The 58,881-nt window shown below is 45.9% G+C and overlaps 1 protein-coding gene across 1 annotated transcript; it reads right to left on the reverse strand.

Moving 5' to 3' along the window:
• Positions 1 to 6,598: 6,598 nt before the first annotated feature.
• LOC106591823 (acetyl-coenzyme A synthetase 2-like) lies at positions 6,599 to 50,683 on the reverse strand. The gene is given in 14 exon segments (XM_045714338.1): positions 6,599 to 6,726; positions 6,845 to 6,919; positions 7,704 to 7,880; positions 8,235 to 8,492; positions 8,537 to 8,962; positions 12,787 to 13,372; positions 13,895 to 14,033; positions 25,948 to 26,081; positions 30,104 to 30,274; positions 30,844 to 30,981; positions 48,762 to 48,865; positions 49,032 to 49,065; positions 50,378 to 50,435; positions 50,676 to 50,683. Coding segments are annotated over 14 exon segments (2,436 nt in total).
• Positions 50,684 to 58,881: the final 8,198 nt, after the last annotated feature.

Here is a 58,881-nt window from a genome sequence, read left to right on the forward strand (position 1 = left end):
TGGACCAATAACATCTGATAAACATGTGTCTGGACCAATAACATCTGGTAAATATGTGTATGGACCAATAACATCTGTTAAATATGTGACCAATAACATCTGATAAATATGTGTATGGACCAATAACATCTGATAAATATGTGACCAATAACATCTGATAAACATGTGACCAATAACATCTGATAAATATGTGTATGGACCAATAACATCTGTTAAATATGTGACCAATAACATCTGATAAACATGTGACCAATAACATCTGGTAAATATGTGACCAATAACATCTGATAAATATGTGACCAATAACATCTGTTAAACATGTGACCAATAACATCTGATAAATATGTGTATGGACCAATAACATCTGTTAAATATGTGTATGGACCAATAACATCTGTTAAATATGTGACCAATAACATCTGTTAAACATGTGACCAATAACATCTGATAAATATGTGTCTGGACCAATAACATCTGATAAATATGTGTATGGACCAATAACATCTGTTAAATATGTGACCAATAACATCTGATAAACATGTGACCAATAACATCTGGTAAATATGTGACCAATAACATCTGATAAACATGTGACCAATAACATTGATAAATATGTGTTTGGACCAATAACATCTGATAAATATGTGACCAATAACATCTGATAAATATGTGACCAATAACATCTGATAAATATGTGTATGGACCAATAACATCTGATAAATATGTGACCAATAACATCTGATAAATATGTGTATGGACCAATAACATCTGATAAATATGTGACCAATAACATCTGATAAATATGTGTCTGGACCAATAACATCTGATAAATATGTGTATGGACCAATAACATCTGATAAATATGGACCAATAACATCTGATAAACATGTGACCAATAACATCTGATAAACAAATAAACAAACCTACAAATTGACAGCTGCACCATACAGGTTGCAAAATAGTTGGGAAGAGATATTGGATGTGCCGAATCCTTGGCACACGGTTTATGAACCGATACACAAAATAACGGCAGATTCAAAACTAGGTGATGATGCAGACAATTACATTGATAGAACTCACAATCTATCTGTTAAAGCTGATTACAATCTATCTGTTAAAGCTGAATACAATCTATCTGTTAAAGCTGAATACAATCTATCTGTTAAAGCTGATTACAATCTATCTGTTAAAGCTGATTACAATCTATCTGTTATAGCTGAATACAATCTATCTGTTAAAGCTTATTACAATCTATCTGTTATAGCTGAATACAATCTATCTGTTAAAGCTGATTTTCTATTCAGGCATTTGGAACTACATTGTCCATGTGCATACACACACACAAACAAATATAATCCAATCTCATTTGGAATTGGACTTCTGAATGTCTAAATGTCTTCTAATGTCTGGCAGCTGCTGACAGGACAGTCCTTGGTCCTTGGTCTGACAGAGTGATGCTGGCAGCTGCTGACAGGACAGTCCTTGGTCCTTGGTCTGACAGAGTGACGCTGGCAGCTGCTGACAGGACAGTCCTTGGTCCTTGGTCTGACAGAGTGACGCTGGCAGCTGCTGACAGGACAGTCCTTGGTCCTTGGTCTGACAGAGTGTTTTTGTCACATGCGCCGACTACAACAGTCCTTGGTCTGTGCCGAATCGCTCAATCAGAAACACCTTACCGTGAAATGCTTACTTACAAACCTTTAACCAACAAAATAGAGTTTAAAAAGTTAGTAAGAAAAATGTGCTAAATTAACTAAAGGAAATAGTAACACAATAAAATAACAATAGCGAGGCTATATACAGGGGGTACCGGTACAGAGTCAATGTGCAGGGGGTACAGGTTAGTAATAAGGCTATATACAGGGGGTACCGGTACAGAGTCAATGTGCAGGGGGTACAGGTTAGTAACGAGGCTATATACAGGGGGGTACCGGTACAGAGTCAATGTGTGGGGGTACAGGTTAGTAATGAGACTATATACAGGGGGTACCGGTACAGAGTCAATGTGCAGGGGCTACAGGTTAGTAATGAGACTATATACAGGGGGCACCGGTTAGTCGAGGTAATTGAGGTAATATGTACATGTACGGTGGGAAGAGGTAAAGTGACTATGCATAGATAATAAACAGAGAGTAGCAGCGGTGTATGTGAAGAGTGTGAAGGAATGGGAGTGTGTGTGTGTGTGTGTGTGTGTGTGTGTGTGTGTGTGTGTGTGTGTGTGTGTGTGTGTGTGTGTGTGTGTGTGTGTGTGTGTGTGTGTGTGTGTGTGTGTGTGTGTGTGTGTGTGTGTGTGTGTGTGTGTGGCGTCAATATGTGTGTGTTTGTGTGTTTTGTGTGTGTGTGTGTGTGTGTCCGTGTGTGTGTCCGTGTGTGTGTGCTGGAGTGTCAGTGTAGTATGTGTGAGTGTGTGGTTAGAGTTCAGTGAATGTACATGTACATCGAGCCTGCGCAAGAGAGTCTGCAAAACAATTATAATAATAACTGATGACAGGACAGTCCTTGGTCTGGCAGAGTGACCTCAGCTCTACTAGGCACTTCAAACTAATGATTATTATCTTCTAGGATATTTAGCATGATAGCATGATTCCAGCTGAAAAGACACCTGAGATAAGGTATCTCACTCCTTCTATAATCGCTGCTGGACTGATCAGATATCTTAGGGCATGTGTGTTTGTCCTTCAATCAGTAACATCTTAGAGCATATGTGCTTATCCTTCAATCAGAATCACCTTCAAACATTTTGAACAGATATGCAATGGTTCATTGGATCAGTCTAACACTTTTCACATGCACTGCTGCCATCTAGTGGCTAAAACTGAAATTGCGCCTGGGCTGAAATAATACATTATGGCCTTTCTCTTGCATTTCAAAGGTGATTTTGCATATCCTTGCTTCAGGTCCTGAGCTACAGACAGTTAGATTTGGGTATGTCATTTTAGGCGACATACAGGCAGGTGTGTTTGTCCATCAATCAGAAACATGTTTGTCCATCAATCAGAAACAGCAACAGGGAAAGAACAGGTCCTGTGTGGTTAAGTTGGTAGAGCATGACGCTTGCAGCTCCAAGGTTTGTAGGATCAAGAAAGGCAAGGAACCTCCAAGAAAGGCATTTCACTTTACAATGTGTAGGTGACATTAAAACATGAGACATTTCCCTCATGAGACATTTCCCTCCTGAAACATTTCCCTCTTGAGACTCATGACCATAAGTTGCTTTGGATAAAGGCGACTGCTAAATGTCTTCTCCTTATTAAGCCGTGAATGTAGGGTAGAGGAATTCCCCAGGGTAGCTGTTTAAGCCCCTTACTTTTTTCAATCTTCACTAACGACCTGCGTAAAGCCAGTGTGTCTATGTATGCGGATGACTTAACACTATACATGTCAGCTACTACAGCAACTGAAATGACTGCAACATTTAAAACCTGTCTGGGCTAGGGGGCAGTATTTTCACGGCCGGATGAAAAACGTACCCAATTTAAACAGGTTACTACTCTGGCTCAGAAACTAGAATATGCATATTATTAGTAGATTTGGATAGAAAACACTCTGAAGTTTCTAAAACTGTTTGAATGGTGTCTGTGAGTATAACAGAACTCATATGGCAGGCAAAAACCTGAGAAAAAAATCCAACCAGGAAGTGGATTGTAGTTTTTCAAGACTGGGCCTATTCAGTATACAGTGACTTAGGGTTCAATTTGCACTTCCTAAGGCTTCCACTAGATGTCAACAGTCTTTCGAATGTGTTTCAGGCTTTTACAGTGAACAGAGAGCGAACAAGACCTCCTGGAGTCTGATGACCGAGAGAATGACAGGCCACAATTACACATGTTCACGTGAGGGGTAGCTGTGTTCCATAACATTTTTCAAGACATTGGAATCGTCTGGTTGGAATATAAGTTTTATATTAAAAAGGCCCTAAAGATTGATGTTTTACAACGTTTGACATGTTTCAACGAACGTAAATATAACTTTTTGTCGTGAAATTTCCGGCGCGCTTCCTACATTTGGAGTAGCTTACTGAACGCGCAAAAAACAAGGAGTTATTTGGACATAAATTATGGACTTTATCGAACAAAACAACATTTATTGTGGACCTGGGATCCCTGGAAGTGCCTTCTGATGAAGATCATCAAAGGTAAGTGAATATTTCTAATGCTATTTATGATTTTAGATGACTCCAAAATGGCGGGTATCTGTATTGCCTGGTGTATTTTTCCGAGCGCCGTACTCAGATTATTGCAAAGTGTGCTTTCCCCGTGAAGCTTTTTTGAAATCTGTCACAGCGTTTGCATTAAGGAGATGTTCATCTATAATTCTTTGAATAACAGTTTAATATTTTATCAACGTTTATGATGAGTATTTTTGTAAATTGTTGTGCTGATTCACCGGGAGTATTGGAGGCAAAATATTATAAATATGAGCTTGATTGAACAAAACATACATGTATTGTGTAACATAATGTCCTAGGAGTGTCATCTGATGAAGATCGTCAAAGGTTAATGCTGCATTTCGCTGTGTTTTGGGTTTTATTGATACATGTCCTTGCTTGGAAAATGGCTGTGTGATTATTTTTGTCTATGTACTCTCCTAACATAATCTAATGTTTTGCTTTCGCTGTAAAGCCTTTTTGAAATCGGACAATGTGGTTACATCAAGGAGACATGTATCTTTAAAATGGTGAAAATAGTCGTATGTTTAAGATAGTTGAATTATGACATTTTGTTGTTTTCACTGCCTGTGTCCCGCCGGTGGGACGCTACCGTCCCACCTAGCCCATAGAAGTTTTAACAAAGAGCTACAGTTTAGTTTCAGAATAGGTGGCAAGGAGTATATTTGTCCTAAATATTTCCAAAACTAAAAGCATTGTATTTGGGGCAAATCATTCACTAAACCCTAAACCTCAACTAAATCTTGTAATGAATAATGTGGAAATTGAGCAAGTTGAGGAGACTAAACTGCTTGGAGTAACCCTGGATTATAAACTGTCATGGTCAAAACATGTTGATACAACAGTAGCTAAGATGGGGAGAAGTCTGTCCATAATAAAGCACTGCTCTGCCTTCTAAACAACACTATCAACAAGGCAGGTCCTACAGGCCCTAGTTTTGTCACACCTGGACTACTGTTCACTAGTGTGGTCAGGTGCCACAAAAAGGGACTTGGGAAAATTGCAATTGGCTCAGAACAGGGCAGCACGGCTGGCTCAGAACAGGGCAGCACGGCTGGCTCAGAACAGGGCAGCACGGCTGGCTCAGAACAGCGCAGCACGGCTGGCTCTTAAAAGTACATGGAGAACTAACATTAATGACATGCATGTCAATCTCTCCTGGCTTAAAGTGGAAGAGAGATTGACTTCATCACTACTTGTATTTGTGAGAGGTATTGACATGTTGAATGCACTGAGCTGTCTGTTTAAACTACCGGCACACAGCTCAGACTCCCATACATACCCCACAAGACATGCCACCAGAGGTCTGTTTAAACTACCGGCACACAGCTCAGACACCCATACATACCCCACAAGACATGCCACCAGAGGTCTGTTTAAACTACTGGCACACAGCTCAGACACCCATCCATACCCCACAAGACATGCCACCAGAGGTCTGTTTAAACTACTGGCACACTGCTCAGACACCCATCCATACCCCACAAGACATGCCACCAGAGGTCTGTTTAAACTATTGGCACACAGCTCAGACACCCATGCATACCCCACAAGACATGCCACCAGAGGTCTGTTTAAACTACTGGCACACAGCTCAGACACCCATGCATACCCCACAAGACATGCCACCAGAGGTCTCTTCACAGTCCCCAAGTCCAGAACAGACTATGGGAGGTGCACAGTACTACATAGAGCCATGACTACATGGAACTCTATTCCACATCAGGTAACTGACGCAGCAGTAGAATCAGATTCTTAAAAAGCAGGTAAAAATACACCTTATGGAACAGCGGGCACTGTGAAGAGACACAGGTACAAACACATGCATACGCACGCATTGTGATATTGTTTTAGCGTGGTGTTAAATACTTAGCATTGTAGATATGTAGTGGTGTAATGATGTTAATATATGTACTGTTTTTATCTTATTTAATGTGTTTAGATGCCAGGAAGAGTAGCTGAGGCCTTGGCAGCAGCTAATGGGGATCCCTTCATAAAATACACATACAGCATGGCCTCTATTCAATCTGTATAGCTGAAATGGCTAAAGGTCATTTCCCATCTGCAGCGTTTACAGGAAATGCAGTATCCGCTAACGTGGGAAACATTGCCTTTAAAATTTAAATCACGCTGTAATGCTGAATTTCCGCAATACGGATTGAATAGAGCCCTAAAGCACAGCTCTGATCTGACTGGACAAGCCGTTGGTATCATCAGGGCACCAGAAGAGAGCGTCTCTCAGGCCATGTTCCTACTTTCTGTCCTCTGAGAGATCAGAAATATCCCATCCGCCATAGTCTATATGCTATAATTCATTCACCTATCCTGCGTTTTCAGAATAAATGAAGATGAAAGAGAGGAGACAAGGAGAGGAGACAAGGAGAGGACGCCACCTGAGAGTGTTTGACATGCAGCCCCCAACCCCCCCCCTCAAGCAGCTGTCTCACACCGCTGGCTGAAGAGGACCTCCACGACCTTGGGGTCAGCCAGGGTTGAAAGGTCACCGAGATCCTTCTCGTTCCGGGCGATCTGCCTCAGGACCCTCCTCATGATTTTACCTGATGTTGTTGGTTAAACATAAATAAAATGTAAAAAAATATATATATATTATAAAATGTCAATTATAAAATGTCTGTAAAAGTCCAATCATCATGTGATGTAAACAGTGTAACCTACCAGAACGTGTTTTAGGTAGTCCAGGAGCGTTCTGGATGAAGTCTGGGGTGGCGATCGGACCAATCTTCTCTCTCACTGACAAGACATAAGAAAAAAAAAACGTTTTAATGTGAAATATAATACCATCTGTCACGTCCTGACCAGTATAAGGGTTATTTGTTATTGTAGTTTGGTCAGGACGTGACAGAGGGTATTTGTTTTATGTGGTTCGGGGTGGTGGTTTATTTAGTAAGGCGTTTGATTTATTATTTCCGGGTTTTTGGGTAATGTTCTATGTTTGTATTTCTATGTGGTCTCTGGTCTTTTGTATTTCTACGTCTGGTTTATTGGGGTTGGACTCTCAATTGGAGGCAGGTGTTTTCTCGTTGCCTCTGATTGGGAGTCCTATATATGGGTATGTGTTTGGTTTAGTGTTTGTGGGAGATTGTTTCTTGTTTTGCCTGTGTGAGCATGACAAGACTGTTTTGTTGTTCGTGAGTTTTTCGTTGTTTTGTTATTTTGGTGTTCACTTTATTTTCAAATAAATATCAAGATGAGCATCCACATTCCTGCTGCGTTTTGGTCCTCCATTCCCGACGACAACCGTTACACCATCAGAAGAAAAAACAACATTTTAATGTGAAATATAATACCATCAGAAAAAAAAACTTTGGCGGTCCAGAGACTGTATCTGATAGTCGTATTACGGTAATAGACATGATATCACAGCCAAATGCCGTAACCTCGCATTCCATCTACAAGGACAAACCTGGAATTCAAGGCAATAACAAACATACTGTAGATTTGACTTCAATTTAAGTCAATTTGATTCTTGTTTTTTTTCTTCTTCTAGTTTTTCCCTTTCGTCTGAAAGCCCTACCTCGCCTCTTGAGTTCGTCCACCAGAGTGCGGTTGAACTCTCTGCAGTCCTTCAGAGTAACGAAACAGTAGAGACACTCCCCCTTGACCGTGTGGGGTCTGCTGACCACTGCAGCCTCGGCCACCGCTCCATGCTCTGTTAGAGCTGACTCTATCTCCGCTGTGCTCAACAGGTGACCTGGAGGAAGACACGACACATGGGTTTTTATTACTGACTACACAGAGTTATCACTAAATCACAATACAAGGTTATTATAACCCCATCAGAGAGAACAGCTTGGTTTATCGCTAAATCAGAAACGGTCCAGAACAGAGTTCGCTGGAGATTCACTGATGAGGCCCTCTGCTCCACTAGTTAAAATCAATAGGTTAAGTAAGTCAATCACTCATCAATTCATTAATAGATCAAATTTATTTATACAACACTTTTCACAGCGACATTTATCACAAAGCGCTTTACAATAATCCAACCTACAACCCCCAAAAAGCCAGCAGCAGCAGCACAGTGGGAAAACGATGGGAAAACAATTACCTGATACATTGATCATGTCATCTATCCTGCCTGTGATCCAGTAGTAGCCATCTATCCTGCCTGTGATCCAGTAGTAGCCATCTCTATCCTGCCTGTGATCCAGTAGTATCCATCTATCCTGCCTGTGATCCAGTAGTATCCATCTATCCTGCCTGTGATCCAGTAGTAGCCATCTATCCTGCCTGTGATCCAGTAGTATCCATCTATCCTGCCTGTGATCCAGTAGTAGCCATCTATCCTGCCTGTGATCCAGTAGTAGTCATCTATCCTGCCTGTGATCCAGTAGTAGCCATCTATCCTGCCTGTGATCCAGTAGTAGCCATCTATCCTGCCTGTGATCCAGTAGTAGTCATCTATCCTGCCTGTGATCCAGTAGTAGCCATCTATCCTGCCTGTGATCCAGTAGTAGCCATCTATCCTGCCTGTGTTCCAGTAGTAGCCATCTATCCTGCCTGTGATCCAGTAGTAGCCATCTATCCTGCCTGTGATCCAGTAGTAGCCATCTATCCTGCCTGTGATCCAGTAGTAGCCATCTATTCTGCCTGTGATCCAGTGGTAGCCATCTATCCTGCCTGTGATCCAGTAGTAGCCATCTATCCTGCCTGTGATCCAGTAGTAGCCATCTATCCTGCCTGTGATCCAGTAGTAGCCATCTATATCCTGCCTGTGATCCAGTAGTAGCCATCTATATCCTGCCTGTGATCCAGTAGTAGCCATCTCTATCCCTCCTGCAGCCTGGGGAAAAAGGACTGACTGAATGACTGAATGAATGACTGAAAGACTGAATGACTGACTGAATGACTGAATGAATGACTGAAAGACTGAATGAATGACTGAAAGACTGAATGAATGACTGAATGAATGACTGAATGAATGACTGAATGAATGAATGACTGAAAGACTGAATGAATGACTGAAAGACTGAATGAATGACTGAATGACTGAATGAATGACTGAAAGACTGAATGAATGACTGAATGACTGAATGAATGAAAGACTGAATGAATGACTGAAAGACTGAATGAATGACTGAATGACTGAATGAATGAAAGACTGAACTGAAAGACTGAATGAATGACTGAAAGACTGAATGAATTACTGCATGACTGAATAAATGACTGAATGAATGACTGAATGAATGACTGAAAGACTGAATGAATGACTGAATGACTGAATGACTGACTGAAAGACTGAATGAATGACTGAATGACTGAAAGACTGAAAGACTGAATGAATGAATGACTGACTGAATGAATGAAAGAGTGAATGAATGACTGAAAGACTGAATGAATGACTGAAAGACTGAATGAATGACTGAATGACTGAATAAATGACTGAATGAATGACTGAATGAATGACTGAATGACTGACTGAAAGACTGAAAGACTGAATGAATGACTGAATGACTGAATGACTGACAAGACTGAATGACTGAATGACTGAAAGACTGAATGAATGACTGAAAGACTGAATGAATGACTGAATGAATGACTGAATGACTGACTGAATGACTGAATGAATGACTGAATGACTGAATGAATGAATGACTGAATGAATGACTGAATAAATGACTGACTGAATGAATGACTGAATGACTGAATGAATGACTGAAAGAATGACTGAATGAATGAATGACTGACTGAATGACTGAATGAATGACTGAATGACTGAATGAATGACTGAATGAATGACTGAGCAATAATACTTAAGAGGCCATGTGTTAGGATATGATCTAACAGGATATGATCTAACAGGATATGGTCTAACAGGATAGGATCTAACAGGATCTAACAGGATATGATCTAACAGGATATGGTCTAACAGGATAGGATCTAACAGGATCTAACAGGATATGATCTAACAGGATATGATCTAACAGGATAGGATCTAACAGGATAGGATCTAACAGGATAGGATCTAACAGGATCTAACAGGATATGGTCTAACAGGATAGGATCTAACAGGATATGGTCTAACAGGATCTAACAGGATATGATCTAACAGGATATGGTCTAACAGGATATGATCTAACAGGATATGGTCTAATAGGATCTAACAGGATCTAACAGGATATGATCTAACAGGATCTAACAGGATAGGATCTAACAGGATATGATCTAACAGGATATGATCTAACAGGATATGATCTAACAGGATAGGATCTAACATGATCTAACAGGATATGATCTAACAGGATATGATCTAACAGGATAGGATCTAACAGGATCTAACAGGATATGATCTAACAGGATATGATCTAACAGGATAGGATCTAACAGGATAGGATCTAACAGGATCTAACAGGATATGATCTAACAGGATATGCTCTAACAGGATCTAACAGGATCTAACAGGATATGGTCTAACAGGATATGGTCTAACAGGATAGGATCTAACAGGATATGGTCTAATAGGATCTAACAGGATATGGTCTAACAGGATAGGATCTAACAGGATATGATCTAACAGGATATGATCTAACAGGATATGGTCTAACAGGATCTAACAGGATATGATCTAACAGGATATGGTCTAACAGGATATGATCTAACAGGATATGGTCTAATAGGATCTAACAGGATCTAACAGGATATGATCTAACAGGATATGGTCTAACAGGATCTAACAGGATAGGATCTAACAGGATATGATCTAACAGGATAGGATCTAACAGGATCTAACAGGATATGGTCTAACAGGATATGGTCTAACAGGATCTAACAGGATATGATCTAACAGGATGTGGTCTAACAGGATATGGTCTAATAGGATTTAACAGGATCTAACAGGATATGGTCTAACAGGATATGATCTAACAGGATATGATCTAACAGGATAGGATCTAACAGGATCTAACAGGACAGGATCTAACAGGATATGATCTAACAGGATATGGTCTAACAGGATCTAACAGGATATGATCTAACAGGATATGGTCTAACAGGATATGATCTAACAGGATCTAACAGGATATGGTCTAACAGGATAGGATCTAACAGGATATGGTCTAACAGGATATGATCTATGGTCTAACAGGATATGATCTAACAGGATCTAACAGGATATGGTCTAACAGGATAGGATCTAACAGGATATGGTCTAACAGGATATGATCTAACAGGATATGGTCTAACAGGATATGATCTAACAGGATATGGTCTAACAGGATATGATCTAACAGGATCTAACAGGATATGGTCTAATAGGATCTAACAGGATCTAACAGGATAGGATCTAACAGGATAGGATCTAACAGGATATGGTCTAACAGGATATGATCTAACAGGATCTAACAGGATATGATCTAACAGGATAGGATCTAACAGGATATGATCTAACAGGATAGGATCTAACAGGATCTAACAGGATATGATCTAACAGGATAGGATCTAACAGGATCTAACAGGATAGGATCTAACAGGATATAATCTAACAGGATCTAACAGGATATGATCTAACAGGATATGATCTAACAGGATCTAACAGGATAGGATCTAACAGGATAGGATCTAACAGGATATGGTCTAACAGGATAGGATCTAACAGGATATGATCTAACAGGATATGATCTAACAGGATATGATCTAACAGGATATGGTCTAACAGGATCTAACAGGATATGATCTAACAGGATATGGTCTAACAGGATATGATCTAACAGGATATGGTCTAATAGGATCTAATAGGATCTAACAGGATATGATCTAACAGGATATGGTCTAACAGGATCTAACAGGATAGGATCTAACAGGATATGATCTAACAGGATAGGATCTAACAGGATCTAACAGGATATGGTCTAACAGGATCTAACAGGATATGATCTAACAGGATATGATCTAACAGGATATGGTCTAACAGGATCTAACAGGATATGATCTAACAGGATAGGATCTAACAGGATATGGTCTAACAGGATCTAACAGGATATGATCTAACAGGATATGGTCTAACAGGATATGGTCTAACAGGATCTAACAGGATATGGTCTAACAGGATATGGTCTAATAGGATCTAACAGGATCTAACAGGATATGATCTAACAGGATATGGTCTAATAGGATCTAACAGGATCTAACAGGATATGGTCTAACAGGATAGGATCTAACAGGATCTAACAGGACAGGATTTAACAGGACATGATCTCACAGGATATGGTCTAACAGGATCTAACAGGATATGATCTAACAGGATATGATCTAACAGGATCTAACAGGATCTAACAGGACAGGATCTAACAGGATCTAACAGGACAGGATCTAACAGGATATGATCTAACAGGATATGATCTAACAGGATCTAACTGGATAGGATCTAACAGGATAGGATCTAACAGGATAGGATCTAAGGATCTAACAGATAGAAACTGTCTCTGAGCCTGTTGGTATCAGACCTCATGTTCTGAGACAGTCTGATGGCTTGTAGATAGAAACTGTCTCTGAACCTGTTGGTATCAGACCTCATGCTCTGATACAGTCTGATGGCTTGTAGATAGAAACTGTCTCTGAACCTGTTGGTATCAGACCTCATGCTCTGATACAGTCTGCCCGACGGTAAGGGAGAGAACAGCTCGTGTCTGGGGGGGGGATGTGGGGTCCTTGGTGATGGGATGTGGGGGTCCTTGGTGATGGGATGTGGGGGTCCTTGGTGATGGGATGTGGGGGTCCTTGGTGATGGGATGTGGGGTCCTTGGTGATGGGATGTGGGGGTCCTTGATGATGGGATGGGGGGTCCTTGGTGATGGGATGTGGGGGTCCTTGGTGATGGGATGTGGGGTCCTTGGTGATGGGATGTGGGGTCCTTGGTGATGGGATGTGGGGGTCCTTGGTGATGGGATGTGGGGGGTCCTTGGTGATGGGATGTGGAGGGTCCTTGGTGATGGGATGGGGGGTCCTTGATGATGGGATGTGGGGTCCTTGGTGATGGGATGTGGGGTCCTTGGTGATACGATGTGGGGTCCTTGATGATGGGATGGGGGTCCTTGATGATGGGATGTGGGGGTCCTTGGTGATGGAATGGGGGGTCCTTGATGATGGGATGTGGGGGTCCTTGGTGATGGGATGTGGGGTCCTTGATGATGGGATGTGGGGGTCCTTGGTGATGGGATGTGGGGGTCCTTGATGATGGGATGTGGGGTCCTTGGTGATGGGATGTGGGGTCCTTGATGATGGGATGGGGGTCCTTGATGATGGGATGTGGGGGGGTCCTTGATGATGGGATGGGGGGTCCTTGGTGATGGAATGGGGGGTCCTTGGTGATGGGATGTGGGGGGTCCTTGGTGATGGGATGTGTGGTCCTTGGTGATGGGATGTGGGGGGTCCTTGGTGATGGGATGTGGGGGGTCCTTGGTGATGGGATGGGGGGGTCCTTGGTGATGGGATGTGGGGGGTCCTTGGTGATGGGATGTGGGGGGTCCTTGATGATGGGATGGGGGGTCCTTGGTGATGGGATGTGGGGGGTCCTTGGTGATGGGATGTGGGGGATGGAATATAACCAGTGTTTTGCAGGAAGAGGATGATGCTCAACACAGTGGAGATACACACACACACACACACACACACACACACACACACACACACACACACACACACACACACACACACACACACACACACTACACAGTCACACAGAAACACACACAGTCACAGACACATACACACACTCACGGTCTCAGTCTGCCAGAAGGTGTCCACGACGGGACATCTCTTCTGACCAACAACCTCGTAATACCAAAGCCATGCCTCTGGGTTGATGGGCTTGCCTACAGTTCCCAGAATCCTCAGCGATGACAGGTTGTATCTGTAGGAAGTGACAGGATTAGTGAGTAAAGGGGTGCGTTCGACATTGCCGATGAGACTGATCAACAAATCCCCTTGCATCATAAATAACTACTCAATAATATTTGTAAATCAGTCAGTCACAATTGGCCAATGATGATGGGGAGTGGTCCATGATGAAGGGGAGTGGTCCATGATGATGAGGAGTGGTCCATGATGGGGAGTGGTCCATGATGAAGGGGAGTGGTCCATGATGATGGGGAGTGGTCCATGATGAAGGGGAGTGGTCCATGATGGGGAGTGGTCCATGATGATGGGGAGTGGTCCATGATGAAGGGGAGTGGTCCATGATGAAGAGGAGTGGTCCATGATGAAGGGGAGTGGTCCATGATGATGAGGAGTGGTCCATGATGATGGGGAGTGGTCCATGATGATGGGGAGTGGTCCATGATGAAGGGGAGTGGTCCATGATGAAGAGGAGTGGTCCATGATGAAGGGGATTGGTCCATGATGATGAGGAGTGGTCCATGATGATGGGGAGTGGTCCATGATGATGGGGAGTGGTCCATGATGATGAGGAGTGGTCCATGATGGGGAGTGGTCCATGATGATGGGGAGGAGTGGTCCATGATGATGGGGAGTGGTCCATGATGGGGAGTGGTCCATGATGATGAGGAGTGGTCCATGATGATGGGGAGTGGTCCATGATGAAGGGGAGGGGTCCATGATGATGGGGAGTGGTCCATGATGATGAGGAGTGGTCCATGATGGGGAGTGGTCCATGATGATGAGGAGGAGTGGTCCATGATGAAGGGGAGTGGTCCATGATGATGGGGAGTGGTCCATGATGATGGGGAGTGGTCCATGATGAAGAGGAGTGGTCCATGATGATGGGGAGTGGTCCATGATGATGAGGAGTGGTCCATGATGATGAGGAGAGGTCCATGTTGATGAGGAGTGGTCCATGATGAAGGGGAGTGGTCCATGATGAGGAGTGGTCCATGATGATGAGGAGGGGTCCATGATGAAGGGGAGTGGTCCATGATGATGAGGAGTGGTCCATGATGATGAGGAGTGGTCCATGATGATGAGGAGTGGTCCATGATGATGAGGAGTGGTCCATGATGATGGGGAGTGGTCCATGATGACGAGGAGTGGTCCATGATGAAGGGGAGTGGTCCATGATGAAGGGGAGTGGTCCATGATGAAGGGGAGTGGTCCATGATGATGGGGAGTGGTCCATGATGAAGAGGAGTGGTCCATGATGAAGGGGAGTGGTCCATGATGATGATGAGTGGTACATGATGAAGGGGAGTGGTCCATGATGAAGAGGAGGGGTCCATGATGAAGAGGAGTGGTCCATGATAATGAGTGGTCCATGATGAAGGGGAGTGGTCCATGATGAAGGGGAGTGGTCCATGATGAAGGGGAGTGGTCTATGATGATGGGGAGTGGTCCATGATGATGGGGAGTGGTCCATGATGATGGGGAGTGGACCATGATGATGAGGAGTGGTCCATGATGAAGGGGAGTGGTCCATGATGATGAGGAGTGGTCCATGATGATGAGGAGTGGTCCATGATGATGAGGAGTGGTACATGATGAAGGGGATTGGTCCATGATGATGAGGAGTGGTCCATGATGATGGGGAGTGGTCCATGATGATGGGGAGTGGTCCATGATGATGAGGAGTGGTCCATGATGGGGAGTGGTCCATGATGATGGGGAGGAGTGGTCCATGATGATGGGGAGTGGTCCATGATGGGGAGTGGTCCATGATGATGAGGAGTGGTCCATGATGATGGGGAGTGGTCCATGATGAAGGGGAGGGGTCCATGATGATGGGGAGTGGTCCATGATGATGAGGAGTGGTCCATGATGGGGAGTGGTCCATGATGATGGGGAGGAGTGGTCCATGATGAAGGGGAGTGGTCCATGATGATGGGGAGTGGTCCATGATGATGGGGAGTGGTCCATGATGAAGAGGAGTGGTCCATGATGATGGGGAGTGGTCCATGATGATGAGGAGTGGTCCATGATGATGAGGAGAGGTCCATGTTGATGAGGAGTGGTCCATGATGAAGGGGAGTGGTCCATGATGAGGAGTGGTCCATGATGATGAGGAGGGGTCCATGATGAAGGGGAGTGGTCCATGATGATGAGGAGTGGTCCATGATGATGAGGAGTGGTCCATGATGATGAGGAGTGGTCCATGATGATGAGGAGTGGTCCATGATGATGGGGAGTGGTCCATGATGACGAGGAGTGGTCCATGATGAAGGGGAGTGGTCCATGATGAAGGGGAGTGGTCCATGATGAAGGGGAGTGGTCCATGATGATGGGGAGTGGTCCATGATGAAGAGGAGTGGTCCATGATGAAGGGGAGTGGTCCATGATGATGATGAGTGGTACATGATGAAGGGGAGTGGTCCATGATGAAGAGGAGGGGTCCATGATGAAGAGGAGTGGTCCATGATAATGAGTGGTCCATGATGAAGGGGAGTGGTCCATGATGAAGGGGAGTGGTCCATGATGAAGGGGAGTGGTCTATGATGATGGGGAGTGGTCCATGATGATGGGGAGTGGTCCATGATGATGGGGAGTGGACCATGATGATGAGGAGTGGTCCATGATGAAGGGGAGTGGTCCATGATGATGAGGAGTGGTCCATGATGATGAGGAGTGGTCCATGATGATGAGGAGTGGTACATGATGAAGGGGAGGGGTCCATGATGAAGGGGAGTGGTCCATGATGATGAGGAGTGGTACATGATGAAGGGGAGTGGTCCATGATGATGAGGAGTGGTCCATGATGATGAGGAGTGGTCCATGATGATGAGGAGTGGTACATGATGATGGGGAGTGGTCCATGATGATGATGAGTGGTCCATGATGAAGGGGAGTGGTCCATGATGAAGGGGAGTGGTCCATGATGATGAGGAGGGGTCCATGATGACGAGGAGTGGTCCATGATGATGGGGAGTGGTCCATGATGATGAGGAGGGGTCCATGATGAAGGGGATGGGTCCATGATGACGAGGAGTGGTCCATGATGAAGGGGAGTGGTCCATGATGATGGGGAGTGGTCCATGATGAAGGGGAGTGGTCCATGATGAAGGGGAGTGGTCCATGATGATGAGGAGTGGTCCATGATGAGGAGTGGTCCATGATGAAGGGGAGTGGTCCATGATGAAGGGGAGTGGTCCATGATGGGGAGTGGTCCATGATGATGAGGAGGGGTCCATGATGAAGGGGAGTGGTCCATGATGATGGGGAGTGGTCCATGATGATGAGGAGGGGTCCATGATGATGAGGAGTGGTCCATGATGATGGGGAGTGGTCCATGAAGAAGGGGAGTGGTCCATGATGATGCGTAGTGGTCCATGTTGATGAAGGGGAGTGGTCCATGATGATGGGGAGTGGTCCATGATGAGGGGGAGTGGTCCATGTTGAAGGGGAGTGGTCCATGATGAAGAGGAGTGGTCCATGATGAAGAGGAGTGGTCCATGATGAGGAGTGGTCCATGATGAAGAGGAGGGGTCCATGATGAAGAGGAGTGGTCCATGATGATGGGGAGTGGTCCATGATGATGGGGAGTGGTCAATGATAATGGGGAGTGGTCCATGATGATGGGGAGGGGTCCATGATGAAGGGGAGTGGTCCATGATGATGAGGAGGAGCGGTCCATGATGATGGGGAGTGGTCCATGATGAGGGGGAGTGGTCCATGTTGAAGGGGAGCGGTCCATGATGATGAGGAGGAGCGGTCCATGATGAAGGGGAGAAGTCCATGATGATGATGAGTGGTCCATGATGATGGGGAGTGGTCCATGTTGAAGGGGAGTGGTCCATGTTGATGAAGAGGAGCGGTCCATGATGATGGGGAGTGGTCCATGATGATGATGAGTGGTCCATGATGATGGGGAGTGGTCCATGTTGAAGGGGAGTGGTCCATGTTGATGAAGGGGAGTGGTCCATGATGATGGGGAGTGGTCCATGATGATGATGAGTGGTCCATGATGATGGGGAGTGGTCCATGATGAGGGGGAGTGGTCCATGATGATGATGAGTGGTCCATGATGAGGGGGAGTGGTCCATGATGATGAGGAGTGGTCCATGATGATGGGGAGTGGTCCATGATGAGGGGGAGTGGTCCATGATGATGATGAGTGGTCCATGATGAGGGGGAGTGGTCCATGTTGAAGGGGAGTGGTCCATGTTGAAGGGGAGTGGTCCATGTTGATGAAGAGGAGCGGTCCATGATGAAGGGGAGTGGTCCATGATGATGATGAGTGGTCCATGATGAAGGTGAGTGGTCCATGTTGATGAAGAGGAGCGTTCCATGATGAAGGGGAGTGGTCCATGATGATGATGAGTGGTCCATGATGATGGGGAGTGGTCCATGATGAAGAGGAGTGGTCTATGATGATGAGGAGTGGTCCATGATGATGATGAGTGGTCCATGATTATGAGGAGTGGTCCATGATGAGGGGGAGTGGTCCATGATGATGAGGAGTGGTCCATGACGATGAGGAGTGGTCCATGTTGAAGGGGAGTGGTCCATGTTGATGAAGAGGAGCGGTCCATGATGATGGGGAGTGGTCCATGATGAAGGGGAGTGGTCCATGTTGATGAAGAGGAGCGGTCCATGATGATGGGGAGTGGTCCATGATGATGATGAGTGGTCCATGATGATGGGGAGTGGACCATGATGATGAGGAGTGGTCCATGATGATGAGGAGTGGTCCATGATGATGAGGAGTGGTCCATGATGATGAAGAGGAGCGGTCCATGATGATGGGGAGTGGTCCATGATGATGATGAGTGGTCCATGATGATGGGGAGTGGTCCATGATGAAGGGGAGTGGTCCATGTTGATGAAGAGGAGCGGTCCATGATGATGGGGAGTGGTCCATGATGATGATGAGTGGTCCATGATGATGGGGAGTGGACCATGATGATGAGGAGTGGTCCATGATGATGAGGAGTGGTCCATGATGATGAGGAGTGGTCCATGATGAAGGGAAGTGGTCCATGATGATGAGTGTTCCATGATGATGAGGAGGGGTCCATGATGATGGGGAGTGGTCCATGATGATGAGGAGTGGTCCATGATGATGAGGAGGGGTCCATGATGAAGGGGAGTGGTCCATGATGATGAGGAGTGGTCCATGATGATGAGGAGTGGTCCATGATGATGAGGAGTGGTACATGATGATGGGGAGTGGTCCATGATGATGGGGAGTGGTACATGATGATTAGGAGTGGTACATGATGATGAGGAGTGGTACATGATGAAGAGGAGTGGTCCATGATGAAGGGGAGTGGTCCATGATGGGGAGGGGTCCATGATGATGAGGAGTGGTCCATGATGAAGGGGAGTGGTCCATGATGATGGGGAGTGGTCAATGATAATGGGGAGTGGTCCATGATGATGGGGAGTGGTCCATGATGAAGGGGAGTGGTCCATGATGATGAGGAGGAGCGGTCCATGATGATGGGGAGTGGTCCATGATGAGGGGGAGTGGTCCATGTTGAAGGGGAGCGGTCCATGATGATGAGGAGGAGCGGTCCATGATGAAGGGGAGAAGTCCATGATGATGATGAGTGGTCCATGATGATGGGGAGTGGTCCATGTTGAAGGGGAGTTGTCCATGTTGATGAAGAGGAGCGGTCCATGATGATGGGGAGTGGTCCATGATGATGATGAGTGGTCCATGATGATGGGGAGTGGTCCATGTTGAAGGGGAGTGGTCCATGTTGATGAAGGGGAGTGGTCCATGATGATGGGGAGTGGTCCATGATGATGATGAGTGGTCCATGATGATGGGGAGTGGTCCATGATGAGGGGGAGTGGTCCATGATGATGATGAGTGGTCCATGATGAGGGGGAGTGGTCCATGATGATGAGGAGTGGTCCATGATGATGGGGAGTGGTCCATGATGAGGGGGAGTGGTCCATGATGATGATGAGTGGTCCATGATGAGTGGGAGTGGTCCATGTTGAAGGGGAGTGGTCCATGTTGAAGGGGAGTGGTCCATGTTGATGAAGAGGAGCGGTCCATGATGAAGGGGAGTGGTCCATGATGATGATGAGTGGTCCATGATGAAGGGGAGTGGTCCATGTTGATGAAGAGGAGCGTTCCATGATGAAGGGGAGTGGTCCATGATGATGATGAGTGGTCCATGATGATGGGGAGTGGTCCATGATGAAGAGGAGTGGTCTATGATGATGAGGAGTGGTCCATGATGATGATGAGTGGTCCATGATTATGAGGAGTGGTCCATGATGAGGGGGAGTGGTCCATGATGATGAGGAGTGGTCCATGATGATGAGGAGTGGTCCATGATGAAGGGGAGTGGTCCATGATGATGAGTGGTCCATGATGATGAGGAGGGGTCCATGATGATGGGGAGTGGTCCATGATGATGAGGAGTGGTCCATGATGATGAGGAGGGGTCCATGATGAAGGGGAGTGGTCCATGATGATGAGGAGTGGTCCATGATGATGAGGAGTGGTCCATGATGATGAGGACTGGTACATGATGATGGGGAGTGGTCCATGATGATGGGGAGTGGTACATGATGATTAGGAGTGGTACATGATGATGAGGAGTGGTACATGATGAAGAGGAATGGTCCATGATGAAGGGGAGTGGTCCATGATGGGGAGGGGTCCATGATGATGAGGAGTGGTCCATGATGAAGGGGAGTGGTCCATGATGATGGGGAGTGGTCCATGATGATGGCGAGTGGTCCATGATGATGAGGAGTGGTCCATGATGATGAGGAGTGGTCCATGATGAAGGGGAGGGGTCCATGATGATGAGGAGTGGTCCATGATGAAGGGGAGTGGTCCATGATGATGGGGAGTGGTCCATGATGAAGGGGAGTGGTCCATGATGATGGGGAGTGGTCCATGATGATGGGGAGTGGTCCATGATGATGATGATGAGTGGTCCATGATGATGAGGAGTGGTCCATGATGAAGGGGAGTGGTCCATGATGAAGGGGAGTGGTCCATGATGATGGGGAGTGGTCCATGATGAAGGGGAGTGGTCCATGATGAAGGGGAGTGGTCCATGATGATGGGGAGTGGTCCATGATGAAGGGGAGTGGTCCATGATGATGAGTGGTCCATGATGATGAGGAGGGGTCCATGATGATGGGGAGTGGTCCATGATGATGAGGAGTGGTCCATGATGATGAGGAGGGGTCCATGATGAAGGGGAGTGGTCCATGATGATGAGGAGTGGTCCATGATGATGAGGAGTGGTCCATGATGATGAGGACTGGTACATGATGATGGGGAGTGGTCCATGATGATGGGGAGTGGTACATGATGATTAGGAGTGGTACATGATGATGAGGAGTGGTACATGATGAAGAGGAATGGTCCATGATGAAGGGGAGTGGTCCATGATGGGGAGGGGTCCATGATGATGAGGAGTGGTCCATGATGAAGGGGAGTGGTCCATGATGATGGGGAGTGGTCCATGATGATGGCGAGTGGTCCATGATGATGAGGAGTGGTCCATGATGATGAGGAGTGGTCCATGATGAAGGGGAGTGGTCCATGATGATGAGGAGTGGTCCATGATGAAGGGGAGTGGTCCATGATGATGGGGAGTGGTCCATGATGAAGGGGAGTGGTCCATGATGATGGGGAGTGGTCCATGATGATGGGGAGTGGTCCATGATGATGATGATGAGTGGTCCATGATGATGAGGAGTGGTCCATGATGAAGGGGAGTGGTCCATGATGAAGGGGAGTGGTCCATGATGATGGGGAGTGGTCCATGATGAAGGGGAGTGGTCCATGATGAAGGGGAGTGGTCCATGATGATGGGGAGTGGTCCATGATGAAGGGGAGTGGTCCATGATGAAGGGGAGAGGTCCATGATGAAGGGGAGTGGTCCATGATGATGGGGAGTGGTCCATGATGAAGGGGAGTGGTCCATGATGATGGGGAGTGGTCCATGATGATGAGGAGTGGTCCATGATTAAGGGGAGTGGTCCAAGATGAAGGGGAGTGGTCCATGATGAAGGGGAGTGGTCCATGATGATGGGGAGTGGTCCATGATGATGGGGAGGGGTCCATGATGATGAGGAGGAGTGGTCCATGATGATGAGGAGTGGTCCATGATGATGAGGAGTGGTCCATGATGATGAGGAGTGGTCCATGATGAAGGGGAGTGGTCCAAGATGAAGGGGAGTGGTCCATGATGAAGGGGAGTGGTCCATGATGATGAGGAGGGGTCCATGATGATGAGGAGGGGTCCATGATGATGGGGAGTGGTCCATGATGATGAGGAGGGGTCCATGATGATGAGGAGTGGTCTATGATGATGAGGAGTGGTCCATGATGATGAGGAGTGGTCTATGATGATGAGGAGTGGTCTATGATGATGAGGAGTGGTCCATGATGAAGGGGAGTGGTCCATGATGAAGAGGAGTGGTCTATGATGATGGGGAGTGGTCCATGATGATGGGGAGTGGTCCATGATGAAGAGGAGTGGTCTATGATGATGAGGAGTGGTCCATGATGAAGGGGAGTAGTCCATGATGAAGAGGAGTGGTCTATGATGATGGGGAGTGGTCCATGATGATGGGGAGTGGTCCATGATGAAGAGGAGTGGTCTATGATAATGAGGAGTGGTCCATGATGAAGGGGAGTGGTCCATGATGAAGAGGAGTGGTCTATGATGATGGGGAGTGGTCCATGATGAGGGGGAGTGGTCCATGATGAAGAGGAGTGGTCCATGATGAGGGGGAGTGGTCCATGATGAGGGGGAGTGGTCTATGATGATGGGGAGTGGTCCATGATGAGGGGGAGTGGTCCATGATGAAGAGGAGTGGTCCATGATGAGGGGGAGTGGTCCATGATGAAGGGGAGTGGTCCATGATGAAGGGGAGTGGTCCATGATGAAGAGGAGTGGTCTATGATGATGAGGAGTGGTCCATGATGAGGGGGAGTGGTCCATGATGATGGGGAGTGGTCCATGATGATGGGGAGTGGTCCATGATGATGGGGAGTGGTCCATGATGATGAGGAGTGGTCCATGATGATGAGGAGTGGTCCATGATGAGGGGGAGTGGTCCATGATGAGGGGGAGTGGTCCATGATGAAGGGGAGTGGTCCATGATGAGGGGGAGTGGTCCATGATGAAGGGGAGTGGTCCATGATGAGGGGGAGTGGTCCATGATACATCATGGTTTTGATGCCATCCAACACGGTCAAGAAGTGCTGACACTATACAGGGCAGGTTCACTGAGAGTGCTGTTTATTAATGCTGGTGCAGATGGTACAGATGGTGTAGATGGCTGTAAATACACTGCTTTATTTCTGCTTTATTGCTGCTTTATTAGTGCTATATAACTGCTTTATTGCTGCTATATAGCTGTTTTATTACTGCTTTATTACTGCTATATAACTGCTATATAACTGCTTTATTACTGCTATATAACTGCTATATAACTGCTTTATTACTGCTATATAACTGCTATATAACTGCTATATAACTGCTTTATTACTGCTATATAATTGCTTTATAACTGCTATATAACTGCTTTATTACTGCTATATAACTGCTATATAACTGCTATATAACTGCTTTATTACTGCTATATAATGCTATATAACTGCTTTATTCCTGTTATATAACTTCTTTATTACTGCTATATAACTGCTTTATTACTGCATAATTAATCCTTTATTACTGCTATATAACTGCTTTATTAATGCTGCTTTCTAACTGCTATATAACTGCTTTATTACTGCTATATATCTGCTTTATTACTGCATAATTAATGCTTTATTACTGCTATATAACTGCTTTATTAATGCTGCTTTATAACTCCTTTATTACTGCTTTATTACTGCTGTATTACTGCTTTATTAATGCTGCTATATAACTGCTATATAACTGCTGTATAACTGCTGTATAACTGCTTTATTACTGCTTTATTAATGCTATATAACTGCTTTATTAATGCTGCTATATAACTGCTTTATTACTGCTGTATTACTGCTTTATTAATGCTGCTGTATAACTGCTGTATAACTGCTGTATAACTGCTCTATTACTGCTTTATTACTGCTTTATAACTGCTTTATTATTACTGCTTTATAACTGCTTTGTTATTACTGCTTTATAACTGCTTTATAACTGCTTTATTATTACTGCTTTATAACTGCTTTATTATTACTGCTTTATAACTGCTTTATTAATGCTGCTTTATTACTGCTATATAACTGCTATATAACTGCTTTATAACTGCTGTATTACTGCTATATAACTGCTATATAACTGCTTTATTACTGCTATATAACGGCTTTATTATTACTGCATTATTACTGCTATATAACTGCTTTATTATTACTGCTTTATTACTGCTATATAACTTCTTTATTACTGCTATATAACTGCTATATAACTGCTTTATTACTGCTATATAACTGCTTTATAACTGCTATATTACTGCTATATAACTGCTTTATTATTACTGCTTTATTACTGCTATATAACTGCTTTATTATTACTGCTTTATTACTTCAATATAACTGTTTTATTACTGATATATACCTGCTTTATAACTGCTATATAACTGCTATATAACTGCTTTATTGCTGCTATATAACTGCTATATAACTGCTTTATTACTGCTATATAACTGCTATATAACTGCTGTATTACTGCTATATAACTGCTATATAACTGCTTTATTATTACTGCTTTATTACTGCTATATAAGTGCTATATTATTACTGCTTTATTACTTCAATATAACTGTTTTATTACTGATATATACCTGCTTTATTACTGCTATATAACTGCTATATAACTGCTGTATTACTGCTATATAACTGCTATATAACTGCTTTATTATTACTGCTTTATTACTTCAATATAACTGTTTTATTACTGATATATACCTGCTTTATAACTGCTATATAACTGCTATATAACTGCTTTATTACTGCTATATAACTGCTATATAACTGCTGTATTACTGCTATATAACTGCTATATAACTGCTTTATTATTACTGCTTTATTACTGCTATATAAGTGCTATATAACTGCTTTATTATTACTGCTTTATTACTGCTATATAACTGCTTTATTATTACTGCTTTATTACTTCTATATAACTGTTTTATTACTTCTATATTGCTGCTATATAACTGCTATATAGCTGCTTTATAACTGCTATATAACTGCTATATAACTGCTATATAACTGCTGTATTACTGCTATATAACTGCTATATAACTGCTGTATTACTGCTATATAACTGCTATATAACTGCTTTATTACTGCTATATAACTGCTATATAACTGCTTTATTATTACTGCTTTATTACTGCTATATAAGTGCTATATAACTGCTTTATTATTACTGCTTTATTACTGCTATATAACTGCTTTATTATTACTGCTTTATTACTTCTATATAACTGTTTTATTACTTCTATATTGCTGCTATATAACTGCTATATAGCTGCTTTATAACTGCTATATAACTGCTATATAACTGCTATATTACTGCTTTATTACTGCTTTATAACTGCTTTATTACTGCTATATTACTGCTTTATAACTGCTTTATAACTGCTATATTACTGCTATATAACTGCTTTATTACTGCTATATAACTGCTTTATAACTGCTATATTACTGCTATATAACTGCTTTATTACTGCTTTATAACTACTTTATTACTGCCACAGTACTAGGGTTCAGATCAGTGCTCGTCTTCTAACGGTTGGAGGAGTTTGCACATTTTAGACCATTCCGTTGTTCCTGAAGTTGAATGTCCATCCACCCTGCGCACTGCGTGATGCCAAATGAACTCGCCCACTGTGAGAAGACATAGCACGCGGATGGTGCGTGCATTCATGTGTGCGTTCGTGTGCGTTTGTGTGTCTCTTACTTTTGTAGTGGCTCTTTCCCGTACTTCATGAGAAGGCGTATGGCTGTGGGAGCTGTGTAGAACTTGGTCACTCTGTACTTCTCAATCACCTCCCAGAAACGCCCCGCGTGAGGGTAGACTGGAATACCCTCAAACTGGAGAACACACACAGTAATCAGACGGATTACTTTTTGTAACATGATACAACATGATATATCTGTCTGCAGAACTGCATAATGCAGACGGATATAATGCAGACAAATATAATGCAGGCAGATATAATGCAGACAGATATGAATGCAGACAGATATGAATGCAGACAGGTGTAAATGCAGACAGATATAATGCAGACAGATATAATAGATATAATGAAGACAGATATAATGAAGACATATATAATGCAGACAGATATAATGAAGACAGATATAATGAAGACAGATATAATGCAGACAGAAATAATGAAGACATATATACATGCTGACAGATAGAATGAAGACAGATAAAATGCAGACAGATATAATGCAGACAGATATAATGCAGACAGATATAATGAAGACAGATATAATGAAGACATATATACATGCTGACAGATATAATGAAGACAGATATAATGCAGACAGATATAATGCAGACAGATATAATGAAGACAGATATAATGAAGACATATATACATGCTGACAGATATAATGAAGACAGATATAATGAACAGATCTAATGCAGACAGATCTAGTGCAGACAGATATAATGCAGACCATTATAATGCAGACAGATATAATGCAGACAGATAGAGTTCTATACCAGTTCTATACCAGTTCTTCTGACCAGTTCTATATCAGTTCTATACCAGTTCTACTGAAAAGTTCTATACCAGTTCTATACCAGTTCTACTGACCAGTTCTACTGACCAGTTCTATACCAGTTCTACACCAGTTCTATACCAGTTCTACTGACCAGTTCTACTGCTACTCCTACAGTTCCACTGCTACTCCTACTGCTCTCTCCTCGTCTGACTACGTGTTCTCGCATACCCCTAGAGCATCGAGCCAGCGGGGTGGTGGCACTGGAATCCTCATCTCTCCCAAGTGGACATTCTCTCTTTCTCCCCTGACCCATCTGTCTATCTCCTCATTTGAATTCCATGCTGTCACAGTTACCAGCCCTTTCAAGCTTAACATCCTTATCATTTATCGCCCTCCAGGTTCCCTTGGAGAGTTAATCAATGAGCTTGACGCCTTGATAAGCTCCTTTCCTGAGGATGGCTCACCTCTCACAGTTCTGGGTGACTTTAACCTCCCCACGTCTACCTTTGACTCATTCCTCTCTGCCTCCTTCTTTCCACTCCTCTCCTCTTTCGACCTCACCCTCTCACCTTCCCCCCCTACTCACAAGGCAGGCAATACGCTTGACCTCATCTTTACTAGATGCTGTTCTTCCACTAATCTCATTGCAACTCCCCTCCAAGTCTCCGACCACTACCTTGTATCCTTTTCCCTCTCGCTCTCATCCAACACTTCTCACTCTGCCCCTACTCGGATGGTATTGCGCCGTCCCAACCTTCGCTCTCTCTCTCCCGCTACTCTCTCCTCTTCCATCCTATCATCTCTTCCCTCTGCTCAAACCTTCTCCAACCTATCTCCTGATTCTGCCTCCTCAACCCTCCTCTCCTCCCTCTCTGCATCCTTTGATCTCCTCTGTCCCCTATCCTCCAGGCCGGCTCGGTCCTCCCCTCCTGCTCCGTGGCTCGACAACTCACTGCGAGCTCACAGAACAGGGCTCCGGGCAGCCGAGCGGAAATGGAGGAAAACTCGCCTCCCCTGCGGACCTGGCATCCTTTCACTCCCTCCTCTCTACATTTTCCTCTTCTGTCTCTGCTGCTAAAGCCACTTTCTACCACTCTAAACTCCAAGCATCTGCCTCTAACCCTAGGAAGCTCTTTGCTACCTTCTCCTCCCTCCTGAATCCTCCTCCCCCTCCCCCCCCCCTCCCTCTCTGCGGATGACTTCGTCAACCATTTTGAAAAGAAGGTTGACGACATCCGATCCTCGTTTGCTAAGTCAAACGACACCGCTGGTCCTGCTCACACTGCCCTACCCTGTGCGTTGACCTCTTTCTCCCCTCTCTCTCCAGATGAAATCTCGAGTCTTGTGACGGCCGGCCGCCCAACAACCTGCCCACTTGACCCTATCCCCTCCTCTCTTCTCCAGACCATTTCCGGAGACCTTCTCCCCTACCTCACCTCGCTCATCAACTCATCCTTGACCGCTGGCTACGTCCCTTCCGTCTTCAAGAGAGTGAGAGTTGCACCCCTTCTGAAAAAACCTACACTCGATCCCTCCGATGTCAACAACTACAGACCAGTATCCCTTCTCTCCTTTCTCTCCAAAACTCTTGAACGTGCCGTCCTTGGCCAGCTCTCTTGCTATCTCTCTCAGAATGACCTTCTTGATCCTAATCAGTCAGGTTTCAAGACTGGGCATTCAACTGAGACTGCTCTTCTCTGTGTCACGGAGGCTCTCCGCACTGCTAAAGCTAACTCTCTCTCCTCTGCTCTCATCCTTCTAGACCTATCTGCTGCCTTTGATACCGTGAACCATCAGATCCTCTTCTCCACCCTCTCCGAGCTGGGCATCTCCGGCGCGGCCCACGCTTGGATTGCGTCCTACCTGACAGGTCGCTCCTACCAGGTGGCGTGGCGAGAATCTGTCTCCGCACCACGTGCTCTCACCACTGGTGTCCCCCAGGGCTCTGTTCTAGGCCCACTCCTATTCTCGCTATACACCAAGTCACTTGGCTCTGTCATATCCTCACATGGTCTCTCATATCATTGCTATGCAGATGACACACAATTAATCTTCTCCTTTCCCCCTTCTGACAACCAGGTGGCGAATCGCATCTCTGCATGTCTGGCAGACATATCTGTGTGGATGACGGATCACCACCTCAAGCTGAACCTCGGCAAGACGGAGCTGCTCTTCCTCCCGGGGAAGGACTGCCCGTTCCATGATCTCGCCATCACGGTTGACAACTCCCTTGTGTCCTCCTCCCAGAGTGCTAAGAGCCTCGGCGTGACCCTGGACAACACCCTGTTGTTCTCCACTAACATCAAGGCGGTGACCCGATCCTGTAGGTTCATGCTCTACAACATTCGCAGAGTACGACCCTGCCTCACACAGGAAGCGGCGCAGGTCCTAATCCAGGCACTTGTCATCTCCCGTCTGGATTACTGCAACTCGTTGTTGGCTGGGCTCCCTGCCTGTGCCATTAAACCCCTACAACTCATCCAGAACGCCGCAGCCCGTCTGGTGTTCAACCTTCCCAAGTTCTCTCACGTCACCCTGCTCCTCCGCTCTCTCCACTGGCTTCCAGTCGAAGCTCGCATCCGCTACAAGACCATGGTGCTTGCCTACGGAGCTGTGAGGGGAACGGCACCTCCGTACCTTCAGGCTCTGATCAGGCCCTACACCCAAACAAGGGCACTGCGTTCATCCACCTCTGGCCTGCTCGCCTCCCTACCTCTGAGGAAGCACAGTTCCCGCTCAGCCCAGTCAAAACTGTTCGCTGCTCTGGCACCCCAATGGTGGAACAAGCTCCCTCACGACGCCAGGACAGCGGAGTCAATCACCACCTTCCGGAGACACCTGAAACCCCACCTCTTTAAGGAATACCTGGGATAGGATTAATTAATCCTTCTAACCCCCCCGTAAAAGATTTAGATGCACTATTGTAAAGTGGTTGTTCCACTGGATATTATAAGGTGAATGCACCAATTTGTAAGTCGCTCTGGATAAGAGCGTCTGCTAAATTACTTAAATGTAAATGTAAATGTACTGACCAGTTCTATACCAGTTCTATACCAGTTCTACTGACCAGTTCTACTGACCAGTTCTATACCAGTTCTATATCAGTTCTTCTGACCAGTTCTACTGACCAGTTCTATACCAGTTCTACTGACCAGTTCTACTGACCAGTTCTATACCAGTTCTATACCAGTTCTACTGACCAGTTCTATACCAGTTCTATACCAGTTCTACTGACCAGTTCTATACCAGTTCTATACCAGTTCTACTGACCAGTTCTATACCAGTTCTACTGACCAGTTCTACTGACCAGTTCTATACCAGTTCTATACCAGTTCTACTGACCAGTTCTATACCAGTTCTATACCAGTTCTACTGACCAGTACGCTGGTAGCCCCATTGGCCAGGGGTCCGTAGGTGATGTAGGAGTGTCCGGTGATCCATCCTATATCAGCGGTACACCAGTACACATCGTCTGGCTGGTGGTCAAACACATACTTAAAGGTCAGAGAGGTGTAGAGCAGGTAGCCTGCTACCGTGTGGAGAACACCCTGTAGAAGAGAAAGACACAGGGTCAACACACACACAAACACTTAGAAACACACACTTAAAACACAAAGGGTTAACACAGGACCCCCCCCCCACACACACACACACAGTCAGTAATAGGCATTCCCAAACTGCCAGGCAGTGTGGTCAGGTCATTACATGTGTCACGTCCTGACCAGCAGAGGGAGCAATTGTATTAGTTTTGGTCAGGACGTGGCAGGTTTTTGTGTGTTAAGTGTTGTGTTGAAGATTGGACTCCCAATTGAAGGCAGGTGTGTTGAGTTGCCTTTGATTGGGAGTCCTATATAGTAGTGTGTGTTTTTCTTTGGGGTTGTGGGTAGTTGTTTTTGCACTGCGTTTGTATGCCTGCAAACTGTTCCTGTCGTCGTGAGTATTGTTTATTGTTTTCCCTGTGGATGCTTTGCGTGTTTTTTCCATTAAAGAAAGATGAGTATCCACATTCCCGCTGCGCCTTGGTCTTCTCTCCAAAACGACAACTTCTGTGACAACATGTTTGTATGATTGTGTATGTGGATGTCTGCTTATGTTTGTGACAGTGTGTGTGTCCTACCTTTGGTTTGCTAGTAGATCCACTGGTATAAAGTATAAAGAGAGGATCCTCTGCATCCAGCCACTCAGGTTCACACTGCTCTGAGACCTGTCCCATCACCTCCTCCCAACACACATCACACGCAGCATCCCACGGGATCTGGATGACAGGAAATACAGCAGAAATACAACACAGTCAGAATACAGTAGAAATACACCTGGAAATACAGCAGAAACACAACTTAGTCAGAATACAGTAGAAATACACCAGGAAATACAGCAGAAACACAACTTAGTCAGAATACAGTAGAAATACACCTGGAAATACAGCAGAAACACAACTTAGTCAGGATACAGTAGAAATACACCTGGAAATACAGCAGAAACACAACTTCGTCAGAATACAGTAGAAATAGACCTGGAAATACAGCAGAAAAACACAGGCAGAATACAGTAGAAATACACCTGGAAATACAGCAGAAACACAACTTAGTCAGAATACAGTAGAAATAGACCAGGAAATACAGCAGAAAAACAACACAGTCAGAATGCAGTAGAAATACACCAGGAAATACAGCAGAAAAACACAGTCAGAATACAGTAGAAATACACCAGGAAATACAGCAGAAACACAACTTAGTCAGAATACAGTAGAATTACACCAGGAAATACAGGGGGTGAGAGGACAACATATACAGTTCATTCGGAAAGTATTCAGCCTTTTTTTACCTCATCAATCGATACACAATACCCCATAATGACAAAGCTAAAACAGATATTTTAAAAAATTTAGCAAATTTCTTAAAAAAAAAAAAAACGGAAATATCACATTTACATAAGTATTCAGACCCTTTACTCAGAACTTTGTTGAAGCACCTTTGGCAGCGATTAAAGGATCCTCAGGAGGCTGAAGAAATGTGGCTTGAACACCTAAAACCCTCACAAACTTTTGTGGAGCTCTGTCATTGTGACCATCGGGTTCTTGGTCACGTCCCTGACCAAGGTCCTTCTCCCCCGATCGCTCAGTATGGCCAGGCGGCCAGCTCTAGAAAGAGTCTTAGTGGTTCCAAACTTCTTCCACTTAAGAATGATGGCGACCACTATGTTCTTGGGGGACCTTCAATGCTGCAGACATTTTTTGGTACCTTCCCCAGATCTGTCAACTGTGGGACCTTATATAGACAGGTGTGTGCCTTTCCAAATCATGCTACATCAATTGAATTTACCACAGGTGGACTCCAATCAAGTTGTAGAAACATCTCAAGGATGATCAATGGAAACAGGATGCACCTGAGCTCAATTTCGAAATCTCATAGCAAAGGGTCTGAATACTTATGTCATTTGTAAAAATGTCTAAAAACCTGTTTTCACATTGTCATTATGTGGTATTGTGATGTCATTATGGGATATTGTGATGTCATTACGGGGTATTGTGATGTCATTATGGGGTATTGTGATGTCATTATGGGGTAGATTGATGAGGAATAAAAATGATCTCAATCCATTTTTGAATAAGGCTGTAATGTAACAAAATGTGGAAAAAGTCAAGGGGTCTGAATACTTTCCCAATGCACTGTATACCGGACACGTTCGTGGTGCAGCTCAAGAGAAAAAAAGATATGGGATTTGCAATAGGCACTCCCAAACTGACAGTACACAGCTTCCCAAACTGACAGTACACAGCTTCCCAAACTGACATTACACAGCTTCCCAAACTGACAGTACACAGCTTCCCAAACTGACAATACACAGCTTCCCAAACTGACAGTACACAGCTTCCCAAACTGACAGTACACAGCTTCCCAAACTGACAGTACACAGCTTCCCAAACTGACAGTACACAGCTTCCCAAACTGACAATACACAGCTTCCCAAACTGACAGTACACAGCTTCCCAAACTGACAGTACACAGCTTCCCAAACTGACAGTACACAGCTTCCCAAACTGACAGTACACAGCTTCCCAAACTGACAGTACACAGCTTCCCAAACTGACAGTACACAGCTTCCCAAACTGACAGTACACAGCTTCCCAAACTGACAGTACACAGCTTCCCAAACTGACAATACACAGCTTCCCTAACTGACAGTACACAGCTTCCCAAACTGACAGTACACAGCTTCCCAAACTGACAGTACACAGCTTCCCAAACTGACAGTACACAGCTTCCCAAACTGACAATACACAGCTTCCCAAACTGACAATACACAGCTTCCCAAACTGACAGTACACAGCTTCCCAAACTGACAATACACAGCTTCCCAAACTGACAATACACAGCTTCCCAAACTGACAGTACACAGCTTCCCAAACTGACAGTACACAGCTTCCCAAACTGACAGTACACAGCTTCCCAAACTGACAGTACACAGCTTCCCAAACTGACAGTACACAGCTTCCCAAACTGACAGTACACAGCTTCCCAAACTGACAGTACACAGCTTCCCAAACTGACAGTACACAGCTTCCCAAACTGACAGTACACAGCTTCCCAAACTGACAGTACACAGCTTCCCAAACTGACAATACACAGCTTCCCTAACTGACAGTACACAGCTTCCCAAACTGACAGTACACAGCTTCCCAAACTGACAGTACACAGCTTCCCAAACTGACAGTACACAGCTTCCCAAACTGACAATACACAGCTTCCCAAACTGACAATACACAGCTTCCCAAACTGACAGTACACAGCTTCCCAAACTGACAATACACAGCTTCCCAAACTGACAATACACAGCTTCCCAAACTGACAGTACACAGCTTCCCAAACTGACAGTACACAGCTTCCCAAACTGACAGTACACAGCTTCCCAAACTGACAGTACACAGCTTCCCAAACTGACAGTACACAGCTTCCCAAACTGACAGTACACAGCTTCCCCAAACTGACAGTACACAGCTTCCCAAACTGACAGTACACAGCTTCCCAAACTGACAGTACACAGCTTCCCAAACTGACAGTACACAGCTTCCCAAACTGACAGTACACAGCTTCCCAAACTGACAGTACACAGCTTCCCAAACTGACAATACACAGCTTCCCAAACTGACAGTACACAGCTTCCCAAACTGACAGTACACACAGCTTCCCAAACTGACAGTACACAGCTTCCCAAACTGACAGTACACAGCTTCCCAAACTGACAGTACACAGCTTCCCAAACTGACAGTACACAGCTTCCCAAACTGACAGTACACAGCTTCCCAAACTGACAGTACACACAGGGATTGACATTATGGGTTTCCCTATTGCCTGGGCCAAGTGAAACTGAGCAGTAACCCAGCAAGTCGAACCTGCGATAGAAAATAAAGTAAAAACTGAAAACAATTTCAGTAGCCTAAAATGGATCTTTCTGGTTCCTCCTCATTGTATAAGTGAAAGATAGACAATATTTAATGGCATTTATTGCAGTTCGAGAAAGTTGAGCCTGAGAAAAGAAAGAATTCCACTACTGATCTGACAGATTCCCTTTGTGTAGGTGAAAGGAAATATACAGTGCATTCGGAAAGTATTCAGACCCCTTGACTTTTTTCTCCTGACTTGCCCGATGGTCAAGTGCCTTTTTAGACTTTAATGTCACTCCCTGGCAATGATGACCAGGTATATAGAGCACATATAAAATAAATATAAAATATAAATATATATATATAAACACAGCAAAGAAATAAATGTCCTCTTACTGTCAACTGCGTTTATTTTCAGAAAACTTAACACGTGTAAATATTTGTATGAACATAACAAGATTCAACAACTGAGACATAAACTGAACAAGAACACTGGCATTCCTGTCTTGCAGGAAATCACTCACAGAACGAGCAGTATGGCTGGTGGCATTGTCATGCTGGAGGGTCATGTCAGGATGAGCCTGCAGGAAGGGTACCACAAGGGAGGAGGAAGTCTTCCCTGCAACGCACAGCGTTGAGATTGCCTGCAATGACAACAAGCTCAGTCCGATGATGCTGTGACACACCGCACCAGACCATGACGGACCCTCCACCTCCAAATCGATCCCGCTCCAGAGTACAGGCCTCGGTGTAACGCTCATTCCTTCAACGATAAACGCGAATCCGACCATCACCCCTGGTGAGACAAAACCGCGACTTTTTGCCAGTCCTGTTTGGTCCAGCGACGGTGGGTTTGTGCCCATCGGCGACATTGTTGCCGGTGATGTCTGGTGAGGACCTGCCTTACAACAGGCCTACAAGCCCTCAGTCCAGCCTCTCTCAGCCTATTGTGGACAGTCTGAGCACTGATGGAGGGATTGTGCGTTCCTGGTGTAACTCGGGCAGTTGTTGTTGCCATCCTGTACCTGTCCCACAGGTGTAATGTTCAGATGTACCGATCATGTGCAGGTGTTGTTACACGTGGTCTGCCGCTGCGAGGACGATCAGCTGTCCGTCCTGTCTCCCTGTAGCGCTGTAATAGGCGTCTCACAGTACGGACATTGCCATTTATTTCCCTGGTGCATCTGCAGTCCTCATGCCTCCTTGCAGCGTGCCTAAGGCACGTTCACGCAGATGAGCAGGGACCCTGGGCATCTTTCTTTTGGTGTTTTTTCTGAGTCAGTAGAAAGGCCTCTTTAGTGTCCTAAGTTTTCATAACTGTGACTTTAATTGCCTACCGTTTGTAAGCTGTTAGTGTCTTAATGACCGTTCCACAGGTGCATGTTCATTAATTGTTTATGGTTCATTGAACAAGCGTGGGGAAACAGTGTTTACAATGAAGATCTGTAAAGTTATTGGGATTTTTACAATTTATCTTTGAAAGACAGGGTCCTGAAAAAGGGACGTTTCTTTTTTTGCCGAGTTTAGTAGCCTAAATATGCTGCTGATATGCTGTCATATGTCTCCTGGCTGCGATCGACATACGTGTTGTTTCACACATCAGAGAACATATACATCGAGACCGCTAAGGGAATCAGACAGATGGGGTTTCCCTACAGAATCAGAACCTTCAGCGTTGCCCAGAAAATACACAGCTTGGAAAGCAGGCAACGCTCTTCTACAACAGCTGATACGGTCTGGCTCTCTCTCTCTCTCTCTGTGTGTGTGTGTGTGTGTGTGTGTGTGTGTGTGTGTGTGTGTGTGTGTGTGTGTGTGTGTGTGTGTGTGTGTGTGTGTGTGTGTGTGTGTGTGTGTGTGTGTGTGTGTGTGTGTGTGTGTGTGTGTGTGTGTGTGTGTGTGTGTGTGTGTGCCCCAGCTCCTATGTCAGTGGTTAGGTTATCATTATAAGAGGATAAGGTAAACAGTAAATTGAATCCGTCATAAAGAGAGAGCGAGACAGAGAGAGCGAGAGACAGAGAGAGAGAGAGAGAGAGAGAGAGAGAGAGAGAGAGAGGATAGACAGAGAGAGAGAGACAGACAGAGAGACAGAGCGAGAGAGAGCGAGAGAGACAGAGAGAGAGAGAGAGAGAGAGAGAGAGAGAGAGAGAGAGAGAGAGAGAGACAGAGATAATATCATTAATATTGTTGTTGTAGTTGTTGTTAATGGTAATCCCATGTCCACTACTACTATTATTATTGCTGTTGGTCCCACCATTTATTTATTTATATATATATATATATATATATATACACTGCTCAAAAAAATAAAGGGAACACTTAAACAACACAATGTAACTCCAAGTCAATCACACTTCTGTGAAATCAAACTGTCCACTTAGGAAGCAACACTGATTGACAATAAATTTCACATGCTGTTGTGCAAATGGAATAGACAACAGGTGGAAATTATAGGCAATTAGCAAGACACCCCCAATAAAGGAGTGGTTCTCCAGGTGGGGACCACAGACCACTTCTCAGTTCCTATGCTTCCTGGCTGATGTTTTGGTCACTTTTGAATGCTGGCGGTGCTTTCACTCTAATGGTAGCATGAGACGGAGTCTACAACCCACACAAGTGGCTCAGGTAGTGCAGCTCATGCAGGATGGCACATCAATGCGAGCTGTGGCAAGAAGGTTTGCTGTGTCTGTCAGCGTAGTGTCCAGAGCATGGAGGCGCTAACAGGAGACAGACCAGTACATCAGGAGACGTGGAAGAGGCCGTAGGAGGGCAACAACCCAGCAGCAGGACCGCTACCTCCGCCTTTGTGCAAGGAGGAGCAGGAGAAGCACTGCCAGAGCCCTGCAAAATGACCTCCAGCAGGCTACAAATGTGCATGTGTCTGCTCAAACGGTCAGAAACAGACTCCATGAGGGTGGTATGAGGGCCGACGTCCAGAGGTGGGGGTTGTGCTTACAGCCCAACACCGTGCAGGACGTTTGGCATTTGCCAGAGAACACCAAGATTGGCAAATTCGCCACTGGCGCCCTGTGCTCTTCACAGATGAAAGCAGGTTCACACTGAGCACGTGACAGACGTGACAGAGTCTGGAGACGCCGTGGAGAACGTTCTGCTGCCTGCAACATCCTCCAGCATGACCGGTTTGGCGGTGGGTCAGTCATGGTGTGGGGTGACATTTCTTTGGGGGGCCGCACAGCCCTCCATGTGCTCACCAGAGGTAGCCTGAGTGCCATTAGGTACCGAGATGTGATCCTCAGACCCCTTGTGAGACCATATGCTGGTGCGGTTGGCCCTGGGTTCCTCCTAATGCAAGACAATGCTAGACCTCATGTGGCTGGAGTGTGTCAGCAGTTCCTGCAAGAGGAAGGCATTGATGCTATGGACTGGCCCACCCGTTCCCCAGACCTGAATCCAATTGAGCACATCTGGGACATCATGTCTCGCTCCATCCACCAACGCCACGTTGCACCACAGACTGTCCAGGAGTTGGCGGATGCTTTAGTCCAGGTCTGGGAGGAGATCCCTCAGGAGACCATCCGCCACCTCATCAGGAGCATGCCCAGGCGTTGTAGGGAGGTCATACAGGCACGTGGAGGCCACACACACTACTGAGCCTCATTTTGACTTGTTTTAAGGACATTACATCAAAGTTGGATCAGCCTGTAGTGTGGTTTTCCACTTTAATTTTGAGTGTGACTCCAAATCCAGACCTCCATGGGTTGATAAATTGGATTTCCATTGATTATTTTTGTGTGATTTTGTTGTCAGCACATTCAACTATGTAAAGAAAAAAGTATTTAATAAGATTATTTCTTTCATTCAGATCTAGGATGTGTTGTTTAAGTGTTCCCTTTATTTTTTTGAGCAGTATATATATATATATATATATATATATATATATATATATATACTTCGACAATGTAAGTAATAATGAACTTTCGATTTACTACAGACAGACAGACAGACAGACAGACAGACAGACAGACAGACAGATAGAATAGAACTAGGATACCCCAGGATAGAACTAGGATACCCCAGGATAGAACTAGGATACCCCAGGATAGAGAACAGGATACCCCAGGATACAGCCAGGATACCCCAGGATAGAACTAGGATACCCCAGGATACAGCCAGGATACCCCAGGATAGAACTAGGATACCCCAGGATAGAGAACAGGATACAACGAGGATACCCCAGGATAGAACTAGGATACCCCAGGATAGAGCCAGGATACCCCAGGATAGAGAACAGGATGACCCAGGATAGAACTAGGATACCCCAGGATAGAACTAGGATACCCCAGGATAGAACCAGGATACCCCAGGATAGAACCAGGATACCCCAGGATAGAACTAGGATACCCCAGGATAGAGCCAGGATACCCTAGGATAGAACTAGGATACCCCAGGATAGAACTAGGATACCCCAGGATAGAACTAGGATACCCCAGGATACCCCAGGATAGAACTAGGATACCCCAGGATACCCCAGGATAGAACTAGGATACCCCAGGATTTCCAAGGATAGAACTAGGATACCCCAGGATACCACAGGATAGAACTAGGGTACCCCAGGATACCCCAGGATAGAACTATGATACCCCAGGATAGAACTAGGATACCCCAGGATAGAACTATGATACCCCAGGATAGAACTAGGATACCCCAGGATAGAACTAGGATACCCCAGGATAGAACTAGGATACCCCAGGATAGAGAACAGGATACCCCAGGATAGAACTAGGATACCCCAGGATAGAACTATGATACCCCAGGATAGAACTAGGATACCCCAGGATAGAGCCAGGATACCCCAGGATAGAGAACAGGATGACCCAGGATAGAACTATGATACCCCAGGATAGAACTAGGATACCCCAGGATAGAACCAGGATACACCAGGATAGAACTAGGATACCCCAGGATAGAGCCAGGATACCCCAGGATAGAGAACAGGATGACCCAGGATAGAGCCAGGATACCCCAGGATAGAGAACAGGATGACCCAGGATAGAACTAGGATACCCCAGGATAGAACCAGGATACACCAGGATAGAACCAGGATACCCCAGGATAGAGAACAGGATGACCCAGGATAGAGAACAGGATGACCCAGGACAGAACTATGATACCCCAGGATAGAACTAGGATACCCCAGGATAGAACTAGGATACCCCAGGATAGAACTATGATACCCCAGGATAGAACTAGGATACCCCAGGATACCCCAGTATACCCCAGGATAGAACTAGGATACCCCAGGATACCCCAGGATAGAACTAGGATACCCCAGGATTTCCAAGGATAGAACTAGGATACCCCAGGATACCCCAGGATAGAACTAGGATACCCCAGGATACCCCAGGATACCACAGGATAGAACTATGATACCCCAGGATAGAACTAGGATACCCCAGGATAGAACTATGATACCCCAGGATAGAACTAGGATACCCCAGGATAGAGCCAGGATACCCCAGGATAGAGAACAGGATGACCCAGGATAGAACTAGGATACCCCAGGATAGAACTAGGATACCCCAGGATAGAACCAGGATACACCAGGATAGAACCAGGATACCCCAGGATAGAGAACAGTGACCCAGGATAGAGAACAGGATGACCCAGGACAGAACTATGATACCCCAGGATAGAACTAGGATACCCCAGGATAGAACTATGATACCCCAGGATAGAACTAGGACACCCCAGGATAGAGGTAGTGACACTGCAATAACCAAACTATCTCTGTAATTTAAATTTAATATCACATTCGTGAAACTTTAAACAAGCATCATAAAACAATGATCCAACAGAAATGCGGTCATTATATTTAAGCGGGTCAAAAATAGCCTCTGCATGCATACTAAAAATGAACCTTGGGACAACCCAGACATGGGGTATTTATAAATTCAGACTCTGCAACGCTATACACACACTATAACTTTTTCATGATTCGCAAGGTTACGACTGAAATACTGTCTGGCTCTGCGGGCTAGAGAAATTACTGTATGCTTACTCTAATGCTGGTCCAAATCCCATGCTGACAGTTACAGTGTACTTGGCCCATATTTAAACCCACCCTGGGCTGGTGAAGGACTAGCCTGGTTTGTGAAGGACTAGCCTGGTTTGCCTGTTTAAAGCCACCCTGGGCTGGTGAAGGACTAGCCTGGTTTGCCTGTTTAAAGCCCACCCTGGGCAGGTGAAGGACTAGCCTGGTTTGCCTGTTTAAACCCACCCTGGGCTGGTGAAGGACTAGCCTGGTTTGTGAAGGACTAGCCTGGTTTGCCTGTTTAAAGCCACCCTGGGCTGGTGAAGGACTAGCCTGGTTTGCCTGTTTAAACCCACCCTGGGCAGGTGAAGGACTAGCCTGGTTTGCCTGTTTAAACCCACCCTGGGCTGGTGAAGGACTAGCCTGGTTTGCCTGTTTAAACCCACCCTGGGCTGGTGAAGGACTAGCCTGGTTTGTCTGTTTAAACCCACCCTGGGCAGGTGAAGGACTAGCCTGGTTTGCCTGTTTAAACCCACCCTGGGCAGGTGAAGGACTAGCCTGGTTTGCCTGTTTAAACCCACCCTGGGCTGGTGAAGGACTAGCCTGGTTTGCCTGTTTAAACCCACCCTGGGCTGGTGAAGGACTAGCCTGGTTTGTCTGTTTAAACCCACCCTGGAATGGTGAAGGACTAGCCTGGTTTGTCTGTTTAAACCCACCCTGGGCTGGTGAAGGTCTAGCCTGGTTTGCCTGTTTAAACCCACCCTGGGCTGGTGAAGGACTGGCCTGGTTTGCCTGTTTAAACCCACCCTGGGCTGGTGAAGGACTAGCCTGGTTTGCCTGTTTAAACCCACCCTGGGCAGGTGAAGGACTAGCCTGGTTTGCCTGTTTAAACCCACCCTGGGCTGGTGAAGGACTAGCCTGGTTTGCCTGTTTAAACCCACCCTGGGCTGGTGAAGGACTAGCCTGGTTTGTCTGTTTAAACCCACCCTGGGCAGGTGAAGGACTAGCCTGGTTTGTGAAGGACTAGCCTGGTTTGCCTGTTTAAAGCCACCCTGGGCTGGTGAAGGACTAGCCTGGTTTGCCTGTTTAAACCCACCCTGGGCAGGTGAAGGACTAGCCTGGTTTGCCTGTTTAAACCCACCCTGGGCTGGTGAAGGACTAGCCTGGTTTGCCTGTTTAAACCCACCCTGGGCTGGTGAAGGACTAGCCTGGTTTGTCTGTTTAAACCCACCCTGGACTGGTGAAGGTCTAGCCTGGTTTGCCTGTTTAAACCCACCCTGGGCTGGTGAAGGACTGGCCTGGTTTGCCTGTTTAAACCCACCCTGGGCTGGTGAAGGACTAGCCTGGTTTGCCTGTTTAAACCCACCCTGGGCAGGTGAAGGACTAGCCTGGTTTGCCTGTTTAAACCCACCCTGGGCTGGTGAAGGACTAGCCTGGTTTGCCTGTTTAAACCCACCCTGGGCTGGTGAAGGACTAGCCTGGTTTGTCTGTTTAAACCCACCCTGGGCAGGTGAAGGACTAGCCTGGTTTGCCTGTTTAAACCCACCCTGGGCTGGTGAAGGACTAGCCTGGTTTGTCTGTTTAAACCCACCCTGGGCTGGTGAAGGACTAGGCTGGTTTGTGAAGGACTAGCCTGGTTTGCCTGTTTAAACCCACCCTGGGCTGGTGAAGGACTAGCCTGGTTTGTGAAGGACTAGCCTGGTTTGCCTGTTTAAACCCACCCTGGGCAGGTGAAGGACTAGCCTGGTTTGTCTGTTTAAACCCACCCTGGGCTGGTGAAGGACTAGCCTGGTTTGCCTGTTTAAACCCACCCTGGGCTGGTGAAGGACTAGCCTGGTTTGTCTGTTTAAACCCATCCTGGGCAGGTGAAGGACTAGCCTGGTTTGTGAAGGACTAGCCTGGTTTGCCTGTTTAAACCCACCCTGGGCTGGTGAAGGACTAGCCTGGTTTGTGAAGGACTAGCCTGGTTTGCCTGTTTAAACCCACCCTGGGCAGGTGAAGGACTAGCCTGGTTTGTCTGTTTAAACCCTATTCCCTACATAGTGAACCATAATGGAACCCTATTCCCTACATAGTGAACCATAATGGAGCCCTATTCCCTACATAGTGAACCATAATGGCACCCTATTCCCTACATAGTGAACCATAACGGAACCCTATTCCCTACATAGTGAACCAACTGTAAAGTATGGTGGAGGGAGCATCATAGTTTGGGGCTGCTTTGTTGCCTCAGGGCCTGGACAGCTTGCTATCGTCAACGGAAAAATGAATTCCCAAGTTCATCAAGACATTTTGCAGGAGAATGTAAGGCTATCTGTCGGCCAATTGAGTCAGGTGATGCAACAGGACAACAACCCAAAACACAGAAGTAAATCAACAACAGAATGGCTTGAACAGATGAAAATACGCCTTCTGGAGTGGCCCAGTCAGAGTCCTGACCTCAACCCATGTTTTTAAATTGTATAAACCGCCTTCATTTTGCTGTACCCCAGGCAGAGTAGCTGCTACCTTGGCAGGAACTAATGGGGATCCATAATAAACCCCAGGAAGAGTAGCTGCTGCCTTGGCAGGAACTAATGGGGATCCATAATAAACCCCAGGAAGAGTAGCTGCTGCCTTGACAGGAACTAATGGGGTCCGTAATAAACCCCGGGCAGAGTAGCTGCTGCCTTGGCAGGAACTAATAGGGATCCATAATAAACCCCAGGAAGAGTAGCTACTGTCTTGGCAGGAACTAATGGGGATCCATAATAAACCCAAGGAAGAGTAGCTGCTGCCTTGGCAGGAACTAATGGGGATCCATAATAAACCCCAGGAAGAGTAGCTGCTGCCTTGGCAGAAACTAATGGGGATACATAATAAACCCCAGGAAGAGTAGCTGCTGCCTTGACAGGAACTAATGGGGATCCATAATAAACCCCAGGCAGAGTAGCTGCTGCCTTGGCAGGAACTAATGGGGATCCATAATAAACCCCAGGAAGAGTAGCTGCTGCATTGGCAGGAACTAATGGGGATCCATAATAAACCCCAGGAAGAGTGGCTGCTGCATTGGCAGGAACTAATGGGGATCCATAATAAACCCCAGGCAGAGTAGCTGCTGCCTTGGCAGGAACTAATGGGGATCCATAATAAACCCCAGGAAGGGTAGCTGCTGCATTGGCAGGAACTAATGGGGATCCATAATAAACCCCAGGAAGAGTAGCTGCTGTCTTGGCAGGAACTAATGGGGATCCATAATAAACCCCAGGAAGAGTAGCTGCTGCCTTGACAGGAACTAATGGGGATCCATAATAAACCCCAGGAAGAGTAGCTGCTGCCTTGGCAGGAACTAATGGGGATCCATAATAAACCCCAGGAAGAGTAGCTGCTGCCTTGGCAGGAACTAATGGGGATCCATAATAAATCCCAGGAAGAGTAGCTGCTGCCTTGGCAAGAACTAATGGGGATCCATAATAAACCCCAGGAAGAGAAGCTGCTGCCTTGGCAGGAACTAATGGGGATCCATAATAAACACCAGGCAGAGTAGCTGCTGGCTTGACAGGAACTAATGGGGATCCATAATAAACCCCAGGAAGAGTAGCTACTTCCTTGGCAGGAACTAATGGGGATCCATAATAAACCCCTGGAAGAGTAGCTGCTGCCTTGGCAGGATTGAATGGGGATCCATAATAAACCCCAGGAAGAGTAGCTGCTGCCTTGGCAGGAACTAATGGGGATCCATAATAAACCCCAGGAAGAGTAGCTGCTGCCTTGGCAGGAACTAATGGGGATCCATAATAAACACCAGGCAGAGTAGCTGCTGCCTTGACAGGAACTAATGGGGATCCATAATAAACCCCAGGAAGAGTAGCTGCTGCCTTGGCAGGAACTAATGGGGATCCATAATAAACCCCAGGAAGAGTAGCTGCTGCCTTGGCAGGAACTAATGGGGATCCATAATAAACCCCAGGAAGAGTAGCTGCTGCCTTGGCAGGAACTAATGGGGATCCATAATAAACCCCAGGAAGAGTAGCTGCTGCCTTGGCAGGAACTAATGGGGATCCATAATAAACCCCAGGAAGAGTAGCTGCTGCCTGGGCAGGAACTAATGGGGATCCATAATAAACCCCAGGAAGAGTAGCTGCTGCCTTGTCAGGAACTAATGGGGATCCATAATAAACCACAGGAAGAGTAGCTGCTGCCTTGGCAGGAACTAATGGGGACCCATAATAAACCCCAGGAAGAGTAGCTGCTGCCTTGGCAGGAACTAATGGGGATCCATAATAAACCCCAGGAAGGGTAGCTGCTGCCTTGGCAGGAACTAATGGGGATCCATAATAAATACAAATACACCACAAGATTGCATTAGCTAGCTGAGATAAAAGCCTAGGCATTAGTCTTCGGGTCAAGTCTCAGGCAAGGATCCTCATCACAGGAGGCAGTGGTAAAGGATCCTCATCACAGGAGGCAGTGGTTAGGATCCTCATCACAGGAGGCAGTGGTAAGGATCCTCATCACAGGAGGCAGTGGTAAGGATCCTCATCACAGGAGGCAGTGGTAAAGGATCCTCATCACAGGAGGCAGTGGTAAGGATCCTCGTCACAGGAGGCAGTGGTAAGGATCCTCATCACAGGAGGAAGTGGTAAGGATCCTCATCACAGGAGGCAGTGGTAAGGATCCTCATCACAGGAGGCAGTGGTAAAGGATCCTCATCACAGGAGGCAGTGGTAAGAAACCTCATCACAGGAGTCAGTGGTAAGGATCCTCGTCACAGGAGGCAGTGGTAAGGATCCTCATCACAGGAGGCAGTGGTAAGGATCCTCATCACAGGAGGTAGTGGTAAGGATCCTCATCACAGGAGGCAGTGGTAAGGATCCTCATCACAGGAGGAAGTGGTAAGGATCCTCATCAGAGAAGGAAGTGGTAAGGATCCTCATCACAGGAGGCAGTGGTAAGGATCCTCATCACAGGAGGTAGTGGTAAGGATCCTCATCACAGGAGGCAGTGGTAAGGAACCTCATCACAGGAGGTAGTGGTAAGGATCCTCATCACAGGAAGCAGTGGTAAGGAACCTCATCACAGGAGGCAGTGGTAAGGATCCTCGTCACAGGAGGCAGTGGTAAGGATCCTCGTCACAGGAGGCAGTGGTAAGGATCCTCATCACAGGAGGAAGTGGTAAGGATCCTCATCACAGAAGGAAGTGGTAAGGATCCTCATCACAGGAGGCAGTGGTAAGGATCCTCATCACAGGAGGTAGTGGTAAGGATCCTCATCACAGGAGGCAGTGGTAAGGAACCTCATCACAGGAGGTAGTGGTAAGGATCCTCGTCACAGGAGGTAGTGGTAAGGATCCTCATCACAGGAGGCAGTGGTAAGAAACCTCATCACAGGAGGCAGTGGTAAGGATCCTCATCACAGGAAGCAGTGGTAAGGAACCTCATCACAGGAGGCAGTGGTAAGGATCCTCGTCACAGGAGGCAGTGGTAAGGATCCTCGTCACAGGAGGAAGTGGTAAGGATCCTCATCACAGGAGGCAGTGGTAAGGATCCTCATCACAGGAGGTAGTGGTAAGGATCCTCATCACAGGAGGCATTGGTAAGGAACCTCATCACAGGAGGTAGTGGTAAGGATCCTCATCACAGGAGGTAGTGGTAAGGATCCTCATCACAGGAGGTAGTGGTAAGGATCCTCATCACAGGAGGCAGTGGTAAGAAACCTCATCACAGGAGGCAGTGGTAAGGAACCTCATCACAGGAGGCAGTGGTAAGGATCCTCGTCACAGGAGGAAGTGGTAAGGATCCTCGTCACAGGAGGCAGTGGTAAGGATCCTCGTCACAGGAGGCAGTGGTAAGGATCCTCATCACAGGAGGCAGTGGTAAGGATCCTCGTCACAGGAGGCAGTGGTAAGGATCCTCGTCACAGGAGGCAGTGGTAAGGATCCTCATCACAGGAGGCAGTGGTAAGGATCCTCATCACAGGAGGCAGTGGTAAGGAACCTCATCACAGGAGGCAGTGGTAAGGATCCTCATCACAGGAGGCAGTGGTAAGGAACCTCATCACAGGAGGTAGTGGTTGGTCAAACCTCCTCCACTTCACTTAAAGTGATTGACATTAAAGTTGGAAAGGCACTTAAGTCAGGAGTATTTTTTAATTTTTTTTGCCCAAAGATTATGATTACTTGCCTGAAAACGTAAATGAGCTATTTACATGGAGAAGTACCATATTTGGCCTTTCACCGATACATATGGACGGACTTAGAAAGATCAGTACTGGAATCCTTTCAGTTATAAACTCAGCAAGAAAATAAACATACTCTCACTGTCAAGTGCATTTATTTTCAGCAAGCTTAACACGTGTAAATATTTGTATGAACATAAGATTCAACAACTGAGACATAAACTGAACAAGTTCCACAGACATGTGACTAACAGAAATTGAATAATGTGTCCCTGAACAAAGGGGGGGGTCAAATCAAAAGTAACAGTCAGTATCTGGTGTGGCCACCAGCTGCATTAAGTACTGCAGTGCATCTCCTCCTCATGGACTGCACCAGATTTGCCAGTTCTTGCTGTGAGATATTACCCCATTCTTCCACCAAGGCACCTGCAAGTTCCCGGACATTTCTGGGGGGAATGGCCCTAGCCCTCACCCTCTGATCCAACAGGTCCCAGACGTGCTCAATGGGATTGAAATCCGGGTTCTTCGCTGGCCATGGCAGAACAATGACATTCCTGTCTTGCAGGAAATCACGCACAGAACGAGCAGTATGGCTGGTGGCATTGTCATGCTGGAGGGTCATGTCAGGATGAGCCTGCAGGAAGGGTACCACATGAGGGAGGAGGATGTCTTCCCTGTAACGCACAGCGTTGAGATTACCTGCAATGACAACAAGCTCAGTCCGATGATGCTGTGACACACCGCCCCAGACCATGACGGACCCTCCACCTCCAAATCGATCCCGCTCCAGAGTACAGGCCACGGTGTAACGCTCATTCCTTCAACGATAAACGCGAATCCGACCATCACCCTTGGTGAGACAAAACCGCGACTCGTCAGTGAAGAGCACTTTTTGGGACGTTTTTTGGTTTGTTGCTGAGTTTACATATGGACGGACTTAGTAAGATCAGTAGTGGAATTCTTTGTATTTTGGTTAATTAGTAAAACAATTCTCAGAACAGGCTCAACTTGCCCGACTGCCGTAAATGCCATTAATTGTCTGTCTTTCACATGGAGAGGAACCAGAAAGATCAGTATTGGAATTCTTTGCAGTTTGGATGTTTTCACTTGTTTTTTTTATCACCTGCCCAATGGGAGAGCAGGGCAAGGTTAAGTAGCACGACTGCTCAGTTCACTTGGGTAATAGGAATATTGAAGAAAGATGGAGAAAGTTCATATTGTTTGTAACACTGGTTGATGGTCACTGGACTAGAGGCCATGTTATGGATTCAACTCATATCTGTTGAAAGTGATTGATGCCTGACTGGAAGTACAAGGACCAAGGACACTGTTTGGTTCTCTAGAACACTGTGATTCTCTAGAACACTGTGATTCTCTAGAACACTGTTTGATTCTCTAGAACACTGTGATTCTCTAGAACACTGTGATTCTCTAGAACACTGTTTGGTTCTCTAGAACACTGTGATTCTCTAGAACACTGTGATTCTCTAGAACACTGTGATTCTCTAGAACACTGTGATTCTCTAGAACACTGTGATTCTCTAGAACACTGTTTGATTCTCTAGAACACTGTGATTCTCTAGAACACTGTGATTCTCTAGAACACTGTGATTCTCTAGAACACTGTTTGATTCTCTAGAACACTGTGATTCTCTAGAACACTGTGATTCTCTAGAACACTGTGATTCTCTAGAACACTGTGATTCTCTAGAACACTGTGATTGTCTTTAACACTGTGATTCTCTAGAACACTGTGATTCTCTAGAACACTGTGATTCTCTAGAACACTGTGATTCTCTAGAACACTGTTTGATTCTCTAGAACACTGTGATTCTCTAGAACACTGTGATTCTCTAGAACACTGTGATTGTCTTTAACACTGTGATTGTCTTTAACACTGTGATTCTCTAGAACACTGTGATTCTCTAGAACACTGTGATTCTCTAGAACACTGTGATTCTCTAGAACACTGTGATTGTCTTTAACACTGTGATTCTCTAGAACACTGTGATTCTCTAGAACACTGTGATTCTCTAGAACACTGTGATTGTCTTTAACACTGTGATTCTCTAGAACACTGTGATTCTCTAGAACACTGTGATTCTCTAGAACACTGTGATTGTCTTTAACACTGTGATTCTCTAGAACACTGTGATTCTCTAGAACACTGTGATTCTCTAGAACACTGTGATTCTCTCTAACACTGTGTGATTCTGTAGAAGCTTGACAGTCACTGCCTTTTGATTTGACTTCCTGATAGACTCTGTAGCTAGTGTTTACAGAACAGTAGGATATAAGGGCCTTCTCAGAGAAGATCGGTTAGACATTTTCTCTGAGCTTCTGTGCTGGGTGGTGTCTCCCTGTTGCAACTTTTAATAACCCATATTGATTTCTGATTGACTTTATCTCTGACTGTTCTTCTCATTTTGTTCACCTGGAGATTCATATTACAACGTCCCCCCCCCCAGGCAATAGGGCAACGCTTAATGTCAATCCCTGCACTGACCACGATGGAGTGGACAGCTCCTATCCTGGCGCAGGCCAGCATGGTGTACACCAGCTACGGAATCATAGCGAGGTAGATGGCCACCCTGTCTCCCTTCCTCACTCCTGTTAACACACACCCCAGAAGACATACAGGTGGAAGAAATAGTAAGGAATCTGAGTATCCAAAACCCAATGTCAAAAATGGTATGTGTTTTTTTTTGACACTTTTACTGTATTACAAATGTTTTAGAGAGAGAAAGTGGAAAAGAGCCAGACGGTTTGGTCTTACCCATATGCTTCAGAACGTTGGCACACCTGTACACCTGTCCCAGCAGCTGGCTGAACGTTGGCACACCTGCACACCTGTCCCAGCAGCTGGCTGAACGTTGGCACACCTGCACACCTGTCCCAGCAGCTGGCTGAACGTTGGCACACCTGCACAGCTGTCCCAGCAGCTGGCTGAACGTTGGCACACCTTCACACCTGTCCCAGCACCTGGCTGAACGTTGGCACACCTGTACACCTGTCCCAGCAGCTGGCTGAACGTTGGCACACCTGCACACCTGTCCCAGCAGCTGGCTGAACGTTGGCACACCTGCACACCTGTCCCAGCACCTGGCTGAACGTTGGCACACCTGCACACCTGTCCCATCAGCTGGCTGAACGTTGGCACACCTGTACACCTGTCCCAGCAGCTGGCTGAACGTTGGCACACCTGCACTCCTGTCCCAGCAGCTGGCTGAACGTTGGCACACCTGCACACCTGTCCCAGCAGCTGGCTGAACGTTGGCACACCTGCACACCTGTCCCAGCAGCTGGCTGAACGTTGGCACACCTGCACACCTGTCCCAGCAGCTGGCTGAACGTTGGCACACCTGCACACCTGTCCCAGCAGCTGGCTGAACGTTGGCACACCTGTACACCTGTCCCAGCAGCTGGCTGAACGTTGGCACACCTGCACACCTGTCCCAGCACCTGGCTGAACGTTGGCACACCTGCACACCTGTCCCAGCAGCTGGCTGAACGTTGGCACACCTGCACAGCTGTCCCAGCACCTGGCTGAACGTTGGCACACCTGCACACCTGTCCCAGCAGCTGGCTGAACGTTGGCACACCTGCACACCTGTCCCAGCAGCTGGCTGAACGTTGGCACACCTGTACACCTGTCCCAGCACCTGGCTGAACGTTGGCACACCTGCACACCTGTCCCAGCAGCTGGCTGAACGTTGGCACACCTGCACACCTGTCCCAGCAGCTGGCTGAACGTTGGCACACCTGCACACCTGTCCCAGCACCTGGCTGAACGTTGGCACACCTGCACACCTGTCCCAGCAGCTGGCTGAACGTTGGCACACCTGCACACCTGTCCCAGCACCTGGCTGAACGTTGGCACACCTGCACACCTGTCCCAGCAGCTGGCTGAACGTTGGCACACCTGCACACCTGTCCCAGCAGCTGGCTGAACGTTGGCACACCTGCACACCTGTCCCAGCACCTGGCTGAACGTTGGCACACCTGCACACCTGTCCCAGCAGCTGGCTGAACGTTGGCACACCTGCACACCTGTCCCAGCAGCTGGCTGAACGTTGGCACACCTGTACACCTGTCCCAGCAGCTTGCTGAACGTTGGCACACCTGTCCCAGCAGCTGGCTGTAGGTGATGGCCACGTGGTGATCAGGTGAGTTCCCCTCCCTGGAGAACAGACATGAAACATTACCATGTCAATTCCAAATACGTTACTTCTGATTAAACCATTGAGTTTATACGACATCTGTAACCGGAAGTGTGTGTATCAGTGAGCTGACCTGAGATTACATGTGGGCTCATAGTCAGTTTGATACAGTCATTTCGCTGATTTCCAGTCTTCACATGTACTTTTAGCAGACTCTCTTATCCAGAGCAACTAGGGTTAAGTGCCTTGCTCAAGGGTACATCGGCATATTTTTCTCTTGGCTCGGGGGTTTGGACCAGCCACCTTTCGGTTAGGTTACCTTACCCCCTATGTTAACTCAATCAAAAATATTGCAACACATTCTGTTGTTTCCAAACAGCAAGCAAGCAAGCAAGCAAACAGACAGACAGACAGACAGACAGACAGACAGACAGACAGACAGACAGACAGACAGACAGACAGACAGACAGACAGACAGACAGACAGACAGACAGACAGACAGACAGACAGACAGACAGACAGACAGACAGAGTTGAAGTTGGAAGTTTACATACACTTAGGTTGGAGTCATTAAAACTCGTTTTTCAACCACTCCACAAATTTCTTGTTAACAAACTATAGTTTTGGCAAGTCGGTTAGGACATCTACTTTGTGCATGACACAAGTAATTTTTCCAACAATTGTTTACAGACAGATTATTTCACTTATAACTCACTGTATCACAATTCCAGTGGGTCAGAAGTTTACATACACTAAGTTGACTGTACCTTTAAACAGCTTGGAAAATTCCAGAAATGATGTCATGGCTTTAGAAGCTTCTGATAGGCTAATTGACATCGTTTGAGTCAATTGGAGGTGTACCTGTGGATGGTTTTCAAGGCGTATCTTCAAACTCAGTGCCTCTTTGCTTGACATCATGGGAAAATCAAAAGAAATCAGCCAAGACCTCAGAAAACAAAATGTAGACCTCCACAAGTCTGGTCCATCATTGGGAGCATTTTCCAAATTCCTGAAGGTACCACGTTCATCTGTACAAACAATAGTACGCAAGTATAAACACCATGGGACCACGCAGTCGTCATACCGCTCAGGAAGGAGGTGCGTTCTGTCTCCTAGAGATGAACGTACTTTGGTGCGACAAGTGCAAATCAATCCCAGAACAACAGCAAAGGACCTTGTGAAGATGCTGGAGGAAACAGGTACAAAAGTATCTATATCCACAGTAAAACAAGTCCTATATCGACATAACCTGAAAGGCCGCTCAGCAAGAAAGAATCCACTGCTCCAAAACCGACATAAAAAAGCCAGACTACGGTTTGCAACTGCACATGGGGACAAAGATCATACTTTTTGGAGAAATGTCCTCTGGTCTGATGAAACAAAAATAGAACTGTTTGGCCATAATGACCATTGTTATGTTTGGAGGATAAAGGGGGAGGCTTGCAAGCCGAAGAACACCATCCCAACCGTGAAGCACGGGGGTGGCAGCATCATTTTGTGGGGGTGCTTTGCTGCAGGAGGGACTGGTGCACTTCACAAAATAGATGGCTTCATGAGAAAGGAAAATTACGTGGATATATTGAAGCAACATCTCAAGACATCAATCAGGAAATTAAAGCTCTCTTTCTCTCTCTCTCTCTCTCTCTCCCTGTCCACCTCCCTCACCCTCTCACTCCCTGTCCACCAACCTCCCTCCCTCTCTCTTCCTGTCCACCAACCTCCCTCTCTCTCTCTCTCTCTCTCCCTGTCCACCAACCTCCCTCTCTCTCCCTCTCTCTCTCTCCCTGTCCACCAACCTCCCTCCCTCTCTCTCTCCTGTCCACCAACCTCCCTCCTTCTCTCTATCTCTCCTGTCCACCAACCTCCCTCCTTCTCTCTATCTCTCCCTGTCCACCAACCTCCCTCCTTCTCTCTCTCTCTCCCTGTCCACCAACCTACCCCCTCTCTCTCTCTCTCTCTCTCTGACAAAAACACTGACAAAAACACTGACAAAAACACTGACCATAAATACAGACCATAATACAGACCATAATACAAGCCGTGGCACTAAGACAGCATTGAATGAGCTGTATTACACCATAAGCAAACAAGAAAATGCTCATCCAGAGGTGGCGCTCCTAGTAGCTGGGGACTTTAACGCAGGGAAACTTCAATCAGTTTTACCAAATTTCTATCAGCATGTTAAATGTGCAACCAGAGGGAAAATAACTCTGGACCAGCTTTACTCCACACACAGAGATGCATACAAAGCTCTCCCTCGCCCTCCATTTGGTAAATCTGACCATAATTTCATCCTCCCGATTCCTGCTTACAAGCAAAAATTAAAGCAGGAAGCACCAGTGACTAGATCAATAAAAAAGTGGTCAGATGAAACAGATGCTAAGCTACATGACTGTAACACTGAATAAAAATAACACTGAAACATGCATGAGAGCACCAGCTGTACCGGAAGACAGTGTGATCACGCTCGCTGGACCTTTAGACAGGTCAACATTCACAAGGCATCCTGACTGGTTGCATCACTGCCCGGTATGGCAACTGCTCGGCCTCCGACCGCAAGACACTACAGAAGGTAGTGCGTACGGCCCAGTGCATCACTGGGGCCAAGCTTCCTGCCATCCAGGACCTCTATACCAGGCGGTGTCAGAGGAAGGCCCTAAAAATTGTCAAAGACTCCAGCCACCCTAGTCATAGACTGTTCTCTCTGCTACCACACGGCAAGCGGTACCGGAGCGCCAAGTCTAGGTCCAAGAGGCTTCTAAACAGCTTCTCTCCTCAAGCCATAAGACTCCTGAACATCTAAACAAATGGCTACCCGGACTATTTGCATTGCCCCCCCCCCCCTCTTTTACACCACTGCTACTCTCTGTTGTTATCTATGCATAGTCACTTTAATAACTCTACCTACATGTACATATTACCTCAACTAACCGGTGCCCCCGCACATTGACTCTGTACCGGCACCTCCCTGTATATATTGTTATTTTATGCTGCTGCTCTTTAATTACTTGCTACTTTTATCTCTTATTCTTATCTGTATTTTTTTTAATTGCACTGATGGTTAGGGGCTCGTAAGTCAGCATTTCACTGTAAGTACCTATTATACTCGGCGCATGTGACTAATACAATTTGATATAAACTATTGGAACCAAGATATTGGCACAAGATGGAAGGAATGATGGAACATAACTAACGAAATTACAGTTAACGAAAATGTACGTTTCATCCAGTATGAACTAATGTATAGAATTCACAAATTCTACAGCAAAATGGCAGAGTCATGGCTTAAGTGTAAAACTAACAATGACTCAATAATCCATGCCTCCTGGGAATGTTATAAAGTCCAAAAGTTGGCTGTCAGAAGTATTACAATGTAAAATGTACTTTTAATCCCTCTGTCTGCATATTTCAAGACATGACATATGAGGGTGCGGACAGATACCCGATGGGTTGGACGACACTTTCTTGTCAATCATCTTGAAAAAGATTATACAAAAAAAATGGAAATCAAACAATCCTCCGTCGTTAACACAATGGAAAGACACTACAGAAGGTAGTGCGTACGGCATTTGACCATGCTTTATTATCTAAATGTGCATGGGGCGACGGAGAGAAACAAAATGGTGCAGTTTGAGACCATGTGGCGGAGAGTCATCCCGAGGGGTTCCTGCTGATTGTGACAGCCGGTTAAAATGGCATCCCTTGACAAGGCATGAACAAGATGGACGTCAGTAGAAGACCATAATTATCATAAGGAGATGTATACTTGGAATACGGAGGAGGAATGGAGGGAAAAAGAGAGGCAGAGGAGGTCTGAGAGAGGGAGGAAGAGACGCAGAGGAGGTCTAAGAGAGAGAGGGAGGAAGAGAGGCAGAGGAGGTCTGAGGAAGAGAGGCAGAGTAGGTCTAAGAGAGAGAGGGATGAAGAGAGGCAGAGGAGGTCTAAGAGAGAGAGAGGGATGAAGAGAGGCAGAGGAGGTCTAAGAGAGAGAGAGGGATGAAGAGAGGCAGAGGAGGTCTAAGAGAGAGAGAGGGAGGAAGAGAGGCAGAGGAGGTCTAAGAGAGAGAGAGGGAGGAAGAGAGGCAGAGGAGGTCTAAGAGAGAGAGGGAGGAAGAGAGGCAAAGGAGGTCTAAGAGAGAGAGGGATGAAGATGTGAGCTTGAGTCTGTTAAAAAAATGGCAGAAAAAAGGGAGATGGTTTGTTAAAGAAGAATGGTAGAAAGTGTACGCAGAGTGAGCTGAAGACAGGAGGAGAAATGGAAATGAATGAGGTCGAAATATCGGAGGTGGTAGGTGTGTTGAAGTTCTCGGAGCCCGAGGCACGGAGGGTCAGGATAAAGACGAGTTAGCAAAGTATAAGGAAGTTGTACTCCAGTCTAATAGGTGGCGGTAATGCAACAGTTATTGGATGCCGACCACCGTTAAACTTCATCGAAGAAGAATATGTGTCAGAGAACGATATGGGCGCTGGAGATCGGGGTGTGAGCATGTGGATGTTGGCAGCTGTGATGTAATTGTCATTTGTATGTTTTATATTGTAACAAACAAACAAAAAATCTTATGCAGAAGTTCATGCAAATACATAATTTAAGATTATTCAATCGGTATATATTCTGTAATCTTATTATGGAGAGAAGTTTAGACAGAAAGTAATTTGCTTCGCCAATCATTTCGATCTGTGGTAGATTAGTTTTGACGTGGTGTAAACCAGACCCTCTCAATCGATCTGTGATAGATTAGTTTTGACGTGGCGTAAACCAGACCCTCTCAATCGATCTGTGATAGATTAGTTTTGACGTGGCGTGAACCAGACCCTCTCAATCGATCTGTGATAGATTCGTTTTGACGTGGTGTAAACCAGACCCTCTCAATCGATCTGTGATAGATTAGTTTTGACGTGGTGTAAACCAGACCCTCTCAATCGATCTGTGATAGATTAGTTTTGACGTGGTGTAAACCAGACCCTCTCAATTGATCTGTGATAGATTAGTTTCGACGTGGTGTAAACCAGACCCTCTCAATCGATCTGTGATAGATTCGTTTTGACGTGGTGTAAACCAGACCCTCTCAATCGATCTGTGTTGATGGCGGCCATTACTGTCGTCGCATTAAAGTGTTGTATCAAAAGGGACAAAACCAGCTACGCTTTGAAGATGTTGATATCTTCTGTTTCCCCTAACGGTATGCGTTTAACTAATTATACAAATGAAGAACAGTTAGCTACTTTTGACGAAGAAAGAGATTTGTATGCATTACAATCGACATGGGCAAGCGGCCTAGCTAGCTAACCGATAGTTACCCATGAAGAGTAATTATTTAGTTAAATATTAACGTGAACAATACTGTTGTTTGAATATATATTGTCCTTGTAAGTTAATTTGCTACTATAGCTGGCTATGTTTTCTGACTGGTTAAGTTAGTTACCGGTAAAGAGCTGACTGACTACAAATGATGCACTGCTCCTTGGCTAACTAGCTAGCTAGCTTACAACTTCATAAACGTTTTGATTCACACTGATCTGAATTGTTATGGCTGCATCCCTAGTTCAGCCAAACTTTCCTGATTTTAGTCTTAAAGTTATTTCTAGTGGACAGATTCTAACAGGAAGTGATAAACTTTTTTAGCGAGACGTTTACTTCCGGGTAACTGAGATTAGTATTGAAGTATTTTTTATCAAATGTTTTCATTTTAAAAAAAACTATTATGTGTCTTGGTTTGTTATCAGTTGTGATATGCGTCTCCTCTTCTTCCCATGTTCCCAGGCTAGGTAGGTCAGGAGAGTTCACCGGTCTGCTGCCAGAGCTGGGGGCATCTTCTGGGGGCATCTTTGTGGTGAGTGTAGGATCTGTAACCTCATAGCTTGCTTCTAGGTTTGAGTCAGACTTTTCACCAGACAGTTTAGCAAGTAGGGATGGGCATTTCAATTTGTCTGACTGTTTGAGGATGTATGCATGTATGCATTTATCTATATATGCCAACAGTGTGCAACAATGCTTCATTTACAATAACTATTACTGATAACAAATCCTAATTGCTAAATTGCCCCATATACAGGACCAGTCAAAAGTTTGGACACATCTACTCGTTCCAGGGTTTTTCTTTCTTTTTCACTATTTTCTACATTGTAGAATAATAGTGAAGACATCAAAACTATTGAGATAACACATATGTCAAACCTGCATTGTTGGTTAAGGGCTTGTAAAGCATTTCACTAAGGTCTACACCTATTGTATTCTGCGCATCTGACAAATAACATTTTGGTTTGATATGGATCATGTAGTAACCAAAAAAAGTGTTAAACAAATCAAAATATATTTATATTTGAGATTCTTCAAATAGTTCACACTCTTGGCATTATCGATGAAGCCTAGTTAAAAAAAATTCACCATCTTGTGCACGGTCTAGCCTATGTTCTGTTCAGTTTGAGAAGGAGAACTTTGATAGCTTTCTACTACTTTAATTGATTTGATTAAAAACAATATGTTTCTTGCCCATGGTGTATTTATCAGAGTTATTGACCTCATAATAAGCCAGATTCTGGTAACTTATATTGTGGTGCTGAAACTTGAAGCGGTCTACTTCTGTCTGGGGTGGAAAGGTAGGCCTACTCTGTCTGGGGTGGAAAGGTAGGCCTACTCTGTCTGGGGTGGAAAGGTAGGTCTACTCTGTCTGGGGTGGAAAGGTAGGCCTACTCTGTCTGGGGTGGAAAGGTAGGCCTACTCTGTCTGGGGTGGAAAGGTAGGCCTACTCTGTCTGGGGTGGAAAGGTAGGCCTACTCTGTCCGGGGTGGAAAGGTAGGCCTACTCTGTCCGGGGTGGAAAGGTAGGCCTACTCTGTCTGGGGTGGAAAGGTAGGTCTACTCTGTCTGGGGTGGAAAGGTAGGTCTACTCTGTCTGGAGGGGAAAGGTAGGCCTACTCTGTCTGGGGTGGAAAGGTAGGTCTACTCTGTCTGGGGGGGAAAGGTAGGCCTACTCTGTCTGGGGTGGAAAGGTAGGCCCTACTCTGTCTGGAGGGGAAAGGTAGGCCTACTCTGTCTGGGGTGGAAAGGTAGGTCTACTCTGTCTGGAGGGGAAAGGTAGGCCTACTCTGTCTGGGGTGGAAAGGTAGGCCCTACTCTGTCTGGAGGGGAAAGGTAGGCCTACTCTGTCTGGGGTGGAAAGGTAGGCCCTACTCTGTCTGGGGTGGAAAGGTAGGCCCTACTCTGTCTGGGGTGGAAAGGTAGGCCCTACTCTGTCTGGGGTGGAAAGGTAGGCCCTACTCTGTCTGGGGTGGAAAGGTAGGCCCTACTCTGTCTGGGGGTGGAAAGGTAGGCCCTACTCTGTCTGGGGGGGAAAGGTAGGCCCTACTCTGTCTGGGGTGGAAAGGTAGACTTCCTCTGTCTGGGGTGGAAAGGTAGGCCTACTCTGTCTGGGGTGGAAAGGTAGGCCCTACTCTGTCTGGGGTGGAAAGGTAGGCCCTACTCTGTCTGGAGGGGAAAGGTAGGTCTACTCTGTCTGGAGGGGAAAGGTAGGCCCTACTCTGTCTGGGGTGGAAAGGTAGGCCTACTCTGTCTGGGGTGGAAAGGTAGGCCCTACTCTGTCTGGGGTGGAAAGGTAGGCCCTACTCTGTCTGGGGGGGAAAGGTAGGCCCTACTCTGTCTGGAGGGGAAAGGTAGGTCTACTCTGTCTGGAGGGGAAAGGTAGGCCCTACTCTGTCTGGGGGGGAAAGGTAGGCCCTACTCTGTCTGGGGTGGAAAGGTAGGCCCTACTCTGTCTGGGGTGGAAAGGTAGGCCTACTCTGTCTGGAGGGGAAATGTAGACCCTACTCTGTCTAGGGTGGAAAGGTAGTCCTACTCTGTCTGGAGGGGAAAGGTAGGCCCTACTCTGTCTGGGGTGGAAAGGTAGGCCCTACTCTGTCTGGGGTGGAAAGGTAGTCCTACTCTGTCTGGAGGGGAAAGGTAGGCCTACTCTGTCTGGAGGGGAAAGGTAGTCCTAACGTTTGAAAGTACCATGCTCAGATTCCTAATGTCTTGGATTTAATCATTTGCAAACAGGGACAGTTTTGTCGCAAACAAGACAGACACTGATTTGGCATCGGAGAAATCTGCTAAGATGAACAGGCCTATCTCTCTGTCCGTTCTTTGTGTTGGTATTAAAGTTTCTGTTAATATGTCAAATGACATAGAATTGCATAATTTTATTTTTTTCGCCTGCAAATACAATGATAGATTCATGCAATGCTTGGACTATAAAGGAGATATTTCCACCCCTACTCTTGTCCACGGTGGTCTGTAAACCCACAACCTTCTGGCCCGCAGGCCTGTGCGCTATCAGAATTCCTGCGTTGCCATGTAACGCTGACAGGACGAAGAACAGATTCTAAAACTGCATATCTAAGGCTCTGGTCTGTCCAAGACGTGAGGGTAAACGGTAGACATGTTCTCTACTATCCATGTTATATTATTATTTAAGGTATAGTGGACGTTCAG

This window comes from Salmo salar, chromosome ssa03, assembly GCF_905237065.1.
Source record: "Salmo salar chromosome ssa03, Ssal_v3.1, whole genome shotgun sequence".
Classification (NCBI taxonomy): domain Eukaryota; kingdom Metazoa; phylum Chordata; class Actinopteri; order Salmoniformes; family Salmonidae; genus Salmo; species Salmo salar.